Genomic DNA, 72,089 nt, shown 5'->3' with positions numbered 1-72,089 from the left:
ATTATTCCTTGCATCCATTGTGTCCTTGGCACCTTTCTGCCACATTAGGAACCTGATAAAATTGACATTCACAGATCCAAAATTTAAACCCAGTCCCTTATAGCTATGAAGCAGCAGTGCTATACAACTATGTCTCTAAACTGCCTACCTAATGAAACAAGGTAATATTATAAACAATGGACATGTATCCAAAAATGTAATATATCAGAGTATACAGATAGATAGAAATTTTGACTATCATGTAAGCAGTAAGAAAAGAGGATCACATTGTAACAGTGCCTGGTATTGTGGGGTTGTATAAAGACTTACCACTGGATTTCTTTGCAGTTGCATTGTTGCCATTTTTAGAATGTCACTTCTTCACAAAATCTGTAAAATGTAACAATTTAATTTTAATTGTCACATTGCTGCGCTAAAATAGGAAATGAAAGTTATTCAACAATGAACAACTTTACTAATATTTTGGTATTGGCTAACTTAACTTTAATATATTTAATATGCTGGTATTAGCTCCAAGAAAATAAAAATAGTTTTCATGTCATTCTACCCTTTCATTTATATGCCATTTGGAACAGATCTGCATAACTTTCTTTGCTTAATTTCTTAAATAGGCAGCTTACAGCATAATTGCTGAAAAGGTATTCTGCATTCAAATTTTGGGAATTTAACAATGTCATTGTGCATTATACAGTGTAACACAAGATCAGTTAACTTATGACTCTGGACTGAAAACCACGCTTCTTTGCCAGACATGCTGCAAAAACGTATAGATTCACAACAGCATTACCTGTTTTACATAATGAATGATTTTTAATGATTAATACAACCCTTTAAGGATGGCACTGTGGTACAGCGGGTAAAGCTCCAGAGATCAACATTTAAATCCTAGCCCACATAAAATGCAAAGAAATATAGGAAAATAACAACAGACCTTTTAGTCCACCAGGCCAGTGTTGTTATCTAAGTTGTCTAAATATCTAAGACTGATTCTTTTTAAAATCTGTCAAAGTTTCCACATCAACTACACATGCCTCCATTGTTTGTTCCAAACTCCAATGACTATTTTTAAAGAAGTGCTTTCTGAATTCCGGTTCACTTTCTTTGATTCCTCTAAGAATTCTGAAATCTTCCTGTACCCTTCTATTTTATTGGTTTAGCCTTTCACAGCTAGTCAAGCTCTTTAGTCTAGTCTTTTACACTTTTACTTAGTTGCCCTCCTTTGCACATCTTTAAGAGTTGAATTGTTTCCTTTGCCATGTGGTGACTAGAACTGTATACAATTATTCCAGATGTAGTCACAAAAACACATTATAGAATGACAGCAAAAAAAAAAAAACTGTATTCAACATTTTTTACAAAATAAAATAATTTTACTACTATACTGAGTTACTTATTTGTTGAGTCAACATAAACCCTAAGTTATTTTTGATGGTTGCTTCCTACAGGCGAGAGTCACCCATCTTGTGTTTGTAATTTATTTTTCTTTTGCCTGTACATAACACTTTACACTTTTCTACATTAAACTGCTTTTTCTATCTATCGCCTCACCTTTAGGGACTGTCCAGATGTTTTAGAATTTTTTTAGGCATCTCTAACTATTTACAATCCTTTCTATTTTGCTGTCAGCTGCAATTTTTAAATTTTGCTCTCTATATTAGAATCACAGTCATTAAAACAAATTATAAAGAGTAATCTTCAAAGGATAAACTTTTCAGGAACTGCATTGTTGATCTCATCCAATTTTAAGCATTCTCCTCTTATCTGTATTCTGCCTCCGGCCATAACCAACTTGTCAAGGTTGTGCAGTCTGCACATTTTGGTACTCTGGTTTTTCCTCCCACTTCCCAATAAATGTATTTTAGGTTAATTGGCAATTCTAAATCGGCACTGTACTAGTGACTGTGAGCATGATGAGTGTGCCCTGCAATTCCACAGGTGTTTCCTGCCTTTAATTTGGCTTCCTGACCCTGAGTTAGATAAAATGTTATGACATTGGATTGTGTCCTACTAGAAATACTAATATAGAAAATGGCTGAACACATTAGACCAGGAAAATTACCTGCTGTGAAAAAAATACCAGATTCCCAGCCTTGCCTAATGGTACTTTGAAAAGAGATCTAGCCCTCATAAAAAACTAGTAAATGATCTCCAATGGAAGGTCTGGAACAATTTCTCTTTCTAGTTCATATTGTCCACAATAACCACAACAGCTGGAAGCCAAGCAAAGTGCAGTCATATTTTTATCTTCAAAGATATCCCACTTATGTTTCTGATAGTGACTTACTTCTAACAGTAACTTCATATTTTTATAAGATTCTTTCACGTCAGTAATGCACTATAGGTACAAAAAGGAACTCACAGACAAGGACAGCTTTCAAGCTGATTTTAAGAAGTCAATGAACTCATCCATGTTCTATTTAATGCCAAGCATTTCCATAACTGAATTTTAAAAAAATAATGTAGTAGTGATTAATTAATATTTTTTGAATATATACTGTATATGTGTGTGTGCATATATTTTAAAATATGAAGGTAGTGTAACACAAAAACCAAGCCTGACAGAAAAAAAATCTGACTTAATATATGGATGTAGCATTATAAAGTATGCTTAAAATACCCATCACAAATCTTGTGACAAAACTGATATTAACCAGCATTAAAGATAGTAGTGACAAAACAGGCAAATATTTGACAAGTTTTAACATAAGCCACATTTGGAAGATTTATTTTTATACTTAGAATTAAACCAGTCTTTAGAACTAATTCAAAACCTGGAATTGTACCGTTATGTTGTCGTGTTGATCATTTAGATTTATTTTGAAAGGTTTTTAGACCACTCCAATTTAAGTATTATTATTAGTACAAGTAGTCCAACTATTACTGTGGCCATTTTATCAAAATGAAAAACTGAAAATACGAGTGTTATGAATGTACATCGATCTTCTCGTTATTCCAAAAAGTACGAATGTCACCTACAATGTATATCGAGAAGAAAAAATCGAAAAGAAAAAAGTGCGTTAGTTACAATGCCATTCAATACGTATTCAAAACCTTCGCTGTGTCCAGTATCAAATACCATGCTATTCAAACAAGTTAGTTTAAATAAAAGCATCGAGTACTGTGATGCTGAATCATTCGATAACTGTGTTTATTAAGCATGCGTAAAACAAGCGTTCAAAAATACATAATGTTTAATTTGTCAAAATAATTCTAAACGTAATTTAAACCACTACTTCACTTACTCGACAGCGTCTCTCTTCCTAGCGCCAATTTGTCGCCTACTATTTGGTGCATTCACCCACTATTCCCGCCATGATAGCTAACCAATAGGATTCCGGGAAAAGCGCGCTCGTGACCTTACGTCGTTATGTCAATTAGCAAGCGTATATTGTTAAGAATGCGCTTGCGCATTTGCGTCTGTACAGCAGCCGTGTAGTGCAGTACAGTACTATAGTATAGTTCCATTTCGTGATTTCTTCCGTGGCCCTCGCAGCTTCACATTCAGGGAATTCCGTTCACACTGATATATCAACATTGTGTACCCCAAATTATTATTGTATTGACACGTCTTAAATCGTGAGCGACAGAGAATGACTGTGGTGGCTGTACAACATGATGTAGTAGTTGATTTCTTTCTTTACGCTTGATTCACCTGAATTATATTTTGGTTCCACTTCCACTACAGGTTAAATGTGTTGCTGTTATTAGGTAGATCATTCAAATGGTAAAAGTAAATGGCAAGCTGAAAACGCCAGAACGTAGTATTGTAACGTCCATGGCCCAGACCAGAGAGGATCAAGGTTTCTAGGTGCCAGAACACTCTCTGAAGGAGCGGGGCTATCCGAACAAACAGGGTGCACAGTAAAACAGCTCACAAGAACGTGGAGCACACCTGCAGAAGACTCTTCATCTGCTGCTAAAGACCATCGGCATGTTAGTGAGGAGCTGCGGCGAGCATCGGCTGGGATCTTGGCTCAGCTCGTTATACAGGTTTAAAGTGTGGCAAATGGTGCTGCCACTGACCCCAGGTTCAAAGAGTTCTAATTCATTTCTCTGTCTCTCACAACCCCGAGTCATTACAATATTAACATTATCAAGTCACATTGCATTGTTTTTATTGTATATAATATGTGACAAGGAATAGTACAACTTGAAAATTAATGGGGAAATATATGCGGCCCCGAATGTTCATCCACCTCAGTAAAAGACCAAATGACTTTGTGTGTGTGGCTGTGCATCTGTGTGTCCGTCCGGTTTTAATATCTCTCCTACGTTCAGTTTGGTATGGGATCTGTAAAAGCAGCACGAAATAGAACTTTGTGGCCAGGGGCAAAATTGGCTTTACAGAAGCTCTTTAAATAAATAAATACATACATAGGTAGATAAATAAATAAGGTTGGTCTGAACACACACCAGAATTACAATAATGTAAAAAAAAAGAAAAAGAAAGAAACGTTCTGGCTTGGCTGGCATAGTCACAGTGAGGCATTATGCAGAAATTTTGCTATTAGTATAAAGGTGCCCCAGTGCCAATATATGTTTATGTTGCACCATCTGTTCAAATGAAAAATGCAATGTACGTTATTATTACATGGATTACAAAATACAATAGATGGTTCAGTGCAAACATTTACAAAGGAGTACACCAAGATATATGTTGATTACTTGGATTTCAACCCTTGTTAGACAGGAAGCACAGCTAGTTGGCAAATATAGCATATGACCTAGAGCCACAAATGCAGTAGTGTTCAAGAAATCAAAACAAATTATTCTTTTTTTACTGGTGAAATCACACTGGTTACATTGGCCTTTATGTAACTTTAAAGTGTAAAGTGCCTTACAATTTTAGAAACCTTGATTTTGTGGAATTTACATGTCCTTGCCTTAGTTTTCCTGTAGCATCCCACTTATGTAGAAGTAATATTGATAGATGGGTTAAGGTAAGGGACCAAGAATTAAGCTCACGTCCCAATTTGACATAATTCGTCTTCTAGACATTTTTTTTATATGGCTTTCTGGAATTTTAGAGATCATGCAAGTAGTTTGAAGTACTTTTGTACAAGATTCTCCTATTTCCTGTGTAACAACACAATAAGTTAGTACAACAAGAAATATGTTTTCACATGTTAGAGCAGGGGTGGGCAAAGTCAGTCCTGGAGGGTCGCAGTGGCTGCAGGTTTTTGATCCAACCCAGTTGCTTAATTAGAAAAGAATCCTTTGCAATAATTAAATTTAAATGGCTTACTAGTGCTTTAACTCTACCATGTCAGGTCATTCTCATAACCTAGATTTTTTTTTCTTTGTTAGGATATCATAAAAATGATTTGAAGTCAAAAATGGAGCAGTAATTCTCAATCCTTCACTTTTTTCTTTTCACTTTCCTTCCAAGTACTTAATTAAACCAAATAGCGCACGATAAATACACACAGGTATAAATGGTAACAAGCTAAATGGAGAACTGCTGCTTTCCTTTGTCATTTGCGTCTTATTGCTAATAAGGAGCAATTATTAACCGAGAATACAGCTGTTTAAGACTAAAATAAGCAATAAGTGGAGACAACTAAAATGAAACAGAAGTGTTACTTGAGCAGTAAGTGTTCCTTATTAGGCCATTGAGTTGGAACAAAAACCTGCAGCCACTGCTTCCCTCCAGGAATGACTTTGCCCAGCCCTGTGTTAGAGGATGTTTTCAGAGTGGCTAGGCGGCTTCATGTATGCATTGCCTTTGGATAAAGAAACATTTAATTAAGCATTTATATTCTTTGTTAATCATCTCATGTCTTTTCATGTGCATATATATTCTTAATTAATGGTCCTTTCGTATAGCTATTACCTACACCTACTTTGGCTATTTTATGGTCACAGTGGATATTGTCTGTAGATAATCTTTGGGTTTCTAAAAGAAGTTTATTGTGTGACAGCCTTTAATCTCAACAGTTGTATATAAATTCAAAAGAAAACTAAAATAGAATCTAAAAATGTAATTTATAGCACAATAATAAAAATATAACACAATTATCTGTAGCCAAAAAGTAAATTCCACTAGAATAAAAGGAATATATGTTGTTTTGATTTAAAATCAATTATCGGCAAGCTAAGGCTTACACGATAAACCATTAAGAAAATTTTCTCACAAATTATACATTTCCCTATATAGTATACCAAATAGTCATTGCTAGCAGGAGCTTACTGAGATTATTAAAAACATTTTTTTATACAAGGAAAACTATACCACCTCTTAGATATTCCAGATAGTCCTCTGAAGAAGTAAGTATATATCAGTGGCGGCTGCTAGCTTTTGAAACAGGGGAAGCTCATATTAGGCCTTCATCATAAAATTCATTATGTTATTTGAACGTAAATTCTGCCCTCCGTTCCTTTTGCAGAAAATGGTCTGTGACCCTGTCATACCAATTGGCCATCTTTTCCAGGGACTTAACCAGTTTCCTCTCAATGGCCAGGAGAGCAATGTTGCTCAAACGATCTTGGCACATCATGCTGCGGGTGTATGACTTGACCCGTTTTAAACAGGAGAAGCTCCTCTCTACACCTGCTGATGTAGCGCCAATTGTTGCCACTAACGACAACAGCTTGTATAGCTGAGGCATTGCACTATCCAACTCCATGTCTTTAAAAAACACCAAGAAATCACACAGCTTACCCCTGCTCCTCTGTAAGTCATGATCTGAATATAGCACTTGAAGTTCAGATCTCAGTCTCCCTGAGTCAAAGAAATGGCCATAACTTTTCAGCACACTTTCAAATGCCTCCTCTGGAAACACTTGTCTCATTTCATCAAATTTCCCTGGATTGACTAATTCTAAGAAGCTTATGCTTTCCAAATTTGAAAATTGTTTTTTTTTTTTTTTGTTCTTTATTTCACCTTATACAATTTCTTGTATTAGGAATTTGGTAGTTTTCGCATACCCCTTGGGGTCAGAGCGCAGGGTCAGCCATTGTACAGCGCCCCTGGAGCAATTACAGGTTAAGGGCCTTGCTCAAGGGCCCAGCAGAGCAGTGGCCTTTTTGGCAGTGACGGGGATTCGAACCGGCAACCTTCGGGATACCAGCGCAGATCCTTAGCCTCAGAGCCACCACTCCGCCCAATGCTGAGAAATCTGCTCCATGAGATTGTCTAGGATGGCCATGTACAAATTTCTGTAGCGGTCCTGGGGATCCTGTAATTGTGACAGACGGCGCTTTCTAATAGGTTCATCTTGAGGGTCTGATGTGAGATTTGCTGCTTTTGCATAAACTGCTTGATAAGCCTCCTCTGACCTCTTCTCCTTGACAAAAGCAAGGAGAGACCCAATTCTTTTTTTGCAGTAAAGAACATCCATAGCCCTTTGCTGGACAATATCAAAGACAACATCTGTCTCAGAGAATATTTGTTCATATGTGTACAACATGAACACAAACTCAAAATCCTCCAGTTTCATTAAGAAGCCATTGGCAGCATCTAATGTGTCATCATCCATGCTCTCATCCTGGGTAATCTTGTCAAAAGTCTGCAGGAGGCCATCATAATTGTTTGCCACAGTGCTCACTATCCGTGATGTGAAATTCCATCGAGTAGGAGTGTTTCTGGGCAATCTTGAAGACCCTGCAGACTCAAGAAAAGACATCCTTTTTGTGGACTTTGAAAAAAATGTGGTGAACCCAGAGAGAGATGCAAAAAATATTCTTGACTCAGGCAAGCATTTATTAGCACCCTGGGACAACACCAGGTTCAGTCTGTGTGAATAGCAATGCACACACACTGCACTAGGGGCTATTACTTTAACTTTGGCCTGTAGGCCATTGAGAGATGAAGCAAAGACAGCAGCCCCATCATAGGTTTGTGCCACAAGTTTTTCTCTAAAACTGTAGCCCTGCATGTTCTCGTTTAAAACTTCAAACACAGACTGAGCATCTCAACCCCCTGACACATCCAAAAATCCAGTGAAACACTCTTGAATTTTATTTGCACTATCCACATATCTAACAATGACAGACAGTTGGGCATGGCAAGATATGTCAGTTGCTTCATCCACCTGCCATGCAAAAAAAGGAGCAGTCTGAATTTCACCTTTTATATGATCAGAAACAGTGGCTGCAAGAGCAGAGATCAAGTCATTTTGGATTGAGTGGGACATACTAGAAAACACAGCTGATGACTGAAATTTGTGGCCAAGACAAAGTCATATTTAGCTAATGTTTCTGTAAATTCCCTGTAATTCCCCTTATTTGCTGATTCACTACTCTCATCATGCCCCCTGAATGCCACCTCCTGACGGCCAAGCAAGGAAGTCGCATCAATTAGACGGTTTAGGAAGGCCGTTTTTTTTTACTGTTTCATTATGTTTTGCTACCTGAATGCGAAGACCTTCATTGATTGCATGTTCAACCCTGCCCCTGCCCAGACAACTTAACCTTGCACATGAACTCACATGTTCTTTGCACTTTTCATGCCTTTTGTATGCCCTGTCAAAGTTACCCAGATCCCCAAAACCCACGTTTGACCAAACACATCCCATTCCCTGGGAAGGTTTCGTCAAGAGGCATGGCCAACAGTACATTTTCTTTGTCACAGCACTTCCAGTCAGCCAGTTCACCTTGTCCTACCAGGAGAGCTGAAAAGAACTGTTATTTTTTCCTGATTTTTGCACCAGATCAATCTTGGGCGTTGGTGTGCCCTGCCGTTTAATTCTGAGTCTCTCCTCGTAAAGAAGACTACTAAATGGTTTTGCCAAAAGCAGGTCAACAATATTAGCACCGTCTGCGGCTGCCATTATGCACAGCTTGCTAGCTGGCTAGTTTCCCCTTCCACGAGCTACTTTAATTATATGAACGAACTAAGTTTACAATGCTGAAACAAGGAGCAAAGTCAAGAACGCTATAATATGTTTTTTTTATTATTATTTAAAGAATGATTTGTACAAACAAAAATGGTTTATATCACCAGCAAACAATACAGAGTGCAGCATTTCGTCGTACAACCTCACCAGCAAACCCGCATGGGACTGAACTCGAATCTCTGTAGTGCTAATGTATACTCAAGACATGCTGTCAATCAAAAAAGGGGTTCCGCCCTTTAAACAGCTCCTCCAATCATCATGCAGCAGCACAGCGTCCTGGCCCGCCCACTGCTCCATTCACTCCCAGAGAAGCTGAGCTTCCCTGGAAGTGACAATTTTGGTGCATTTATCCAATTACCGTCCAGCTTTTCTGCAGTGAAAAAAGCTCCTCTGTGCTTGCCCATAGATCTCCAGTGAAGCTGGGCTTCAGGAGGGTTTAATGCGCTGTGCTGCACGGAAATGTATGACAAGAAAATCACGTCCAACAGTCTACAATAAATACCTGATTCTGAACGAGCTAGTCATGAAGTTGAACGCGTTCTAGCGCACTTTTATTAAAACCAATATAAATACGACAGTGCATACACTGTATGAGCATTTATTTTCTGACATAGTAGAGGAAGCGGAGCTTCCCTTGTAGTCTTAAAGCAGTCGCCACTGGTATATATACAGGTGCTGGTCATAAAATTAGAATATCATGACAAAGTTGATTTATTTAAGTAATTCCATTCAAAAAGTGAAACTTGTACAGTATATTAGATTCATTCATTATACACAGACTGATGTATTCCAAAGGTTTATTTCTTTTAACGTTGATGATTATAACTTACAACTACTGAAAGTCCCAAATTCAGTATCTCAGGAAATTAAAATATCAATTAAGACCAATGCAAAAAAAGGATTTTTAGAAATGTTGGCCAACTGAAAGGTATGAACATGAAAAGTATGAGCATGTACAGCACTCAATATTTAGTTGGGGCTCCTTTGGCCTGGATTACTGCAGCAATGCGGCGTGGCATGGAGTCGTTCAGTCTGTGGCACTGCTCAGGTGTTATGAGAGCCCATGTTGCTCTGATAGTGGCCTTCATCTCTTCTGAATTGTTGGGTCTGGCGTATTGCATCTTCCTCTTCACAATACCCCATAGATTTTCTATGGGGTTAAGGTCAGGCGAGTTTGCTGGCCAATCAAGAACAGGGATACCATGGTCCTTAAACCAGGTACTGGTAGCTTTGGCACTGTGTGCAGGTGCCAGGTCCTGTTGGAAAATGAAATCTGCATCTCCATAAAGTTCGTCAGCAGCAGGAAGCATGAAGTGCTCTAAAACGTCCTGGTAGATGGCTGCGTTGACCTTGGACCTCAGAAAACATAATGGACCAACACCAGCAGATGACATGGCACCCCAAACCATCACTGACTGTGGAAACTTTACACTGGACCTCACGCAACGTGGATTCTGTGCCTCTCCTCTCTTCCTGCAGACTCTGGGACTTTGATTTCCAAAGGAAATGCAAAATTTACTTTCATCAGAGAACATAACTTTGGACCACTCAGCAGCAGTCCAAAGGCGAGACGCTTCTGACGCCGTCTCTTGTTCAAGAGTGGCTTGACACAAGGAATGCGACAGCTGAAACCCATGTCTTGCATACGTCTATCTGTGGTGGTTCTTGAAGCACTGACTCCAGCTGCAGTCCACTCTTTGTGAATCTCCCCAACATTTTTGAATGGGTTTTGTTCCACAATCCTCTACAGGGTGCGGTTATCCCTATTGCTTGTACACTTTTTTCTACCTCATCTTGTCCTTCCCTTCGCCTCTCTATTAATGTGCTTGGACACAGAGCTCTGTGAACAGCCAGCCTCTTTAGCAATGACCTTTTGTGCCTTGCCCTCCTTGTGCAAGGTGTCAATGGTCGTCTTTTGGACAACTGTCAAGTCAGCAGTCTTCCCCATGATTGTGTAGCCTACAGAACTAGACTGAGAGACAATTTAAAGGCTTTTGCAGGTGTTTTGAGTTAATTAGCTGATTAGAGTGTGGCACCAGGTGTCTTCAATATTGAACCTTTTCACAATATTCTAATTTTCCGAGATACTGAATTTGGGACTTTCATTAGTTGTCAGTTATAATCATCAACATTAAAAGAAATAAACATTTGAAATACATCAGTCTGTGTGTAATGAATGAATCTAATATACAAGTTTCACTTTTTGAATGGAATTACTGAAATAAATCAACTTTGTCATGATATTCTAATTTTATGACCAGCACCTGTATATATATATATATATATATATATATATATATATACTATATATAATACTGAGTTTGAAGCATCTATTATTGGAAATAATAGTTAATGGTAACAAAAATCATATGCAGTTGATTTTCTATGCAGAATTCCAACATGTTTTGAAATACCAATACTACAGAGGTTAAGTATTTAGTGTTTACTGTACATCACACCACTGAGATCTAATTAGAAATCTCATGCTGTCATATACTCACATGGTAGAATATATACAGTACCAGCACTTGCATCTAGTGTTAAAGTATGTCAGTCATATCTTAAGTTTTGGGTAGGAGGTTCTTTGGAGAATTTGGTGATAAAAAAAGATGTATCTAAATGAATATTATTACTAAACAGAATACACATTCTTTCCATTGATTCCCCTTCCCTCTTAAGGATTTTGTCTATTAAAAAGGAACATGGATTTATGGGAGTTTAGCAGCATCTGAACTAAACAGAAAAGTAAAAACCATAAGAAATTCATTTACACTGTAAGAAAGAGCATGATTTATCATGCCCAGCTAGAGGGACACCAATAAATGCTGGAATGATGAATTTTAACTTGGTTAATTTTCAGTGTTGCCTTTGGTAATACCGGTAATTAATCAAATAATTTGGCAAGGCTACTACTTTATTTACCTTTCCCTGTTGTAGGAGGCAGTTCTCTGGCCTTTCAGACTTATATCAAGGCAACTGATGCACACTCATTTTAAGAAACAAAATAATACAATTTCAGTAACTGCATATACTGTATATGTTGACATATAAGACAGGACACAGACAGACTAGACAGACAAACATATAACATAGAGAAGCTTGCTGTTTACTAGTTATTTGAGTCTCTAATTTATCTTGGCACAGATAATCAGTTTTAGCATATGAAGAAGATGAAGTCCGAAGATGATGTCTGATGTTGGATGTGTAGTTGTTGCTGCTACAGATTCAAGTGGAGGATTCTTCCTGCATTGGAGTGCACTCTTTCTCTTTCCTGTGTGATCCTGTAATATGCAGTGCTTTCTTCATTTAGGCCCTTTGCTATGTCATCTGTAACTTCATAGAGAAAAGTATTACTCTTTGCTGAAGTTTTCTTCTTGAAGTGATGGCTGCTTCTCAGTCTTTAGACTGGCTCACTGTTTAGCTTGGCAAACTGGATCTTGGTTCTCAGGTTCACAAAAAAAGTTTGTTGGCTTTGGTTCTCCAAGTAAGAGCAACTCATGGCTTTTTAGTTTCAGAGAGCAGGTTTTAGAGGTTATCACTCATTTTTGAGAGTAAGAGCAGATCTCCTGTATAAGCAAACAGGTGAGAAGTGTTTACAAATGAGAGATTATGTTTCACAGATATGTTAGAATCATTTGAGGAGGCAACAGAAAGATTTAATCATAGTGACACAAACTATATGTTTATCTTAATTATTAAAAAGATTTTGATGAGTTACCATATGAGAGGTTGGTGATTAAACTTCAAGAAGTAGGAATTTAAGTGTGTTAAAAGGCGCAAAGATGGATTAAATCAGAAAGCAAAGGGTTATGGTAGAGGAATATTTTCCAAATTGGGTGATGTTAAAACTGATCAACGCTGAGGCTACTGTTCTTATAAATTTATATACAGTGCATGATCTAATAAAAATGAAATTATTACACTAGTCAAGTTTACAGATAATACTAAATTAAGAGGAATTGGAGAATAAGCTACAGCTGACACAATTATTACACTAAGTTGAAACTTAGTTTGTAAATTTCTAGAAGCCATGTTTTTGTCCACGACCAAATTTTGCAGAAACATTTAAGGAAACTAGGATGTTCGGTTACATAGCACACTGTGCTGAGGAGAGGTCAAAGGAGGTTATTACTGAACTGCACAATGCACTTGTGAAGCCTCGTCATATCATGTGCAATTTTGTTCTCCATATTACAAAAAAATATAATCTGTTACCCCAAATCGTATGAAGTGAGATTGATGGACCTGAATCTTTTCGTTTTAAAGAAATGAACATTTGATTACATATTTTGAAATTAAAGAAGGGAAGATTTGTGTATTGCCCACTACAGAAACTCCCTTCCATGCATTATATCCATTCTTTTTGAATCACGGAGTATCTGCCAGGGTCTGGGAGGTTTTAGTGCCACTGAGCACTCCTGTTTCCCCTTAAGAAATATTTGTTCCCATTTCTTAGTTGAGTCTTTTTTTTATTTGCCAACCTGAGCAATACCATGCTTCAGTTACTAGTCAAGTGTAAGAATATAAGAAGTTTTACAAATGAGTGAAAACCATTGAGTCTGTCAAACTTGTATAGTTGGCTAACAGCCAAGTTGTCCCAATATGTTATACAGATATTTTTTAAAAGTTTTCAAGGCCTCTACTTCAACTATATGAGATATCTTTTTTTGCAGCAAACCAGTCAGAGTTGCACACAGTTCTCCATGTGCGATGTCACTAAGATATTATACATCCAAGCAAAATGTAAGGTGGAGTGGTGGCTCTGAGGCTAGGGATCCGCACTGGCAATCGGAAGGTTGCCGGTTCGAATCCCATAAATGCCAATAGGGACTCTGCTCTGTTGGGCCCTTGAGCAAGGCCCTTAACCTGCAATTGCTGAGCGCTTTGAGTAGTGAGAAAAGCGCTATATAAATGCAAAGAATTAGAATTAATGTCCGTTAATTTTTGTTCAAATATTTTTACAATGTAACCTGACTCTTTTTTTGTCTTTTTAAATGCTTCTGCACATTAACTAGACAATGAGAATGCCAAGGTATCGTATAACGTTTACATTTTTGGGAGTTTACATCCATCTTGTATTAATGTTTGTTCTGACTGTATGTCACACCTTTCAGTTTTCTACATAAACATGCATTTTTCATTTGTTTGCCTAGTTTCTTTCTTTATATCAAGAAAGAAACTTTATATTGTATCTCTTTTTCTCTCTCTCTCTATATATATAAATACAGTGTATGTATATATATATATATATATATATATATATATATATATATATATATATATATATATATATATATATATATATATATATATATATATATATATATATATATATATAATATAAATTGCAATTGATTTTATATTTTTTATTGAGCTGTATTCAATGTATGCTATCATTTTACAATATAACAGGTTTACTAAATATACTGAAATCAATGTCATTAATGCATATTATAAAAAGTGACTGTCCAAGCACAAAACCCTGAGGGACTATACTGATGACCTCACCCTATGCAAAGCTTCCGCTTATCTGTACTTTTTATCTCTCGCCATTTACCCAACTTGAAATCCAGTTTTGCAAGTAAGGTCTGATGCTAGTGGCTTCTGCTTTCAAAATGTTCAATGCAGAACTGTATCAAAGATCTGAATCCAGTGAAGTACCTGCCTACTTCACAAACACATTCTAGGAACAACCAGGATCTATGGGAGGTTAATTCTATTTTTCCTATCAATAAAACTGTTTTTGCATGCTTATCTCTGGATGATGCTAAACTTCCTCTTAACTGCTTTTGCTTTTCAGCTGGCATTATTAAAACTCACAAATTCTATGAAAAAGGTTATAGTGTGGCTATGTTTGTACCCCTTATAATGTTATATATTATATATATAATATATAAGACAATAATATATATAATATATATTATAGTATGCTAGCCAACCCGCGGCATAGCATACGCCGCATAATTATGTATTGATAGGTGAACACTTCCTGAAAGACACAGTTGTCCAAATGGGGTGGGTTTGAGGATACAACTGTAGGTGAATGAAAAGATGGAACTCTGGAGAGGGCAACATACAATTGTCCGTGACTCAAAACTGGAGGACCGCCGTCGTGCCTCCACCTCCCAGAGCGAGGGACGGGGCTGGACGGCGCTCGGGCGCGGAGGGCGGAACGGGGGGAGAGGGGAAGGACGAACATTCCGCCCCCTTCTCCCCGGGCCCCCGCCATTCTAATCTGCTGATTTCTTAGTCATCTCTTAGTCATCGTTCAGTACACACTGCCTGCTCATGTGCCCGCCCCCAACTCCTCACTTGAGTCGCTTTCGTCTGTGTACAGTCCACATGCACCTGTGAGTCACGTTGACTGTTCATTTTCCAAACACCGCCTCAGTCGCTTTCGTCTCTGCTACAGTCCACATGCACCTCTAAGCCACGTTGACTTATCATTGTTCTTTGCGGTTCCGGCTGATTTTCTATATATAATCCACCAAGTCACCCGACCATGGTAGTAGCGACGGGGGGTGTGTACAAAGTGCAGGGACTTAATCAGTGCGAGTGTATGACCCGCACTTACTGGGAATTCCTCGTTCGTGGGGAACAATTGCAAGCCCCGGTCTCCATCACGAATGGGGTTCAATGGCTTAGCCACGCCTCTCAGCGCCGGGTAGACACACTTTGATCCATTCAGTGTAGCGAGCGTGCAGCACCAGACATCTAAGGGCATCACAGACCTGTTATTGCTCAATCTCACATGGCTGAAAGCCACTTGTCCCTCTAAGAAGTTGGACGCTGACCACTCTTTTGTCGTGTAACTATTTAGCTGGAGGGAGTCTCGTTCGTTATCGGAATTAACCAGACAAATCGCTCCACCAACTAAGAACGGCCATGCACCACCACCCACAGAATCGAGAAAGAGCTATCAATCTGTCAATCCTCTCCGTATCCAGGCCGGGTGAGGTTTCCCGTGTTGAGTCAAATTAAGCGAAAGGCTCCACACCTGGTGGTGCCCTTCTGTCAATTCCTTTAAGTTTCAGCTTTGCAACCATATTCCCCCCGGAACCCAAAGACTTTGGTTACCTGGTTGGCTGCCCGGTAGGTCATGGGAATAACGCCGCCGGATCGCCAGTCGGCATCATTTATGGTCGGAACTATGACAGTATGCGATTGTCTTCAAACCTCAGACTTTCGTTCTTGATTAATGAAAACATTCTTGACAAATGCTTTCGCTCTCACTCAAATTGTTGGCGGGCGTGGCTCTGTGAGTTGGCAGGCGTGGCTCTGTCTTGCGTGCGTCTTGCTTGCCATGGACTTAATGAATTCTTAGAGTTGGTGGGCGTGGCTCTGTGAGTTGTCGTCATATCCCATGGTCTTAGTGTTGGTGGGCAGGGTGCTGGTAACAGTCAGGCAGGCATGCAGGCAGGCGTTCTCGTCCCATGCTTTTAGAGTTGGTGGACGTGGCTCTGTGAGTTGTCCTCGTATCCTATGGTGTTAGAGTTGGTGGGCGGGTCTCTGTGAGTTGGCGGGTGTGGCTATGTCGTGTGTATCCCATGATTGTCTTGCGTGCCCTGTCGGCTGCTTAGTGAATTATATATATAATAGTTATTTCTATGCATTGACCTTGTCAACAAAAAAAATCTTCAGACAACCACCTGTTCATGGACATTCATATCCTTTGCATTTTATGAATACTGTCTCTTTGTACTAGGAAAGGAAAAGCCTCACTGCAAAACTCTAAGATGTAGGCTAGACACTTTCAGTATATTCCTGCTCTGCTTCTGCATCCTGATTCTTCTAAGTTCACAGGACTGCTGGGTTACCACATGGAGATCCTTAATTAGATATTTTAGCAACTCCTCCATCCCCTTGTTGTAGACTTTTGATTCTTCAGGAAAGTTTTCCATTAGACATATTAGGAACAGTATTATGGTGAACCAGTTCCACAGCAGCTCTGTTTCTTTCTGAGTTGTCTTAAAAGACTTTATCTTTCCATGTAAAAAAAGACAACATAAAAAAATCAGACAAAAATAATTAATTTTCTCTCTACAAAACTAGACAAAAAAACTTCTTCCAAAAATGCTACTTGTCAAAAAGGGCCACTGCCTTGACACGGCTCCAGGCCAGAAGAAAGTGTGTAAGAACCAAGAAATTTTATTTTAAAAGTGCTTTTCTAAAATCAAAATAAACAAGGACTGGAGAAACACACGAATAACACAAAAGTGTACACTGAATTGAAAGAGGAGTAAAACCCTGATGTCCTACTAGGTAAATCTAAATACAAGATTGGGTTTCTGATTACTAGCAGAGGTGGCTCATCCACTTGCCTTTCACAATACACTAAATGTTGTATCCCTCACCTCATGTTTTTCTCTCTGTCCTCTGGTATTTCATCCACCCCATCATGGAGCATTTACCCCAACTCATTTCTCAGTTGCAGACTCATACTCTCAAGAAGAACTATCTTGTGATATGTGAGAGGTCCCTTGCCTTCAGCCATTTCATATGTCCTTTACCTTTGGGAAGCATGGCACCTTCAGAATCTGTTTGGTTACCTACCCACTGCCATAGGTAGCAAACCACTACCTGGCTTCCCTTTTTACCTTCATGTTTGCTAGTTGATGCTCCAATGGCATCCTGAATGTCCTTCTCTACCCCTATTTCTCTCTCACAACTAAGTACTTGGAAGATTTTCTTTAGATACATCTATTACAAACAAGCATCTGTTTAATTTACAAATATCAAATATGATCCATCAAGTTATGTACCAGCTCAGTTTTATTTGAATCAGTGCAGTTTCCTTGTTCTTTATTGATATTTTTAACTTTTCTGGACAAACTCTGCAGCTCCTGTTTTATCAGTTTATAGATTTACAGTGATGAAATCCTAGTATTATTTCTTCACTGCAAAACATATGTGATTGCTGTTTTACAATTATTCTTCAGTGATATCATTAATAAAACTCAAAGTAAGAATAGGGAAAACATTTTTATTCAGCAGTTAATGTGGCCTGGTGGCTGAGGACTTAGGATTCAACTGACATCACTGAGCCTCATAATTTATTTAAAGTTCCTCTGCTCCATAGTGTCTTAAAACTGTTGTATATGTGATGTGATTTGGAAGGTAGATAAATAGGCAGTGTGTATAGTTTGCTTATTGCTAAAGAATTTTATGTTGTTTAATGATTTTGGTTAATCTCCACCTTTAATGGATTTTATGTCTACAAAGTAATGAATGTGGTTTTGAACAAGTAAGGAAATAAATAATTAGGCTACAAAATAACCCAAATCTTTGCTACAAATGAAAGTCTTTTCAAATTCCTTTATAAGAGAATAATTAAATATATGCATCAATTAATGAAGCCTGCCTAGTCTAATTTAAGGCTGCACTGGGGTAGAGCCTATGGCAGATGAATACAAGACAGGAAACAGTCTAGGACAGATCATACAAGATACACACACACACAGAGTGCCAGTTTAGAATAATAAGCCAAACTGTGATGCATGAGGTAAAACTTATAGATTTTGGCAGAATGTGCACAGTGCTCAGGCTAAAATTTGAACCAGGGCCTCTGAGTCTATGAAGCACCACTGTTGAATGCTGCCAAACCATACTTGAAATTAAGTTAGCTGTGGAATTTCACATAAAAGTGGAATAATTTAAAATTGCAAAAAAAATAAAAGCTAACCTTTATAAGAGGTAATATTGTTTGCAATGGAATTACAGGCTTTACAAAGAAAACACCAGTAAGGTGGCATAATAAACTTTATATTGTTCACAAATAAATTATTAACCAGCAACCTCTTTTGCAACATTGAACTAGATTAGGTTCACCCAGCAATGGTCAATAAATTCTGCATGGCAAAGAAAGCATGACTTTCCATGAATGTAGTGAATCACATTCATTACAGTAATTTATTTTCCAGTTGGCAAAGCTTAGAGCACACTGAACATATTCTGCATTCTTGGGACAAACTAGAGAAAATCAATTGAGCAAACTTTCATTATAAAGGGTGACCTGAAATTCTTAATAAAGCTATTTTTTATATCTTTTGAACATTGTCTTTTATTTTTAAGAAACGTGTGGATAGTGCTTACAGAAATTCTTTGGTTTTGAGTGAGATAGTATCTAATAAGCCATCATGTGACACATGCTGCGATGGTAATATGCCACCTCCCTTGCATCCAATGCTTCCAGGATATCCTTTAGGTACAAGCAACGCTGATTTGCTCTATGGATGTTTGAAAAAAAGAATGAGCAATGTTGGGTATTTTTTCAGAATATTCATACAAATATGTGTGTACAGCATATACATCTAAACCAGGGGTGGGAAATGTTGGTCCTGGAGAGCCGCAGTATGTGCAGGTTTTTGTTCCTACCCAGTTCCTTAACGAGAACTCAATTATTGCTGATGAAGCACATATTGCTTAAGTGACATAATGATGCTTCATTTTAGTGGTCTCGCTTGTTAAGGTTCTCCAACCTTAATTGCTTATTTCAATCTTAAACTGCTGCATTCAGTGTTTTAATTGGTCCTTATTAGCAATAAGATGTAAAAGACAAAGCAGCCAGCAGTTCTCCAGCTAGCTTTTTTCCAGTTACATCTGTGTGTGTTCATCATGCACTGTTTGATTTAATAAAACACTTAATATAAAAATGTGACAGACTGAGAATGATCTGTTTTAGGCTTCAAATCATTTGGATGATATCCTTGGAAAGGAAAAAAATCTACGATATAAGAGCCTTACATTGCACAGACTAACAAGCCATAAAATTAAATAAGGTCTGAGATTGTCAATGATTGGTTTCTAATTAAGCAATTGGGTTGGAATGAAAACCTGTAGCCACTGCGGCTCACCAGGACCAACATTGCCTATCCCTGATCTAAACCATAACACTAGTATCCATATATTTTTTAAACTTATTTTTCATTACAGAATTGTTGGAGAAGAAGTCAATCTCAGTATTGTCAGGGTCAAGGCAGAAACCAGACTTGACTAGAATCCCAGTGCAGGTACAATCACACTCAGCAATCAACTTTAATCGCAAAAAAAAAAAAATACAGGTGTTATTATAAGTCTTTTGTGTTAAAATATTGTGAAATGTTTATCACATGGAGTGTTATTAACTGTGCAACAAAAACTACAGAGAAGTGGTGGAAGAATGTGTGGAATAATATAAAGTGCATTTTAATGTATGAATTTAGAAAGTTAGTGCTGCTTTTAACAATTCAAGAATATAAACTACTGTAAGTTGACATCAGTGTGGATAGGCAAAGACAGGAATTGTTTAGTTCTAAACTTAATTTAGTACAGACTGAAAACAGAACTAGTTCTTCAGTATTACATTTGCATCCCAAAGATGTACATGGTAGGCTGAACGGCAACTCTAAACTTTTGTGAGTGTACTGATGCACAGATGCTGCCAGGGTAGGCTCCACCCTTTTAAGGCCCTGGATTAGATTAAGCAGACTGAATGGATAGATTTAACACATCCATACTTAAATGATTGAAAAACGTTCTGTTACGTTTTGTAAAATACAACCTGAAATATCTTTAAATTGTACAATTTGCTTCCAACGAACACAGATTTGCCTTAAACAGTGTCACGGATTAGAAAACAGGGAGGTGAATTTTTATCCAAAAAAACTGCAGCCAGAAGTAATAACCGAGAGATGCTCGCCGTTCCATTCACTATGACCTAAAAGTTCAGCCTGAGTCCACAGGCTAAGGAATCCCTAAATAAAGAGGCGAATTCGAATTTGCGAGTCTATGACTGGTGCGCTTCTATGTACGTATTTGACATCCTTGAGTGCGATTGGTTTTCGTAGTTGTCACTTTAGTGTGACGAATTTGTCCAGTTATGTCATCGTTGCAGTTCGCCATTTTAGACAGTCAAGAAACTGAGGCGAGGCGATTTGTGATAGTGTAGCAGAGGGGTAATTTGTAAAACCCCTTTGTTGAGGTTTTTATAAGAACCGTCTGGCGTTGTATTGTAAACAGAAAAAAGATGTCCTCGGAAAACCAAGAAACGGAGACACAACAGGAATCCGGGGAAGAAAAACAGGTATGAAATGCAAACACGTCGGGAGTTGCGTTTATTATTCTCGGTCTGTCGATGCTCACTTTTCTTTCTAAATATATACAACAGCAAACAATGTGCATGATCTAATTTCAGGTTTGTATGTTGCTTTATACTTTTATTTCTGGAAATTTCTTATTTGGTTACATCTTACTGAGTGTTTCCGCGGAAATCCTGCCCTCTTCTCAAGGCTTTCCCCGTTGTAACTGGCTAGCGCCCTGTCTGTCACCTAGCCAGCGCTTTGTGATTGGCTACGGGGAATCCGTCTTCGTGAGGCCCAAATCCTTTCCGGTTCTAATGATGCGAGAAACATAAATAGGGAAAATATTAAATGGTTAATCAGTATGTAATAAAACTTAAAAAGTTAAATTGAATAACAACGCGTGTATGTGTATTGGTTGACTATTACTTTTGAGCATATGATTGTAACAGGAGTTAAATAATGTTTTGGAAACTTAACGTGTAGGGAGTAGTCGCCACAGGTTATTAAAGTAGGCTGAGTCGTTACTCTTATTCAGGTCTTTATTATGCAGTAGATGTATGAACCGTAGCGTCCAGTTAATCCGATATCATCAAATCCTTTGACTTTTGTCGCAGTTTGCCTAATCGTCGAGAGAATAATCGTTGGGTTGCGATATTCACGCAAAATTGACCTAGAGTCCATTCGCTTAAGCAATGTGAATTATGTAAACGAGTATTAAAAAACAGCAAGTAAAAATAATGTGTGGGTGAAGAGTAGCGATGGAGTATTGTTCATGTGTCCTTCTGTGTAGATTACTTTTTGCTAAGTATTTTTTTCGCAGTGTATAATTAATTAATTCCCAATACAGTCTGTGTGCGTACATTTATTTATACATGTATTTATAATTTATATTTATAAATTACAAATTATCAACTTCGAGTTTTTAACGGATGTACACATTTTGAGTGTGTCCCTGAACACGATTCCATAACCTCGGGAGTGATGCCTTATGTCTGAATGGTAGTCTGTAAATACGATAGCTCAAATGAGAATCCTTAGTCCTACTGAGACTTGCAGTGGTTACTTGCATTGTAAAACTTGAGTTTTATGTAAGGAAGGTATGTTCTGGAAACACCAAAGTGTGTATTTTAAAATAAAATTATGGTGCTCAATTTATGTATTCCAACCTTATGCTTGATGTTGTTTAATAAACTTAAAGCTCTGCAACCCCCTATAGGACTAAGCAAGTTATGCACGGAGTTGTAAAAAGTACTCAAGAATGATACTTAAGTAAAAGTACTAACAGAAGTAAGAAATACTGATTTATGTATTCCAACCTTATGCTTGATGTTGTTTAATAAACTTAAAGCTCTGCAACCCCCTATAGGACTAAGCAAGTTATGCACGGAGTTGTAAAAAGTACTCAAGAATGATACTTAAGTAAAAGTACTAACAGAAGTAAGAAATACTGTATTACAGTTAAAGTATCTGCTTTGAAAAGTACTCAAGTACCAAAAGAAAATGTACATTTTATAATAATGGGAAGGTGCAAGACATTGTTTAGTGAGCACAATACGTTTATTTTAAAGAACACTCACAATATTTTTGCCTTTGATCAGCATATAACCACAGTCCGTGTCATAGTGATGACCTGAAGTGTAGTACCAGTGAGTGTGAATATGACTTGCACGGTGCCTCCCCTATTGGGATAAGAGATAAGAATGAAAAATTAAGTGAACAGCTCACAACATTATCACTTGCATAGATGCACAATATAAAAAGAAAAAAATGAGTGAAAATCAATGCAAGTTGGGTTTATTATACTTTACTGAAGTAAAGGTAGATTTTAGAAAGGTATTACATTAAGTAATATTACTACTATTTCAAAATTGATTAATCTTTAACAGATTCTAATAAGGAAGCTGTGCAGTTGGGGATTTGTGGGCAGGCACAGCTTGTTCTCGAACTACTGTGTGCAAGACATTAAATAGCTGCATAGATGGTGTCATCCCATACACACACACAGTCGATTTTGAATCTCTTTTAAAGGTATGTGCAGGTTAGGAAGGAAGTACTGGACCTGAAGGAAACACTACACATAAGTGGGGAGAAAAAATTAAAATTCGGGAAAAGGTGCAGGATTTGAAGCCAGGATCTAGTATAGAAGATGTAGAGGCAAACCCTCTTTGCTTTTGTGCTGTCCTTTTAAATTTATTGTTCTTTTTATTGCTAAACCATCTTTTAGCACAAATTTGTTTCATACAATGAATTAGTATACTTCAATACCCATATTTATTTCTTTCCTTATAAATGCAAAGAATTATTATTATTTCCTGAAATTAATAGTTATAATACCAATTAATAAACCAATGTACATACCTTTTGAAAATAATTAGTGTGGGTTGATTTGGAAATGCTGATAACTGAGTAATTCATGTTCATTTGAAAAATAACTTGATGAACAAACAGTTTGTCCCAGTGATGTCTTATTTTTAAGCTAATCTTTGTCTTAATTTCAGACTGGACTAAGGCTATTTTCTTTAAATGAGCTTTAACTGTGCTGCTACTGTAGCACTGTTACAACTACACAGACATATATTTTTATGTGTTGTGGTCCAGATGCTATCTTGAAAATTACACACAAATATAATTTTGATTTAATTATTCTTGAAAGCTTGGATTTCTTTCCTGCACATGTTTAATACAGAACCTTCACCGGATTGTTGCATGGAGCATTGTGTATTCTATCTATAATACAGTGAAGCATATGGCAAAAAAATACACAGTATATATGGACATGCCACTGGGCTTAAAGTAATTGTTTATATTGTCACACAAATATAATTTATTTTATATCACAAGTAAAGGGACCCTTTTGAGAACAACAGGACCTTCAATCATTGGTACCATTTAAGTTATGGCTGGAAAAGCATCTATTCATTAAAAAGACAAGTGCTGTTCTTTTTTGTAATTCATCATTGTTGTGCTTGTAATTCATCATTATTGTGCTTCTCGTTTCTCTGTGACACTGCAGCAGAACATTTTAGCCTGTGCTAAAAGTCTGGGCAAAGTGAGAGACAGAGTTGGATGGACAGGCCCTTAATTGTGTATTCCGATAAAGATACCACTTGCCACATCAAAGCTAAATAGATGACAATAGGAGTGCAAAATTAACTGGTGGGAAAATCAAATACTTGACAATTATTCTTAAGTGTGGACATACTTTCATGTTATTCTTGGAGAGGGATTCAAAAAGATGATGATTTGTGTCTGAGCAGCTGACATATTTTAAATTGATTTTAACTACATTTCAGTTTTTAATTTTAATGTACACACATGTCTTTCACTCTAGTGGATCGATTTAATAAAATGTCATATGTCCATTGAAATCTGAGAATTATGCCATTTGTTAAAAGCAAAATAACATTCTGAAAAACAAAGATGTTCCTGGTAGCAAGAGAAGCAATTAAGGATTGGGAAATTTAACCAGCGAGTTAATTAAAGTGGAGTACAAAAATGTTTCAAGACAGGAAATGGCCCTAGACAAAGTTTTTGTCAACTGCAGTAGGGATGCACCAATACCAAGTACTTGAACAAATAGTTTTATTAAAAAGAAAATAATGATACTACATTTTCAACAAAAATGTATATGAAAATATAAATATTTTTGTGATATTTATTAAAGTATAGAATAATTGTAGTAAATGTTTTCTTATTTAGCAAGCAACAGATACAAACTCAAATTAGAATTTTAATTTTTTAAAGGTAGCCTAATTGTTATTCTTAAGTTAAAATTTATCTCTGTATTTATCTAAGCTTTCAAATGTTAGAGGCAGATTCTTTGTGAGAGATATCTTTTAGCTCTACTACAAATCATCCTGTTTCTTCTTGTATGAATTAAATCATTACTCGCATGTCTCTTAAGAATAGTGAATGTGTTCTGTAATGCCAGCTGATGATTCCCACACAAATATTTGTAGCTTAAAAACACACATAGAAAATGCAGCTTAAACAAAGGTGACACTTTAAAACACAACCTTTCACAAAAGTGTGAATCTCTGCAAGCACAAAGTAAATTAGCCAAAGAGAAAGTGTTTTGATATTTTATCCTGCTTTACTGACTCATCCTACACTGTTAATTTTACTCTGACATAAAGTGTCATCAGTTATATGTGCACTAGTAGTGCTGGACATGTACAACATTGACAGTAGGTTGTTTCTCTACATAGGCTTATCTATGTAAAAAGAGACACCAGATTGTTATAATTGAAGCATTTTACGTACGCTGGAGGTTGCATTATGAAATAAGCTAACCATTCAAAAGTACAAATAAACATATTGTTAGTGTTAACATATACACATACGCTAACATAGTGGTTGTTTTGTCATTAATGGCATCTCTGCATAAAACAAAGGTTAAACACTTCAGGAAATCTAACTGATATGCAAGTGTTGTGTGTTTAACAAGGATAATTTTGTACAGCTGGTGACCTGTTTCTACAACAAAAAAAAAATTGTGTGTTTTTCCACAGCTGCATACAGTGCACTTCCCATTTGTATGAGAAGAAGAAAAGTCACTTTCTTTTTTTTACTTCCAGCCACATTACAATTGTACAGCATTTTGTATTTTATGTTTGGTCCCTGATTCAAATTTCTGCTGCCTAACCTTCAAGTCCTGTACTTGTTTGAAGTACTTGTAAAAAGCCATACTATGGAACTAATATTGATTACGAGTACCTAGTGGGCAAAATCAGAAAAATATGAATATCAGCAAATAGTATCACTACTGTTGACAGTTATCCACAAAGACGTGTTAGTGTTGTGTAGGAAAAGTGGAATACTTGAACAAGAACTCCCACATGGACATGGCAGAGTGTGGAACTGGAACTAGGGATGCCAGATCTATTAGGCAGAATTGTTATCTACTGCATCCCCATTCCACCCAAAGCTAACTTTAAAACATTATAAACTCTAGTGATATGTTGTGTTTTTGTTGCCTGGATGAACTAGAAAAAAACTAGAACTACCACAGGGAAAAGAAAAGACGCAAGAAGTGCTAAAAAACAGAATGCATCTGTTTGTTAAGAGAAGCAATTAAGGATTGGGAAATTTAACCAGCAAGTTAATTAAAATGGAGTACAAAAATGTTGCATGAGCAATATTTGCTTCAGCAGCAGTAATTGGCTTTGAATTAAGAATGTCAATTGAAATAGAAATCTACAGCCACTGCAACCCTCCAGGAAGTGACCATGAGGACCCCTGATGTAGTATATGTTACAGCATGTGCATATACTTTAAGTAATACAGACATTTGGTGCTTAGTAAAAGGAAGTAGTATATGGCACATGCACTACCAGTAACATAGCAGTATATTGCTTAATAAAAGAATTACAGTAAAATGAAATATAGTTGGGAGTGAGTGCGGGGGTATTTTCCTTTCATTCACTTAATAAAAAAGAACCAGTGAGAACTTTATATAATTGTCTCGGCTCACTGAGAATCTTGTCCACTTGCCGTCACACAGGATTGTTAATGAACCACAGAATAAAAACATAAATTTGACAAATGAACAGTTACCATCCCTCAGTGAGTCAGAGGGACTATTCCATGGAGGTAGTTTTAGACCCATTCCTGAATTTCATAGTTTGAATATGGGGCAATAGCATCACTATCATACATAAATACTAATGCAGCAGTCTGAGCAACTTAAGAAGTCACTTTGCTCAGATAAGGCTGTCATCATGTAGACTACAGTTTGCAAACCCCACTTAATGAACCACTAATATCAACCTGGATTTCTAATGTAAGATTTTAGTTAACATTGGCTATCTTATTAGCTACCTAAATGAACTTATCCATAAATTATCATCAATGATATTAACTATCTCTGACTGTATACAGTCATATTATGAAAGGTTGTTTGATACAAGCAAGCCTGATATTTTATGTTTTCTCTGTCTGTTATGAAATCAGCACCTACATTGGCACTACTGTTGAGTGAAGTTTGGCAAGCTTTGCAGTTCATTCATGGTATTTTATTAGCGTGTATTATTATTTAGAAGAAATGTAACTTCCATGCTTCAGTGGTATGTTTAATAGTCAGTAGTCAGACACAAAACAAAGTGGTACATTTTATTACCATTTTATGAAAACTGGATAGAATCACTGTGCCAAACCTGAGTTTTAACATGATAATGGCAGTAGTACTTCTTAAATTGTTAAAAAAATATTGTAAGCCCTGCCCCTTATTCTACTATATGTTTTAGAAGTTTCTGGATTTCAGATTGGTGGCCTTAACTACACTGGTCATCAGCCTCTTAAAAAGCCCATTAAATGAGATCTGGGTAACAAAACAAAACAGATCTGGTGAAAAAAAAACAAAAAAAACAAAACAAAAACAAACTTGGCTCTGTATACACCTTACTCTAACCTGATTTGCTGGATTCTGGACTTTTTAACTAATAAGACCACAAGTAGGGTCACTGAAGCCTGTTTTTCTGATAACCATACTACATCCACTAGATCATCTCAAGAATGCTGTTTTGTGTCCTCTTTTGTTAAAATTTTCAGTAAAGTGGCTGCAGAAGCTAACACAAAGACAGATGTATCTTAAAAATTGTGGTTGAGTCTGTAGTAGTGGAGTTATGACAGGACAAGGTGAGAGTAACAGAGGAGGGGAAGCTGGCACACGCATGCTGTTGCCACTCCTCCCTGTTAACAACACGTTTCGTAAAATTCGCATTAATCCTGCATTTTTTTTTATGCTTGTTTTATTTCTTTATTGTACGTATAGTTCGTGGATGCAGCTGACTCGGATTGTATGGATTTGGATTAATTTTTACAGACTTTATGGAATTTACCTTGACTGGGAACAACTGAATCTGTGGATCACGGGACGAGACCTATGAACATTTTTGTACCTGGCGATCTAGGAGCCTGGGATGATCTGACCTACGAAAAACCTATTGTTGAGTCTGTTCAATTTTGCGATTTGTAGTTGTTACTTTATACTTTTATACATCTCTAAAACCAAGGATATAGCTGTAGATTGTACATGTTCCCCTCTTCCTACTCTCTCAGCAATTATAACAGGGCAGAGTGTGGACACTGTAACGCAATACAAATATCTAGAACAATCTTGGATAACAGGCTGACCTTTAATCTTAATATAGAACAAACCTTTCTTTTCTGTCTAACGTGCTCCGTGGTTTCAAAGTGTCCAACACTAATGACACTTATTTTTTATTGAGTCCGTTGTCACATTTGCTTTTATATGAACTGAGAACAAAAACGGTTGTAACACTAACAGAAATAGTAAACAAGAATGCCCACTCTTCTTAAGTTAAGTTTGATTAGCTGTGCAGAACTAGGTTCACAAGGATAATTCATTCCCAGAGCATTTTGCATACCTTTTAAGGATTGTGCTGAATTCTGAAATGTATTGTATCTTATTTGTAAAAAATCCTGCAGGGGTATCTGCTGATTATAACAAGGTTGTCATTTTTGTCTCATGGCTTACTTTTTGTGTCTGTGTAACAATGTCTTATATTTGTATGTTCTTGCAGCAAGCAGATTCCCCTCTAGAACAATAAGTCTAGATTAGCCAACCTACCTTCTTACCTGCCAAAGTTTCATCCACCTGCACTTTACACCTCTTCGCTGTGTCTGTGTGACTTTCCTCCCACATCACAAAGATGAACACTATGTGCATGTTATTTTAATTGCCTCCATGTTAATTTGTATGCAAGTGTGCCCTGCAGTGGAGTAATGCCCGCAGAATTGTTTTATAGCTTGCTTTATGCTGCCGTAATAATATTTATTTTATTGTATAATCTGTATTGTTAATAATTAAACCTGTGAGGACACGGTGCTGCAGTGCTAGCTAGTGCACGGATTGCTCCTGCCTTGCGCTGTATTCTTGCTGGTGCTGATGCGACACTGGAAGGATAGATGGATAGAATAATTAAACATGTACTATGAAGATATTTCAATATTCCTTAAAAGGTTTGAAGAATCTGCATTCTAAGCTTACAGATGGCTTCACGTCTATTACAGAGCAGATTGTGTGGCGATTGGGTATTTGGATAAAGAAAAGTAAGGACAGGAATTGGAGGTTAGTATGTTTGAAAGAGACAATACTTTGTAATAAATTATTTCATCAAAGGTCGCGCATGGCGCAGCAAGCCTCTTGCATGAGATATGAACAATCACTGCGCCACCGTGTTCCAGTGTTTAATAACATGCTTTCATTCCTATCATCATGAAAAAGATATCACGTATACATCTCAGTATTTTAATTATTCAGAGAGCTGTAATATCACGAATGTAATGGATTCTGTGTCCTGTCGGAGAAAGAGAAAGAACGGAAGCACGTAGTGATTCACACACACAGAGCATATAGAAGATCAAATACAGAACAAAGCATTTAATGTGCTACTTTAGTTACAATGGGATTTGAGAAACTAGTAAAATAAACGATTTTAAGATGAAGTTTATGATGTTCTACTTTAAAGACAAAATAAACTATGTGATTAAAGTGGAAATTTCGAGATTAAAGTTGACATTTCGTGCTTTTTTCCCCACTGTGTGCCTACTTTTTTTCTCTGTACCCTAATAAGCTTTCATACGACACTAAGATGGTGGGCTATGACTCGCCTTTTCACGGCAACTTTGATACGTGACAACTTCTTTTTTATTTTGGGCACTGTGTGACTTTGTGAACTTGAGCTTTCGAGTTTCTCCGACACTATGTCATGCGAGCAACTTCCTTTTGTTGATTATACCACTGTTTAAACCAACAAATAGTACGTTTTTCCTTTGCCTCCACTTGGTATTCGCTGAAATTCTTATATTTTCCCCCGTGCTTTTCCCATTGTCTTTTCACAGAAGGCTATTTATATTGATTTGCATATTCAAAGAGGCGTAATTCTGGGAGGAGTTGGGGTGGGACAGAAGGGGTGTGCACGTGCATTACTTTTCACACTGATCGGGATTTATGTAGCGGAAGAACGTGGAAGTTTGCGTACGCACAGATTCCTGCATCTGGATTTTTTTGTGCATATGCCATATTATAGTGCGAGTTCTACGCACGCCGTTATACATGGGGCCCCAGGCAGGGAATATCAGCGACGTGACTCCCTGCAAGACAGCAGCGCTAACGCTCCACCACCGTGTCACCCCCATGTATGTAATTATTAACAGTATTCATTATTTAAACAAAATTACCGATTTTATCTGTAAAATGTAACATACATACTTCAATGCATTTCATCATGAAAGTAATATCAAAATAAATCTAAGGATTCTAAATGTGCAGAGAGTTGGAACATCATACATTTAATGTGCTCAGTGTGGCAATCTATTGCTGTTTGCCACTGCTGTCAGTACCGGAGGAAGCCCTAGAAAAAAAGACGGCACAGAAGACGGTATGTGAGACTTTTAAAATGTATCGTGTCATTATGATCGGGAATATGCAACGGTATGTCATCATTTTGCTTCACCACTTCGAATCATTAATCAAACATCGAAGCGCACACACCGATCTCGTAGGATCCTCAGAGCGGCTTTCTGTCACATTTAGATAGTAATCAGAGACTCTGACGTCACATTCCAACTTTTAGCACACAGCGCCCCCCGACTTTTTGCTGGTACTGCAACTCATACATGCGTCGCTTTAATTTCTGCGGACCTGCTCAGAGGACGCATCAAATGAATGCTGGGAACGCGTGGCAGCCATGACGCGGGCGTGTATGCGTTCTGAGCGTGAAGTATAAATGAGCCCTAACAAGTATTGGGAATTAAAAAAACAAATGCTTATTGTGCAGTTATTTCCACTTCAGAACAAGGAGCAAAGCTGCACCAAAGTTGGCATTGTAAAAATGAACTGTTGCTGAAAAGTTTAGTTTCTAATTACTTAATGCTCTGCTGTTGCAAAAATATAAAATATTGGTTTGCAAATACATCACACATTCATATACCTGTTTGAGTGTTTTAGACAAATTAGTTATTATTTTAATCAATAAAATAGTTGATAGATTATTCAATAATCATTTGTGGCAAACCTAAACAAAGTGGTTGGAGCCCTACTGCTCAGACTGTACAGCTCAACTCTGCTCTCCGCGATTATTATAGCTTTCAATTTCTACAGTACAAACATTTATATAAATTCATGTGCTGAAACAAACACGCTATCAGTTTTAAGACATGTAGACTATATACTTCTAAATTGCATGTAAAAAGTTAAATTTAGCTATAGCAAGTTGAAGCCTGTTTGGACTGTGTTCCTTTTTTCTTAACCTGCTATTCATTTAGTTGCCATGTGGATATAAGGGCAGCCTTGCATGCTGCATCTTTCTTTGTTTTTCATCTTCACAGCTGTACCAGCATATGCTGTGTTACAGTGCACGATGGGCAGTATAAATCGTGTGGATCAAGAATCGACTTTCTGTCCCGTTATGTGGAGGCAACAAAAGAAATACTACAAAAAGATATTTTGTCATCTGGTGGAACCGTGCAATTGGAATTCATTCGTGTTATGCAAACAAAAAGGTGGCAAAACTGTATCTTATGCAAACTTTACATGCCAGCTTATAGAACAAAATCATTGCCGTACATCCACCATCCACACTACCACTAAAGAGACGCCATCAACCCAGCACATCGTGGGTCAATCCAGAGTGTCTTATTAGTAGACATTTTATTGATTATATAGCTCCAACAGAAAAAAAAAAAACCAGAATCCATCTTGTACCTGTCCAGTGTGCTGTTCATAAACTGATAAATCTGAAAAGGAAATCGAAAAGAAACATGCTATTATTGTCTCGACTGTGATGTTGGATTGTGTCTTTCACCGTGCTTTAAAATTTACCACACAAAGGACTCATTTTGAGATTATATAAAGTTTTGGCATCATTAGTAGTATTATTATAACTGTTATTAGTTTTATTATTATTGTTCATTTTATATAATTAGTTTTATCATTACTATTATTATTTGTATTGTTGTTATACTTTTCAGATTTAATAAAAATGTCATTTTTCTTGCCAAAACAATGGAACACTTTTTATATGTTTTTCTTGGAATAAAATGCAATGCTAAGGTGGTTAATGTGGATCCACATACACAGCACATGGTGTGTGTCTACTGATGGTTTTGCCTCTTCCAACTGCACCCTGTTTAATCTCCCATCCATGTACTGGCATACATTCTTAGCTTTGGGTGGATTACCCGTTCTGGAGTATAAGTAGTATGACTGCTGGTAATGATGGACCACTACTAACCACTGCCCCACTTTGCTGCCCTATGAATAATGTTGTGTGGTTTTGTTTTATGTGCTGCTAGAATGGCTTCAATGTTTTTTTTTTATTTTGTCAATTAAAAGCGTGATATGCATACGTTTTTTAAAGACTGATATTTTAAGAATGCTACTAAAAGAACAAATCTAACATTAGATGAAGGATCCATTATCTGTACAGATTTAAACTCAACTTCACCATATTTTCTGAAATATTACAATTTAAATAAAGTTAATTTAGTATATTTATGTGTGGCTGAAATTTTATACCAAAATACAAACAGTGCACCTCTTGACAGCATAAGTAGTTTTGAATATAAATGGATAGGTCAATATAGTGAAGGCTCAAGTTTAAAAGGCAAAAGTAACTAATGTGTATAATTGGTGTGGAGCACAAAGATCTTTACTAAAGATAATGCATTTTTTAAAATAATAGTTTTTTACTTGCTATTACCTTTATTTTGAAAACAAGCTAGGATACATACATCTGCTTGTTTTTTAATTATTCACCTTTATTTAACATAAATGCAACAGAATCTATATATGTCTGACATTTGCAGGTTAGGTTGGATTAGGCTGCTATCATATTTGTATTTTTCAGATTAAGTACTTTTTACATATAGTTGCACTTTGCTTACCTAATGTTATTTATTTAGCAGTAGGAGGTGATGGAATGCCAGCTGTCAGTATGATCAAATGATGATGAAACAAAACCAAATAAAAACCTATATACTCCAGCTTTGTTAAGCCCTGGGTTCTTACTAATTAAGGTAAACGATTTTTGTAGACTTTTTTTGTGTTCTACTCTAATTTACTTTTCATTGCAACCCTAGTCAGATGGAAGTTGGATGCTCCTTCTTTAATTTGACCCTCCTTTTAGCTCACTAAAAGTAAAGCATCAACTCTAGGTGGCCCATTATCATTTCCAAAATAAATTGTTTTGAATTACAGGTGCTGGTCATAAAATTAGAATATCATAACAAAGTTGATTTATTTCAGTAATTCCATTCAAAAAGTGAAACTTGTATATTAGATTCATTCATTACACACAGACTGATGTATTTCAAATGTTTATTTCTTTTAATGCACCATTCAAAATTGCAAAGACTACCTTGCATGTTGGTCTCTGTGCCCCATCATTTTAGTCGAGGTTGGCCATTTTGAAAAAAGAACATGTCGCTTGGCTTAATTTTGTAAGTGCCATGGTTCCTCTTCTCTCGGAGTACATTTTGGTCTGTAGCCTGATCTGTCTTATTAACCATTCCTTTTGAATGGCAAAAAAAAAATCCTCTATTGAAAATTCCATCCTGTTTAGTGATAGATTTAACCTTGGGATTGCCTTACCAAATGTACAACTTTTACTTTGGGCATTAATGCTTAGATGTATTGGGCACATGTTGGAATTCTCTGATAGCTTCAGTCAGGAGCGAATACTTGGGACTAACTTTGTTTCTCCTAAATCTGTCTCTTTTCTCTCGCATATTTTACCTCTCTGAAACTGCACTCACTCAACTGGATTCAGTGGTCTTCTGCATGCTATGTGGTGGAAAGTGGAGATAAATGTGCTGTAGAACTCTATCCAATGTTTCACCCCCATGCACCCTTTTTCCCGCAGTTCATTCTTTCATAATAGTGTTGGGGCGGGGTTATATGCAGACAATTCCATTTGTTTCCTGGTCTAGGAATGTTGTGTTATCGTCACAATTGATGATTGATTTTTTTTGACAATGCGGGACTCTTAATCATTCTAGTTGCTGGTCTCCTGGTTTTCTATAACATGCTCGCCCTCTTAGCTTTCAATATTATTTCTCACCTCATTAAATTAGTACAAATTTTTAGCACAAAAATTCTTTAAGCGTTGTGTTGGGTAAAGCAGTACTATATATGGAAATAAATGGGTGAATAAAACATCCCAGCTGGCTTGGGAACACCTGAGAATTCTCCAGGAAAAGCTGGAATCTGTAGCTGGAGACAGGGAAGTCTGAACTAACCTGCTTTGCCTGCTGCTGCAATGGCCTTCACCAGGAGAAGCAGTTTCAGATGATGACATGAGATAAAATAAAGCACTTTGCAACACACTTATCACTGTACTGTGAAAGGCTAGAATTGTTCCTAAAAATACAGGCTGGAACTGAGTGGTGCAGCATGTAATGGAAATTTAAGAAGATAAAACCAATATCTTCTTTTATTAGAATCCAATTTTGAATTGTACTGGTTATTTTTTCATTGAGCGAATAAATGTAGTCTTGCACTGAAAACTTTTTGACCTATGAAATTGTAATTTTGTTTTAGAACCTCACAGTTCATTGTTGAATGTGGTGTTTATAAACATTTGTTTAATCGCAATTTATTTAGTCCAGTATAGACTTGCTTTTGTTTTGATGACAATGATTGCTTAGAAATAAAAATAGCCATGCATTTCTCAATTAAATATGACAACTCTGTTCAAAATTTGATCTTAAATAACTAAGAAACTGCACAGATTTTATTGTATTCCTTCTAAATTTGAATGCTCTAATAATATATTGGGCATACTTGGATGGAAAATACAATCTGCTTGTATAGTTTTCATTGGTGGCACGTTGAACAATAAAACTTTTACAACATTGAATGTAAACCAAGGTGCTTATGCTATTACAGTTTAGTAGCCTGTCAGCTCATGTACATTAAAGTAAAAATGTGTAAGCAAGAGTGATATTGACATCTTCCTTCAATAATAATTTCTTCTGGCTTTTAGTGTAAATACTTGCTGTAAAACTGTTGCTTACAAATGAATAATTTTACAGTTTCATTTTGTATATGTACAGCTTTTTAATCCTTGCTTAGGGCTTTTAGCATATGGTTATAAAAATGTGCTTCTCAAATTTGAAAGGATCAAGTCTGTGCATTGTAATAGATTTGGCTGTGGCTTCTGACAGTCACTTGACAATTCCTGCTACAGTGCTCCATTATAGCCAAAGGAAAGGTTAAAGTCATAATACATTAAATTGTTGAAGTGGCAACACAATATTTACTTTTTAATGTTTAACTAAATTGTAAAAACAAATTGGAAAAGATTTACATCCCCATCAGCTGGTTGTTTAGGAAAGCTGCATAGAAGGTGTTAGTCTCATCTTGCTTCTTTAGTGTGTTTTTTTTCCCTTTATTTTCATTATTATTCTTCTATGTTTAAACTGTAACTTTATAAAAACAGAATACAGTACTGATATGTGCAATATGACAAAAAACCCCTCTTATAAATTAGACAGATGGCTAATGTTGCTTTTTATTATGTAAGGCAGTGAGTCTAGTGCATTCATTGGCTACTATTGATATTTGATGGTTTCTGCCTCTAAGATAGAGATGGGGGTTTGGTGGGGGGGTGTATGTCCTGCCCTAGTGTTAACAATGTTCTAGTTCCAAAAAGCAGGCACAAGGGAGCGATCTTCTTCACATGTACACAAGTCATTGGAACTGTAAGTTTTAAAACCAGTATTAGACAAATAGTTTTTTATATTACCATCTATTATTTGTTGTATCATTAGCATATTCTTTGTTTTCTTGTTTGGACTGCAGATGATGATTAGTAATTGTGTAAGACCGTGGAAACATTAAATACAGGGAAAAAGTAGACACACCATGGTATAGTGAGCATAGCGTGCTATATTAGCAACTTGTTGACTAGCTGAAATTAGCTTGTGACTGTATTCACAGGATATTGCTGACATCCAAAATGAGGCCCTTTCGTTTGTAATTGACACATGTTGGTCCTTTGAGCTGTGCTCAGCTGGGTGCCATGGACCATGGGCAAAGGCCCGACTACCAGGCACTCACCGACAAGTCCAGCCATGCCTGGCTACAGGCCAGTACTCTGCTGTTCCTTTTGTGGAAGAGGTTACAGGATCCTTGATTTGACTTTTCATGAGTAATTGTACTGCAGTTACTCTGCTGCCTGACCTAAGACCAGTTTGCCTTGGGTGATCCTAACTGGGCAATTGTCCTAAACAACATAGGTTTACTTGGATACACAAGCCCACCAGAAGATCTCAAAATTACACACACAGGACAAAGCCATACCATGCTAGAAGTGCACTTTATACATCCAGAAATGTGAAGGAGCATTGATATCCTCTCATCAGTTGATGACTGTCAAAAGGTTGTATAAAAAAATAGTAATTTTTTAATGAACCAAGCAGTAAAATCTTGAATGTCTGTTGTGGTGTTTTGCTCTATATTTTGTTCATATCCATTACATTTCCTGAACTTATTTACTTCAATTTAAGGATGGGAAGAACTGCATTTAAAGCAGGAACTAACCGTGGAAAGAAGCTCATGCTTGAGTTGGGCCAGTTTAAAGTTGCCAGTCAGTTTGATACAGACGTCTTTGGGACATTGGAGGGAAGCAGTAGTGCTTATAGAGTAACTTGCACAGATATAATAAGAATGTGCAGATGTATTAAATGCAAACTATCTGGGCTAGAGTTCAAACCCAGTGCTCTGGATATGCGACACTACAGCACTAACTGCACCATTCCACCCTGTATAGTTTGATATGCTGTATTGACCAGGCCAAGGGGACACCCACGTAACACCTGGCTGTGGCAGATAGAGGGTCATTTCCAGATGGTGGGACTGTACAGCGTGTCTGCCTGGGGGGTTGTCAGCCAGGATCCCGAGCTGTTTTGTCGTGTTGTGGTTACAGTAATGCGCTGTACCAGTGCGTGCTCCCCAACCTGACCTGACCTGTATTGACTGCATTATTCCAGTTTTACAGAGGTTTTTGATTAAATTTAAAGCAACCGCATCCTAGCCCTCAATATTCCCAATACAAATGAAATAGTTCTTTGTGGATGCTTGGAGGTACAGACTGAAACGAGGTTCACTCTTCATGTCTGCAGCTATAGAAGAAGTTGTCTGATCCTTCATAGTGGTTGAGTTATAAATGACTGAGCTGTACTGGACCTAGAATTGTGAGGTTAAATCACCTTGAAAAGGGGTGGACAGTGGCAGTGGCTGCACTTTTAAAGACCCCTGTAGGAAAGTGATTTATGAACAAAAAGTAGTTTGAAACTTTCTATTATTGTCATATAGACAATATCTAAAGCAGCAACGCATAGTATGGTAATCCAAACATATCATTCAGAATGTTGTGAGGTCTTTACAGAAAATAACAAAACCTGATTATAAATCATTTGAAATTATCGCTTCACTCGCCAACCCCTGTGTTTGGTTTTCCAGATACACACTTTTAAGATTTTTTTTTTTCTTTGAACTGTTTCTATTACATTAGTTTCACTTTTATTTCAGAACTTCTGTAAAAACAATATTTGGAATCTTTCAAGTCCCAATAGGCTGAATCTTTTAAATGAGGTCAGTGAGACATGTGTTTAATGACTTTGTACCGTAATTCAGCATAGGTTTCTCTGTTTGGAATTTCAGCACAGACAAAGCGATCTACATCATCAGCAGTTAATAATTTTTTTTTTTTTTGCAAAGTAACCAATAAATGCATGTGAGGTAAAACACGTTTTTGAAATTCTCTGACTTAAACTTCAAAGCCTTGCAATATTTACATACTTCTGACATATCACCTGTGTCCATATATTCGATCTGTATTCGCCTTTTAGTTATTTCTCCAAGTAATAATTTTTTTTTTTTTTTTTGTGCTAATGTGACGTTTACTTTCTTTTTTTGACAGTTTTTTTCTGCTTTCATATTCTGTATCTCGCTCTGCATGTGTTTTGCACCTATGTTTTTTTTTTTTTTTGAGTCTTTTGAATTCCAGTTTTCATTATCTCTAACCTGCTCTGCATGTGTTTGGCCCCTTTGTTTTGTAACCAGTTTTTAACGTTTTACTTTGTTTTCTACTGTCTTTTATTTCTGACCTCGCTTTGTCCTGCTTTTTTTTTCAGTGACACCTGGTCCATGGTGATTATTTTCCCTTTTTTGAGTAATAATTTCTGTTTGTTTGCGCTACTGTGAGTAGTACTTTTTAATTTTCCTACTTATTCTTTAACTTTCTCCACATTTGTATCGCGCATATGTTTTTTTTTTTTTTTTTTTTTTTTGAGCCTTTCGAATTCCACTGCTTTCATAATCTGCTCTGCATGTGTATAGCGCCAACGTTTGTGAACGTGTTTACGAAGTTCTACTTTGTCTTTTACTCTGTCTTTTAATTCTGAGCTCGATTGGATGTGCTTTGTTTCAATTCCACTTGTTACGGACTGATAATTACTTTCCTTATTTTTTGAATTTGCACCTAGATTATTTTTTCTTTTTTGCTGTTTTTTCTCTCCCAACACTTTTGAGTCTCTTTTCTCTGTGCTTGTTTCTTCTTCACTTAGTCAATGTTTTACTTATAATGTATTGTCCTTATACGCTTTATATGCGCTGATACCCTGGATCTGTGTGTGCTCAAATCCTTCACAAGACTGAATGTTTTGCTGCCCCGTTGTCTTATTTGATATTGATTGTAAGTAGGGCGTGTCTTGCAAGAATCTCATGCTCGTATGCCATCGCGAGACGGTCCTGGGTCAATCTCCTGGCACAAAGTCTTCATGTTAAAGGTCCTCGCGGGTCTTTTAACTGTCTTCCGTGATCTTAACATAAAGATCACTTCTCGACGCCCTATACTGTTTCTCTCCAGGATTTTTTTTTAATAGAGAGAAATGCAGGAGATATAAAGCTGCTGCCATTATATACAGTTACATCCACTGCAGGACCAAACTGCCCTCACATTTTTTTGTCTAGCTAACAGTACTATAACATCAAAATCCAGACCATGTTTCAAGATACAGTATATATTTTGCATTTCATGTAACACCAGATTGATAGACCAGTTTTACTAGTTTATTATACTGCATAATTGTGTAAATTGCAATTATGTGTTCAGTTTTTCAGTATGTTTTTCTGTTCTTGTGTATTTCTTTTTTATTTGGTACTTTAAGAACTAAACACAAACACAAATAAAAATTTCAGTATACGTGGAAAGTACAAAGTGAAATCCAGTAAGGCAGACTGCTCCTACACACTTACCTGTAAATTGTATTCTGGACATAGCCGCCTGTAACTGCCTTCTGAATAAGCACAGCAGCTGTCCAGGGTTCCAGGTGTTCAGAATCGGAGTCCCTGGTTTGTGTCAGGTACAGGAGTTTGTCTTGGCACATTTCAGGATTGTTGAATACAAAATATCACACAGGTGCAAAAAAAGAGGATTAACTTTACAGACATAGTCACTCTGGACAGCATGTGGGACAATTAGATATTACAGGGTATACAAGACACTGCATTAACATTTTGAAGTATAGTGCACTGTATTTGTAACACACGTGGCAAAGGTCAAACCATGTATGAAAGTATAGTCTTGGAAAATAATATTTGCTAAAAATATGATGTCAGTCCATAAATGAGATTCTACAGGCAAGAAATGATTCCATATTCTCCCCAGATTCTCTGTTTGTTTAGGATTATGAAGATTGGAGTGGCCTTATAACATTTTCACTATTTGAGTTGAACTTTCCCACCTGGTCTCCTTTTTTCTGCTTCGGCCCAGTCAACACTGGGACGTGTAGTGTGGCTTTTTAAACAGTGCCATCATCTTGATTGCTGAAAAAAATCCTGGAAAAAGTGTAGGGTGTAAAACAAGAAATAAATAACTAAAAGAACACAGGCAGCTCTGTTCAGAAGGTAGAATTCAGTTTGTCAGGCCAGTTTCAACCCTCACATGTAATCACAGTGATTTGTAAGGGAATTATTGTGTACTGTCTGTGCAAGCTACTACAGATCATTTCTCCTTATTCATCACAATGTTAAAATTCTGGTTTGTCTTTAATAATAGTTTGTTCCCAAACCACACACCTAAACCCCTGCACTGTAATAGCAGTATTAAAGTATTACATGACCTGCTAATGTAAGCAGTGCTTATTAAGCTTGCTGGCTGCCCTAAATTAACTTGAGGCAAAGTAAGAAAGCTGCTCACCTCTGATAGTTTACTGTACCATCAAAAAATTAAGGTTCAGTTTTTTGGGGATATAAAGTAACACATAGTGTAAGAATTATTTGCTTTTTTATTTTGTAAAATGCCAAAGTTTCTTATGAGCTGAACATATTTTTGAAGCCTTTCAATTAGGTCTGGGTGATAAAACGATAAAGATAATCATCGTCAAATAACTTTTCTTTAATAGAAATATAAGACATGGTCGGTACAATGTTGATAGAACTCATTCCATCCATGTTTTGACAGATAACATGAAAAGCTGAACCAATCATGTGGCTGGAATAGAGTTACGGCCATGTCCAGTTACACATAGTACTGAGCGTAGGATTGGAAGCTGGCTGCAGCACACATGCTTCAGCAGCCATGCATTCCAGTATGTCAGGAGTGGGTGTGAGATAAAAGAGAAAATGACAACAGAAAATGTTAATGAAAACTTGGGGGAAAAAAATCGGCATTCCTGAAGAAGACACCCCAGTAGACACACCTCAAAAGACGAGGACACTGTTGAAAAGAAGGGTCAGAGGAGTTCGGTAGTGTGGAGATATTTTGACTTTTTTTTTTTTTTTTTGACAAGTCTTACAAGAAACAGAATAGCATGCCCTGCAAATTGTGTTGAAAGCACATTCCCACAAAGAAAGGTAATACCGCTAATCTTTTGTACCATCTGAAGCAGTGCCATCCTTTAGAGCCCGCACAATGCTAGACTTTGCAGTCCCAGACCCAAGTAAATGCTGCACTAATGGGGATTTCTTGTGCCTTTGTTTTTTTGCCTTGGAGTAGATATCTGTGTGGGAACTTTTTTTCCATCCTGCACCCACCAGCTCTTGCACATACTGGGCCTTATTTGTCCTGCTCCCTCCCACAGAAATACATTGCTTCCATTAAGGGCAAAAACATTTTTTTTAACATTATCTTGTACAAGGTGGCAGAAGGTACCCCTCTTGGCCCAGTTATCCTTTTAAATTTTTTTACACAACGATTCTGCTTCATTGGTATTTAATCCGGATCTTTGTTCTTTTAGCGTTTAGTTGTTACTTTTGACAGATTTGGCAAGAATGTCGGTATAGTTTGACCCTTTGCTACTGACATGCATGGCACTTTAAACCTGAGGTGCCTGACTTGTGTCCCGTGTATGTTAGCACATTTATCACAGCAAGCAAATAGCACTTGGTTGCCATCACTATCGATAACAATTCAAAATGACTGCCAAATGTCAGACTTCCCTTTACTGAGTTTTGCGGTCTTGTACTCTCCTTTTTTTTTTTTAATGCTTTTTCCACCTCTGTGGATGTAAGGCTGTCTCTGGGGCCTGCAACATTGAGAAGGCGGTGCACAAGACAGTATATGCATGCATCCTAACTGCTTAGGTAAATGACTAGTATGAAATGATATATAGAATGTATATATAGAATGAGTATATGTTCTGTTTTAAATTTTAATTTCCCAGACTCTAGCTCCAACACTCTCCCCTGCGCATGGGTGTTGACTTCCCATTCCTGCCCGTAATTCTGAAGATCAGTTCCCCATCGCAAGCGATTACATTGGACCCCACGAACCGACTACAATTGAGTGAATATGTCGGTTTTATTTATGTTCTCGTTCATTTCCATTTGAAAGCTGCTTGAATTTGAAGTGAGGATATATGCAGAATGTGTTTGTTTATAGGTTTGTTTCCCAACCATTTAAAACAGTTTGAATCTATACAAAGAAAAGTATAGAGGTAGATTTTTTTGAGATTTTATTTTGTATTAATACCTATTTAATTTTTACTTTATGAGTACAATACATCATAATGCAATAATGTTACAAATATGACATTTAAAAATGAAATGCTTAATGGAAAGTGCTTGTTTTATTAATGGTAACTACCTTTTTCCTTTCTTCACGCAGGACACTCAGGAAAAAGAATCCAATCCTGTCAAAGCTGAAGAAGCAAAATTGAAAGCCAAATACCCCAATCTTGGACAGAAACCTGGTGGTTCAGATTTCCTCATGAAGAGATTACAAAAAGGGGTAAGGTGTAATTCTGATTTATCTTCTGCAGAAAAAAACACCATTGTGTTCAATGTTGTATTAGTAATATTTAATGTTTTCCCCATGTAGAGTGCGTTCTTATCTTAAGCTTAGTCAATTTCAGTGTTGTAGGGAAGCCACACTATGTACAGTGGATTCACAAAGTATTCAGACCCTTTATTTACAGCACACTTCATTGTGTTGTAGGATTAATTTTAAATGTGTTCATTTTTACTGGAGGCACTGCCTTAGCGGCAACACAGTTTGTGTGTGTCTTGTGTGTTTTGTCTAATTTATCTTTAATAGTACTTGTGCATGTTTTTATTGTTAATTGAACTAGATTTATAAATCATGACTTATAAACAAAGGTGCAAATTGCTGCAGTTTTTCCCAATACAAACTTTGTGACTACCTGCGCCAAGTGCACAATTGGCCTGCTGGAGAGCAGCGAAGCAGCCAACCTGATAACAAACACGATAGACATACTGCTGAATCTAAAGTCTGTAGCCTCATGTTTCTGTCACAGGGATTTTCTCAGTACATCCATTAACTGGTACAAATCCTCAGAGCAAGCAAACATAGTGAAAAAGGACAGTTGCTTTGTCAAATGAAGAACAAACCTTTCGGATAACCACTTCCAACAATTGTATAGGGAACATACAAAGTATTCAAAATAAATCAGATGAGGTTCATGCCTGTTTATAACAGCAACTCTGCTGTTGACCTAGTAGGAGTCACTCTAGTTAGAATGGATCAGGATCTTAACTCAGTAAGCGTAAAAGTGATGGAGTGTTCATTTATGTTAACAAGAAATACTGCAACCCATCAGACATCACAATAAAACACCAGGTATATACAAAGGACATTGAAATATTAGGAATTAATCTTAGACCATATTTTTTGCCCAGAGAAATCTATCAGATCAGACCCTTTACTGTTTGCATTCCCATGTCTGCGGACGCACAATCATTTGACAGCACCATTCAGAATCTTTGTTTATTTAGTTGAGGAGTAGTTGCCAGATGTGGCCAATTTGATTACCAGAGACTTCAATCATTGCAAGCTAGAGGAATATTTACCAGAGTATCAGCAATATGTTCTGTGTCCTATATAGTGCGGCGCCTGCCTTGATGGTTGCTATGGCAACATAAGCAAAGTTTATTGGGCGAAGGCATTGCCTGGTCATGGTTTGGGTGGGGGCTCTGATCTAAATAATATTACAACTCACTTCAATGTAACAGTCAAAGCTGCAACAGATCGGAGCAAAGAAATCAGAAATTAAATGGCAGACAGTTGAATCCATAGAAGCAGTTCACGGGTGTTTTGAATGTATTGATTGGGACATTCTGATGGTTGGAACCAATGTCAGTGATGCAGCAACAGTCATTTCAGATTATATCAGTTTCTGAGAGGACACAATCCTCTCCAAAAAAAGTATTAAAATATATCCCAATAATAAACCTTGGGTCACTTTGCAGTTGAAACACCTTCTTAACCAGAAAAAACACCTGTTGCAATCTGGAATCAATAGAGAGGAATGGAAATTATTACAAAGGATACATACAAGAACAGATTAGAAGAATATTTCAAGGTTTTAAAGCACCTAATTCCAGAGTTTAACCCTCATCCTGAGTTGTGCCAATTTGCCTTTCATGCAGGAAGTCAGGTGGTAGATGCACTTTTGGTTTGGTAAATAATATCCTTGAACATCTGGAATATAGGAAAGGCTTTTTTAAGATTGTGTTTATAGATTTTAGCAGTGCACTTAATGCTATCCAGCTGCAGTTGTTAGTAAACAAATTGTTGGGACTGTGGACAAACTTAAAACTTATTATCTAGCTTTTTAATTTTCTTATAAATTGCACCCGGCAATTTAGTTTTAACAACAATGTCTCCTCACTACCAACGGTTAATACTGAGGCTGCATGTTGTGTCCTGTACTGTACACTTTTAGAGCAAACCAGTGCCTGGCTTCGTTACCAACCAGCACCTTCTATAAATATGCAGGTAACACGGCACTGGTCTTAAATACTGACACTCTGTCCAGTCAGCATTTAGACAGAAATGTAAAAGACTTAACTAAATTGTTCTGTAAAAAATTCCATGTAATGTAAATATAACTAAAGAGATGGTAATTAATATTAGGAAAATAAAGAGAGAGATCCCACGTGTAGAAAATAATGGCAAACTAATAGAATGAGTCACATCCTACAAATATTTAGGAGTGAAGATTGATAATCAGATAAGATTTAATGAAAGCACTTTAGGTACAGGTGAAGTCAAACTCCAGTGCCTGATTAAGGCAGACAGTAGGGTTATTGGGGTGTAACAAAAAACTACAGTATATGAAGTCCTGGTTCTTGAAAAGTTCCATCAAATTTTCAGTGATCCTACATTCCCAATTAATATGCCCAGTCCAGCTATGCATGGATTATTCAAGTTTATCCAGGGAAAACTTACTGAGATGTCACCTGAAAACAACTAGGGCACGAGGGCGGTGTTAAGTGGAGTTGCACTATCACAACATTTATATATGATACTTCTTAAATATTCAATTTTTTTAATTGGCAGGTTTGATTTCACAATGGTAATATTAAAGTTGTGACAAATGTACTGTTAAATATGACAGAGAAATCTGGAAAATTAAAGCATGAATAGTTTGAGAATTTTTAACTTTGAATTCTCCGTTAAATATTACTCTTCAGAACTTATTTACCAGCTAATGCCTCTTCTATGTACTGATCACAACACAAATGGAAACATAAATCTCACAGCAGCCTGACAAAACTTGCTGATAACTAGTTTTTTAATAGCGTCTTTTTACAAAAGAGGCTTAATAGAGATGAAATAAATGAAAGTATAGGTTTTGTTATTAGACAAATAATCATTTTTGTTTCATCCTTCTCCTTCTCTCCATTTTAGTACGGGTCAGAATTAAAGAAAGTTAATATTTGATTGAAATTTCTTTGCATAAAATACAACTATATCAAGTGTGTAGTTTAATGCCACCAAACTATTACTTCATTTTTATTTCTTCCAAGATGTTTTGCCAAGTGTTTCATTCAGCAATTTTCAAATGCTGTTTGCTTAGTGTTTCTGATTTCTGACTCCTTTTCAGCAAGTGAAATGTTTGCTCCAGGGGATTTAAATCCAAGTGTCTGTCTTGGAAAGTTCAAGACTTACCAGTTTTTCCTGCAATAAATACCTTGGGTGTATTGGCAGTTTGTTTTTGGTCATTTAATTAGTGCATTTTGAAATGCTGACAAAGGATGAGAGGGAAATTTTCTGTTTTTGCAGTTATTAATTACAGCAGCAAAAGGATAAGTCAGTGCTAAAGAAGTGACTGTGCATACTTATGCCTTGACTTTACTTAACAGAAGAAGGGGTACACTTTTGATCACCTTTTGTTCCATGTGCCTTGTGCTCACTTTTCCACCAATTTGGAGATTCTGTTTGTTCATTACCTTTTGTTCCTTAACTTTATGGGTTCATGTGTTCTTTTATAGCAAGCTGGCTGTGCTATCCACCAATATGGCTTGAAATCTAAGTAATCAATGTTAATCTTTGCAGTGCACCATGCCTTGTACAGTGCATCCGGAAAGTATTCACAGCGCATCACTTTACAGCCTTATTCCAAAATGGATTAAATTAATTTTTTTCCTCAAAATTCTATACACAACACCCCATAATGACAACATGAAAAAAGTTTACTTGAGGTTTTTGCAGATTTATTAAAAATAAAAAAACTGAGAAATCACATGTACATAAGTATTCACAGCCTTTGCCGTGAAGCTCGAAATTGAGCTCAGGTGCATCCTGTTTCCCCTGATCATCCTTGAGATGTTTCTGCAGCTTAATTGGAGTCCACCTGTGGTAAATTCCGTTGATTGGACATGATTTGGAAAGGCACACACCTGTCTATGTAAGGTCCCACAGTTGACAGTTCATGTCAGAGCACAAACCAAGCATGAAGTCAAAGGAATTGTCTGTAGACCTCCGAGACAGGATTGTCTCTAGGCACGACTCTGGGGAAGGTTACAGAAAAATTTCTGCTTCTTTGAAGGTCCCAATGAGCACAGTGGCCTCCATCATCCGTAAGTGGAAGAAGGTCGAAACCACCAGGACTCTTCCTAGAGCTGGCCGGCCATCCAAACTGAGCGATCGGGGGAGAAGGGCCTTAGTCAGGGAGGTGACCAAGAACCCGATGGTCACTCTGTCAGAGCTGCAGAGGTCCTCTGTGAAGAGAGGAGAACCTTCCAGAAGGACAACCATCTCTGCAGCAATCCACCAATCAGGCCTGTATGGTAGAGTGGCCAGATGGAAGCCACTCCTTAGTAAAAGGCACATGGCAGCCCGCTTGGAGTTTGCCAAAAGGCACCTTAAGGACTCTCAGACCATGAGAAAGAAAATTCTCTGGTCTGATGAGACAAAGATTGAACTCTTTGATGTGAATGCCAGGCGTCATGTTTGGAGGAAACCTGGCACCATTCCTACAGTGAAGCATGGTGGTGGCAGCATCATGCTGTGGGCATGTTTTTCAGCGGCATGAACTGGGAGACTAGTCAGGATAAAGGGAAAGATGACTGCAGCAATTTACAGAGACATCTTGGATGAAAACCTGCTCCAGAGCGCTCTTGACCTCAGACTGGGGCGACGGTTCATCTTTCAGCAGGACAACGACCCTAAGCACACAGCCAAGATATCAAAGGAGTGGCTTCAGGACAACTCTGTGAATATCCTTGAGTGGCCCAGCCAGAGCCCAGACTTGAATCTGATTGAACATCTCTGGAGAGATCTTAAAATGGCTGTGCACCGACGTTTCCCATCCAACCTGATGGAGCTTGAGAGGTGCTGCAAAGAGGAATGGGCGAAACTGGCCAAGGATAGGTGTGCCAAGCTTGTGGCATCATATTCAAAAAGACTTGACGCTGTAATTGCTGCCAAAGGTGCATCGACAAAGTATTGAGCAAAGGCTGTGAATACTTATGTACATGTGATTTCTTACCTCAAGTAAATTTTTTTCCTGTTGTCATTATGGGGTGTTGTGTGCAGAATTCTGAGGAAAAAAATGAATTTAATCCATTTTGGAATAAGGCTGTAACATAAAATGTGGAAAAAGTGATGCGCTGTGAGTACTTTCTGGATGCACTGTATATGTCTCTGTTATATGCATTTTGTTACAGGATTTGTAAAACCTGGCTTAACAGTTGTGATGCACCATCTGTTGAAATGACCAATGCACTGCATATTATTACATTTTTGTCAGCGGGTTTGTTAGGCACCACTACTCACAAGCTAGACCGCCACTTTTCTCCTCATTTGGTGTGTCTTTTCTACTTCTTGATTTGTTTGACTCTCAAGTGAATGCGGAGAATGACTTTTATTATTGGAGTGGTGGGCAGTGTAAGCAAGGTAGTTAAATATCTGCTCTGGACATTCGTGGAATTTAATTTCATATGGAAAAAGAAGAGATGGGCACATTAGACTTGGTTAAAACTGCAGATGGCCCTGAATACATTACCTATCAAAGTCAGTTAATGGTTACATTTCAGACATTGAATAAAAGCACTCACTGGTTCCTGGATGCTTACAGTCCAAAAAGTGCAGCCCAGTCACAATTTTCCTATGAACAGAGAAAAAGAGAGAAAACTATAAAAGAACAATTCTTTAGTTTTCGATGCAACATTTTAAAAACTTGCATAATTTCATTTTAAAAGGCGTAAAAGGGAGATCAACCTACTGGTCAGTGCACCCACCTATTTGTAAGCAGAAAAAGCAGCCAAGCTACAAACCAAGCCATCGATGGTTAAAGTAGGAAGAGATCACTGACAGCTACTGTATATTATGATAAACAATGCTTATTGTCTTCCCATTATTGTGTACTTAATCTAAGAAAGTTCTGAATCTTTTTTTTTTTCTTCTTTTGTGTGCCCATACTCATTGCTCCAGTTTCTCAGTCACAGGATTGCTCTCTGCTTTGTTTGCTCATTGTCTGACTATATCCTTAACGTTGCTTCCATGCCTGTGTTGTGAAAGGTGCCAGTTTAGGAATACTTACTGTATTTATAAATTCTCATTGTGCATGTCATTAGAGTGGGCAAAATGAGGAGGAAGAGTTCCACAACCCATTTTACCTGGGGCTTGTCAGGTACCTTTGCTACTTACAATACTTGATTCATTTGTGCAGTTTTAATTTATGGCATTAATATGTAGTCTAACAAGAAAGGTATTTTGAAATCTCGTCTTCTCTATACAGTGCATTGTGATTGGAGGGGTACGGGTTGAGGCTTAGGTACCAACGCTTTTGTAATTTTCTAAATTGTTTTTATCTTCAAATTGGCTAAACATTGAAATGTTTTGTTCACATCCTTAGTTCTTATTAACTGGCTTATGTAATGCAGTCTGAAGATGACCACACTGCACTTTTCAGTAGCAACTAGAGAAATACTTCAGAATACTGCACATTCGTATGAAAGGTTCACACTAGCTTAGTAAAAAAGGCAGATTTATCTTTTTTCAGTTTGTTTGAAAATTGAATGATTTTAACCTTAGTATTTGAAATTTAATACACTGAGATTTCAATTGCCTGTCATTTTGTGGCAGCAATTTCAGTTAATGTTAAGATACTAGCACAAGCTAATTGCTAATTGTGTTTTTTTTTTTCCCTTCACAGCAAAAATACTTTGACTCAGGAGACTATAACATGGCCAAAGCAAAAATGAAGAATAAGCAGCTTCCCACTGCCGGGCCAGACAAGAACTTGGTGACAGGCGATCATATTCCAACGCCGCAAGACCTCCCACAGAGAAAATCATCGCTGGTTACCAGCAAACTTGCTGGCTAGCAAAAGCACAAACCTCCTATCCTCCATTTTCTCCCTTTCCATGATACAAATCCATTATGCTACCTTTCTCACCTTGTATACCTGGTCTTGCTTCACAAAGGCACAGAAGAATGAAAAGTCATATGGGGCCTAAAAGTTAACTTTTTCTTTGACCTGGACTGTTAAGGTTCAGGTGTGCTAGAATACTTTAAAAAAAAAAACAAACTTAAGTGCGTGCGAGTGTGTAGGGTCATTTACTTCCTTGGTACAGTGAGAAGACACCTTGGTCTTATTCACAGACCAGTTCTATTTCTGTTTATTAGTATTACTATGAACACATTTCTTCCATTGCTTGATTACATGTATCCGTTTTACTGTCAACGCATGCATCTCTAGGGCTCAGTGCTATGAATTATATCCCGGCATAATTGCCATGTGTGTGTGTGGGGTTTCTTTTTTTTTTTTTTTTCTTTTTTGTCCCACTGCATTAAAATGTAGACCTGTACAGTTTGCGGATAATGGCTGTTAGCTTGACTGTTTTTCATTATATAAAGGATTAGGTCATATCTTAATCTCAGAACTGCAGTAAGCAGTCATTTTGAGTAACACGAAGTGATCCATGCCAGTCATTACACTATTTTCTTTCATGGGCTAACCACAATGTCTTTCCCACATTCTGTTCATTTTTTAAAAATAATGGCATTTGAATGGATTGTCATTTATTACTCTGCAGCAAGGTCGTTCCCTAGTTATTGCTGCTTTTCAAATAGACAATCTAGAGCCATCCAAAATGAGCACTGCATGAGAGAGAGTTTACAGTACTCTGTCTTGCTTTTCAATAGGGCTTTGAGAACTAGAAAAAAAATCTTCTTGTTAGTTTGTTACTTTGTGAGCTTTTATTTTAAATTACATTAATGTAAAGCATGCATTTGCCACATTTGTAGGTGTAAAAATAAGTAAAAAGTAAACATAAACTGATCATCCCCTGCTACTCACACCAAGAATTACCGACAATATATATATATATTTTTTTTCTTGGTTATCCCTATATAAGATGTATATAAGTTGTTTTTTTTTTTTTCTTGTTTCAGAAAAGTATCCAGCTCATTACAATTCAGAGTTGGCAGTGGTTCTAAATATCAGTTCACCAATTAATATGAGACATATGATTGTGCTTTTTATGGGGAAAAAATGCTTCTGCCAGATGTTTCACCCTACAAGGAATGAAAATGTTTAGTGCTATTTTGGTTTAATTTGTGCATCATGTTTAAGTGAATTTAATAAGTTTATAGCTTCTGCTTGTTTTTTTTCCTCCTTTTTTTGGTGTATGCAGGGACCTATGCCTATAAACACATCTTGCTGCCTTCTGTTTACTGTTCTTCTGCAGGATGATGTGAACTGCCCGATAGCAATTTATTCAGACTGAGGTCGCGTTCAGTAGGACCTCTTGGAAACATTATTATTCATGAATCTTTTAGCAACCAGCATGGAGCTGATCAATTCTGGATAATATGATGTTAAAGATTGCAAAAACTCCCTCATAATTTGACTTTAAATAATGACCTGTTTTGCAGTTTTTTTTTGTTCTTCAGTGATTCTTAGGATTTAAATTTAAATAGCATAAGGGACATTGAAACATATTCATGTACATAGAAAGATACATTGAATTGGTCAGTTCTGTCAGTTATGTGAAGAATTGAACCAACCCAAGCTTTATTTGTATCTGCTGCATTTGAAACGTGAACAATTGCACTAATCCCAACATACCAGTGGATACTTAATTACTGTATGTATAAAATGTTACTTGACTTTCTTTGACTTTTTGTCAGTTTTTATTAAAAAGAAGCTTGTAGTTAATTGTATCCAAAAACAAATGTATCTTCTGTGTTATATGTGTTCTGTAGTCTCTAGTATTTAGCTGAATTGGTTTGTTCATGGACAGAAAACTATAAAAGCCTACTTTAAGGTTTTCAGAATTGTTTTGAAGTTTCTGTTTTACTGAAATTTGAGTTAAACTAAAAAAAAAAAAAGCAGTTGATGAAGTGCAAGTTAAAAATTGTCCAAGTTTATATCCAGGGAAACAGTAAAGTGTAAAACATTTTTTCAGTTGATGAATTTATTAGACCACAAAGCTTAATGTAATAATGGAAGAAATTGTGTGTGTGTGTGTGCTTGAATGTATGTAAAATATACTGTGTATATATGATATTTACACAGTATATATATTATTTTGTTTTTACACACCTATGGCACTGTTGAATATTTAGAGTGCAATTCATCTCCAAACAATTGTTGTTGCACTTTTTGGACTGCAAAGTATAAACAAGACAGTCAAAATATTGTGAGATGTCCACTGGCTCTGCAAACTTAAAGTATACTTTTCTTTCTCTGGGAGTGTGAAAGAGTAATGGTGTGCTTTTAATGGAACTGAATGTGTTTAGTCATAGTAACCAATTTGCCAAAAAATAAACCAAATCCCCTTTGGGATTCTGCTGCAGTTTTTTCGCTATCCAAAATTGGCTTACAAGTCTGAAAGCCCCCTCTTCTGTCAGTACAGCAGGGTACATTGTGACAACAATTTTTTTTTTTTCTTTCTTTCTGAATATAAATTAATGTGCTTGGAAATGATCAGAGTAGCTTAGTATTCTGCAGAAGTAGAGCTAAAGCTCTCAGCTAAAGGAGTGTAAAAGAACCCTAGACTGGACATTTGGTAGTGGTGCTAAATCTTGGGTCTCTCTGTTGAGGCATTGAAGAGGTTGGTGGTGGGGCTTTGCTGTGGGAAGTATAGTGTGTGTGGCTGAAAATGCTGGGTATGGGTATTACGTTTTCCCCACTTGTGGTTTTTAAATCTTTTTTTTTTTTTGTACATTGTAATACTTAATAATGCAGAGTTGAAATGTAAATATCTGATAATGAGTCTGTGTAGAAGGCAAATTTTACAAGATTCCTTTATTTGGATGGTGATTTCTTCCCAAAACATTTTTTAAATAGGTACAAATAAATGCTTCTGTTGTCCATAATTATTTTAAATAAAAGGTAATCAAATTTTCTGCTCTGCCTCAAACCTAGAAAGGATCACTCGAGCTAATATAAATGAAGTGCACACTGCTTGTACAACGGAATGTGGATTTTAGAAAGTATTCTTAGGAATAAGTAATGATTAAAAGCGGAGAATATGAAAGGGCATTTTTGTAAAAGTAGACTGACATGGCACCATAGCACATACATGAAGGTGAGAATCGTTTCCTTTTAGTATCATTTCTAAAGAGATTGTGCATAGCATATGTGTGTGTCTTGAATCAGTGGTACGTTAGCACTCCAAAACTGTTGTCATTCTTGTACATGAATCTAGCAGGTTAACGTTTCAATGCCATTGGTCTCCTTTTTAATGCTAATTATTTTTTTAAAAAGGCAGTTATTTGGAATTTTTGCCACAAATGCAGAAATTTGAAATTCTGTATACCAGTGATAAGTATGAGCCCAGTAACCCTGATGTACTGTATTCATTAGCAGAGATCTGCAATGTTTTTCCATATCTGTTATAACTTATGCCATAAACAGACCGTAATGACTACAGAGGTCATGCGTTTTGACAGAATGACTATCCAGAAGGCAGTAGCAAACAACGTCCTATTTGTCAGCCTGTTACTGGTGCCAGCTCTGTGAGAGAGCGTGTGTCTGGTCACAGTCTGCTGACAGGGCACTTACACATATGCCACCTGTAAAAACACAATGTGCACAGACTGGAAATGGAATTATTACTTTATCTCATATTTTGTACAGCATCTTGAACTTGCTTTGATCCCAGACACTTTGTAAATAGTTTCATTTTTTTCATTTGTAATTAACATGCAACATCTTCCTCAATCCATTTACTCTTCTGTTAATTTTGTTTGATAAGATGTTGGCTTCCTTTTTATTTTTTGTACACTACTATATTACCACTCTGACTGACTTGTGCTGCAGGTCAGATTCTAGAAGATTTAATGTTAATGCTGCTGGTTTAGTTAGCAACTTTTACATTTGAGGACTAAAAAAAGAAAATCTTACCGGAAATTAGGCAAATTGCCTGTTTGCAAGGGGATCTGGTAGCGCTGGAATTGTACTTTTAAGGGGTGCAAGCCACTGAGCAGACTTCTGTGGGCAGAAAAAACAAGGGTTTAATGTCTTTTTTTGGTGCTTGTACCTCCAGCTAATTTGTAACTTAAGAGATCTAGTTTTTTTTGTCTATTTATTTAAATCTTTAAAATCAATCCAGACTGTCATTAAATATAACCTTAATTTAACAACAGACTTTAATGAAGATTGTCTCTTACTACTTTGCATGTGACTAGGTGTGAAGGTTGGCTGTGACAAAAGCTGTAGTTTGCCCATTATACGCGTCCTGAAGTTTTTAAAGCAACATCTTAATTTGAACACACTCCAAAGTCGTCTCTCTTTCCCTCTCATTAAATGAGAAGAAGCTTTAGCAGTTTGCTTGAAGAAGAGAGGCTTACACATGCACTGTAGTAAACCCTAATTCTCTTACGACGACAAAGGAGCCAGCCTGCTGTGAAGCACTGCTCTAAAGGCAAAGCCAAGTTTATGAGAAGAATAAGCAGAAATATTGTAGGCAACTCAAGTAAAAGTAACATTTCACTTTCAAAATGTCTATTGTTATTTTGTTAGCTTATTGTCTAAGGAAAAATTTGTATTAGACAAAAAATAAATGGGAAGGAAAGGCAGATTAGCTAATCAGAGACATGTTTTATGATGGTTTTAATGTTAAGCTCCTAAATTTATATGCTAAATTGCAGTACCAAAAGAATTTTAAAAGGTGTTGACTGCCTCTTTGAAAATGCTAGTTTTGTTAAAGAGAATCTTCTGTGTAAAGATCTAGTAGTTTGTTATTGGATATTAGGGAGTCTTGCTTGTGCTGTTCAATTGTAAAATAAGCAGGTTTGATTCTAGGCCTCCGCCATCTTGTCGAGTTCTGTTCAGATGAAGGTTCTCCCCCTGCATTCTGAGGTTGGTATTCTACTTGCTATTGGAAATTTGACGGCCTTTACTGGTGGGTTTTTATTATTGTGATATTTTTTTTTTTATTATTATTATTATAATGCCACACAGCATTTTAAATGGAGAGAAGCATTCCCTTTACCCTTTTCAGTCCACAAATTTGAACTGCAAAAACAAAATAAACAAGAACACAACTGTGGACATTTTGAAAAAGCATATTACAATACAGAAGAACATTGAAGGAATCGCACAAATTTGATTTGTAAAAAGCCTTGTTGATCTAGCCTTCAGAAAACTGTTCGCAAAATGTGGAAATACAGCTAAATTGATGTAAAAGTTTGCAAATTGTATAACTTTACCCTCAATTCATGGGACTGTTGAAAGGTTGAGAATCTTGCAAACCTAAAGTAGATATTTTGATGTTTAAAAAAAAAAAATGATGTAAAAAGGCTGTTTCAAAATTGTAGGAACAGTTCAGAGGGGATTTTTGTCAGTGTTTCAAATAAAGATTTTTGATTAATTTAAGTTGTCCTTTTTTGACAAAATGTCAAAATGATTCAAATTAAGTTAATCTGGGTGCGGGGGGGGGGGGGGGGGGGGGGGGGGGGTATAAAAATGGAAGGTTGTTTTATTGATTTTGGGATATTAAAAGAAATAAACCCCAAGAGTTGGACAGGTATACTAATTCAGCTTCCTCATATGAATGTACGTTCACATTGTGGGTGTGTAAAAATTATTAGTTAAGACAGGAATTGCCTCACCTGACCTGCCCAGGTTTTAATAGAGAATATTACGTTTACATTTCTGGGAATAACTTTTTTTTTTTTATTATTATTATTCTTTAGCAGAGCTCAACTTTGACAGACGTACAAAGTTCATTTCAGAGTTGTTGGTTTCGGAGTCTATGTTGGCAGCTGAAGTTACAAATCGGAAACTCACCCTCTATAACAAGGGTCTCCAACTCCGAACCTGTAAGGCTGCAGGTTTTCACTTTTTTCTTAATTAGTGACCAGTTTTTGCTGGTTATTAATATTTTTTCCTTAATTTTTTTAAGACTCTGTCCCTTCAATTGTTTCTTTTTTTCTTAATTACTGGCACACAATGAGCCAACATGTGAACAGCTAACCTGTGGCCATCATACAATAGCTGAAAATAAAAGCAGTGAATTTTTCAGTAATATTGATCTGCTCAGGTCCAAAAAATGTCTTGATGCTGCTCTTAGAAAAAAAGGAAATCGGCCATTTTGGCAATTTCTGCGGTGGCAGAATGAGAGCACCAACAAGCCATGGATTGAAATTGGTTTAATTAACAAGAATTGTCTTCTAATTTAGACAACTGGTCCGAGTTTAAAGCTGCAAATTAGCTGGTGATCTGTTGTCTCACTTCACGTCTCATTTTTGTTTGGCAGCCTTGTAAGGACAAAAAAAAAAAAAAATCAGGGGACTTAAATTAAAGTGATTAAAATAAACACAAAAGAAGTCAATTAACAACAGGAATTGGTCACTACTTAAAGTGGCAAGAGGGAAAACCGGCAGACACCCCTGCTGCACAGGAAACCCCTTCATTGCAGGGTCTGCTCCTGAACACTCTTGCACAGGCCAATTTAAAGATGGCAGTTAACCTAAAGCTGTGTCATTGGATTGTGGGAGGAAAGGCACAGCGTTTGAAGACGTGGGGAGTGTGTGCAGATGTCACACAGATGATGGAGGCTGGCTGGATACGCTGTAGTTCAGAGCAGACACTAAGCACTGTGCCTATATGTTTAAATCCATTAGGGTTATTGTCGGATATCTTGAATATGAGTTAGAGCATATGTACATACTGAAGCCCCCTTAATCTGGTTAAGGTTTGCAGGAGATTAGGGCCTGTCCTGGCAGAACTTGCAACAAACAAGGCCATCACAGGACCCCCTCATATGCACACCCACACTTGGGCCAGTTTAGTTAAAGCAGCACATGTTCAGTAAGTGCTGTGTGTACGTTGTAACCCTTTGCTGCTGTCGTCCACTAATTTATTACTGTTAATGTTGATCAGCATAATTCATTCTTTATGCATCTGTCCAACAGTAAATATAAAATTAGTAAAAACAGACAGATGTACAGTGTTGACAACAATAGCTAGAGCTGAACTAATTGATTAGGGGGGGGAGTTGAGGCTGATGGTCCGTCCCAGTCTCGGTGTTGACTTCATCCATCCATCCATTTTCCAACCCGCTGAATCCGAACACAGGGCCATGGGGGTCTGCCGGAGCCAATCCCAGCCAACACAGGGCACAAGGCAGGGAACCAATCCCGGGCAGGGTGCCAACCCGCCGCAGCTCGGTGTTGACTTCCAGGTCCATAATACTCAACTGTGATGTGAAGAAAGGCTGCTGACACATGACAGCTGTGCTCCATGAAGAGCAGTACAGGCAAACCAGAAAAGCGTCTTCATTAAAGAACAAATTACAGAAAGCACTACCTTATAGAAGACAGAATGAGTGTGTCTGTTGAGAAGAAACTTGAAGGGGCTTTCACCCATCTCATCCTCCCACTTTGATCTTTTCACGTGTCCTGCCAGAAACCTAAGGTCACTTGATGTCCTGCTCAGTCTGCACAGAAATCAAATTGAGTCCATTTCTTCATGGTAATTAAAAGTGGGGGTTACTTGGTATGCTGTATTAATCCTCGAGGAGTATTGCTTAGCTTTAAATACATAACCACAAAATGCCATTTCTGGCTGACGTGATTTTTATTATTTTCTTTACTTTTGTATGGTTTGTTATGTTGAGAGATCAACATTATGTCACACCTTGGAGATTTCCAGTAACAGAATGTTTCCCCGGATTATGCCTTTGGAAGCAGCCACCTGTGCATTCATGTGAAATGTCTCACTGGGAAGTTTGTACCCCCATAGCGTGTGAAAGCAGCATTCGCCACACTTACACCAAAAGAGTAAGGGATTCTGTTTGTATCTTTGGAAAAAAATGTGCTAAAAGTATTATTTAGTTAAATGAATGAATCTTTGAATCACAAACTCCTAAAGGAGATATTAAAAAATAAATAGTTCTCATGGTTACTTTAATCCTTCCAAAATGAGAAATTCAGTATAAAATTACATGGTTCCAGCCAGGCTTACGCAAGTGAAAGCCCTGCTTGAAAGGCTCAATAATTTGAGGTGTAAACTTGACAACTTTGACAGTAAATATTTTCAAAGTATGGAGCAAGAACTGTTCCTATTACGTTATGAAGGAAAAACAATTAAAAAGCTAAAATATAGGGGGAGCAGACAAGTGGAAAAGTGCCACAACATTGAGAGTGAGCTGGTGGGGGGTCCATTCGTGTAGATTTCATCAATGAAATAATAAATGGGTACTGCTGGGAAAGACAAACATGCAATAAACATTCAGCCAATGTATTTTGTGTTCCGGTGTGGGCTGCTCAAAGGCAGCAGCTGGAAGATGTGAGTAGCAACTGGTGATTTAGGCGGTGGATGAGGGGAAGCACCAAAAAAGTTTCATCTACCACCTCGTGTGTACCAGAAAGGGGAATGAGCTTTTTGTGTTTTATAATACGTATTTCTCTTCTGCTCATAATAGGAGTTAGCAGTAGTGCATCTCCTCTGAGGAAACTGTCTTCCGGCTAATAGTGTACAAGTTAGGCCTATCTGCTGGTTTAGTGTGTTATCTGGTGAGAAGTTGAGCAAAATGACACCTTTTATGGGCTAACTGGAAAGATTACAATATGCAAGCTTTCAAAGCAACTCAGGCCCCTTTTTCAGGTAAGATGTGTATCTGGAAAAAGGAATATTTTTGTAATATTGCAACGCTGTATTGACTGCTACCCTGAGTCAATCCGCCTTCCTAAAGCAGTCTTACTTGGGATCCATCCAGTGATCTTCATGTATCCCTAAACCAGTTGGTTTTCGTTTCAGCCATTTATTTCACTTGATTTTAATACTTAAGTTCAAATTCAAATTAAAATCATTTAACCAACATTTAAAGGATAACTTGGATATTTTTCAAGTCAGTTGGGATCCTGAGGTGGTTCATCGTGTGGTGGATATGGCAACGTGCTGTATCGGTGCATGTTCCCAACCTAACCTGTTTCTTTATAGTCCTGGTATGTATTAGCTTACCATGTGAAATTATCTTCTAAAGTGATCATTTTTAATTTATATCTCTATTAGAAAAGAAAATTTTGAGACAAGACTATTGCCAAGAGATTTTTTCAAGTCCCGCCCTCCTCTCAACCATTTTCAAGCATGCCCACGGTCCTCTTACCTCTCATTGGTGTGAATGCTTTTGGCAGACACCGTTCCTGCGCTCTCAGCTCTTATAAATTTTTATGTTTTCCTCACTTTAAGTTCCCAATAAAAGAAGATGTATTATGTCCAATTCTTATTGAAGAATATCATCCCGAAGGGTTATCAACAGAAGCAATAAGTACACGGGCAATCCTAGCACAGAGAAACGATGAAGTCAAACGAGTTAATGTGAAAATTGTCGATTGGTTACATGACAATGACATGTAAAATTTTAACAGGCGACAAGAAAGGTAATATAGTACAGTACATATTCTGCGGATAACATTAGACACCAAAGGAAATCTTGATATGCCATTCGTATTAAAACGTTTACAGTTTCCTGTTACAATTAACATTGTTCCTATGACAATTAACAAATCACAGGGACAAACATTCGAAAAAGTCAGTTTATTTATGAGAGAAAGAAACAATATTCACTCGTTACACATTGTGTCCAAACAAGGAATCAAAATTCAATGCGATATTGACAAAAAGTTAACTCAAGAAATTGTTTTTACTGAAGTTTTACAGTAACAGTGTAAGTTTAAAAAGTATTTGCATGTCAATTTCAAAGCTAAACAGAATGAAAACGTATAATGAAACAAATACCTCTAACGCCATATGAAACATAATTTACTTTCAATTAATTACATTTTACCATTTTTTACTGTTAATTACTCGCTGTAATGTCAAATAGTTAGTTCTATTATGCATACAGTATGTAACAATTCCCATGAAAGTAACAATCCGCTTCCCCATACGCGAGCGGCAGATCCGTGAAGTGGCTAGTGCTTAGCGCCCGCACCGGGATTGGCAAGCAAAGCGAGTGGGGGCAGAGCCCCCTAGTTAAAAAAAAAAAAAAAGTAGCTCTCCTTCTCAAGGGTGGGGTTTGATTTGTCTTCAGTTCTTTTTTGATATAAATTAATCTATTTGTATGGAGTGATTACAATAAAATTAATAAATAAAATTAAAAAAAAAAAAAAAAGCAAACTGTCCCGCACTTGTGTTTATAAGGCAGCCAATGAGCACCACTTTGTGGTGTAGTGGTTAAGGCTTTGGATTTCAAACCCTGTGGTTCTGAGTTCAAGTCTAACTACTGACAGTGTGACCACGAGCAAGTTACTTCACCTGCCTGTGCTTCAAATGGGGAAAAAAAAACAAAAGAAATAAAACCAATAATAAAGGCATTGGCCAAATAATAATAGCGGAGTCCAAATGTGAAGAAAAGTCTCAAAACTTGCCAGATATGTCTTTTGATGTTAGCAAATCTGCCTTCCCCATTTCCAAGGTGTGCTTGTGACAACAAAAGTAAACGGATTAAATTTTATCAGAGATTCTTGGCACTGTTTTCTCAGGACAGTGATACGTTTCTTGCTCACTTCACTTGTGTTGGTGGAGTTATGACAACTCGTGGCATGCCGTGAGCACACACAATAAGGAAAAAAAAAGAACCAGAAAATGAAAAAAAAAATCAGTGTGTGTGATAGAGCAGATTGACTTGCCACAAACTAGTTGTCAATTTTTTTCATGCCGGATGAGTTCTTTTTGCTAAGGAGATGGGAATAAATTAACTAAGGACAATATTTTCGAGTGAAAACTCACCGACACTCACTAATACCAAGCAATCTGTTAAGAACACAGGGAGAATGTGCAGAAACATGCAGTCTACTTGAAGAACCTGGCGCTGTGAGGCAGGAATGAAAGCTCTGCGCTACCACGTTGTCTGGTAAAGCACCTTACTAAACTTACTAAGCCTCAACCTGATTAAACTTGGGGGAATTGGCATTGCTAAAGCGGCCCGTGTGTTTGTGTGTGTGTGTGTGTGTGTGTGTGCCCTGCAATGAACTGGTGCCCTCTCCAGGTGTTGTTCCTGCCTTGTGCCTGATGATTGCTGGGATAGGCTCCAGCTGTCCCACAGCCATGGCCTGGATAAGCAGGTCACAAAGATGGATGGGGGGACCATTATTATTATTATTGTGCCTATAGCAGAGAAAAGTGTATAAATAGATTCATGGATTAAATACATTGAGGAAAGTAGTAATAATAATTGTGGCACAGTGGTAACACTGCTGTTGTACAGTGAAGGAGACTAAAGTTCACATGTTCTTCCTAAGTGCTCCAGTTTCCTCCTACAGTCCAAACACATCCAGGTAAGCTGGATTAGCATTGCTAAAGTGGCCCACGTGGGTCTGTGTGTTTGGCCTATGATAGAGTGGCACACCATCTAGGATGGTGTTGTTCCTGTCTTGCATCAGATGCTTGCTGCATAGGCTTCAACTTCCTCACGTCCCAACTCAGGATAAGCGTGTTAGGAAGATGGATGGATGAATGAATGAATGAATGGACAGCCATAATGTTTGTTCAGATCTTGTCGCTTGAGTACTTACTATGTGCATGCTCGATATTCTATTCAATATGGTCTGAAGTGCCAACAAGATAGCTTAAATAGGACTCCAGCACCTCTGAGAAGTGGATGGGATAAAATATAAATCTCTTTCTCAAGTACCATATATACTCGCATTTAAGTACTCCCGCAGATAAGTCGGGGGGCTTGATTTTACTGTATAATTTCTGGTATTTTATAATGTCAGTCGTATAACTCGAATGTGGGAAACTCACACTATTAGATTTGAGATTATGATATACTAACGCCCACCTGAGAGAGTAACCACGGAGCACATTGCCTTTTTTTCCTATGTATTGTGCCTACGTGACCACACGGTAATACCAAAACTATTCCGAAGCGACGTTTCCAGTGATTTGTGTTTTTTGTATCTCACACCCTCATACACCTTTATCGTAAGAGCGTCCCTTATCTACGATGGAGCGTTCGATCAGAAGAAAATTTGAAGCTGGTTTTAAATTATAAGTCGTTGAAGTGGTGAAAGAAATTGGTAACTGCGCTGCTGCAACATAATTCGATGCATCTGAGAAACTGGTGTGAGATTGAAGGAAGCAAGAAGATGTGAAAAAAAATGTAAGTGTCGTATTCTTGAACAGGCGTATAAGTTGGGGTCTGATTTTATGATCGATTTTTCGGGTTTCAAGACCCAACTTATACGTGAGTATATACGGTAATGATAAACAAAACTCCAGATGGTGTGCAATAACGGTCCCTGTTGCCACTGATGGTGACTGGAGTTCCTGACCTCCTTGTGTGACTAGGATTATATTGCACCCCTAAACAATATGTAGTAGACGCTGCTTTATGAACAGGCGGCCGGACCAGTTTAGTGATGCCAGTTAAACTAACACGCACACTTGAAGAATGGGGGGAACGTGCAAGTGTCCTGTAGTCAATCACCAGGCTGGGACTTGAACCTTGGACTTTTCAGCTGTCATACAATAGGGCTAACTATGGCACCATCTCACCTACAACTCTAAATTAGAAAAGTAGATAAGATTAACAGCTGCACAGGCTGGCATTCAGGTACACAAACACACAGATACTAAGTCATTTTAAACTGAGAAAGATATGAGCTTCTATCAGGTAACCAGAAATACAAAAAATGTTGTAGTTACAAATGGTGGCCCTCCTTCTGAGGAGACAATAATGTACATGGTTCGAAATGTATAACACCCAGAATTATTACGGGACACAGACTGTCCTGCAGCTCGGACAAATCCATAGGCTGTCACCTGCCTGTCCTGAGAAGGGAGCGAGTCCATTAGGTCTGTGTGCCTGCTTTTCCTTCAAGCAGTTGAAGAGTTCAGAAATGTTCACAACTGAGAGATAATCATAGGATTTGAAGATGACTCTTCATTTGGTGCCCACCAACAGATGTTTTAGACTTTACATTTGATCCGACTGGTGGAGAAAACCAAAGAAAAAATCCACACTTGTGCATCAGCCTCATCTTTGTTGGTTTATGCATTTTGTCTCACCCATTTTCATGTTCTGTGACACAACAGCGACTGTATATGGGGGCGCCCTGAATTACTTATTGGGCCACGGCTTAGGTGGTGAGTGCTGCAGTGGGATGGTGGACACATAAACCCACCTTCACTCCAATGAAATGCTGAGTGCAGACTCGCACTCCTCCACCTGGTCAGGGAAGTTAGACAAGATGACACATCAAGAAGGTCACCTGTGATAGAGGAAGACCACAGGACAGGGGTTCAGTCTCATAGACTATATCCAGATGCTATTGTTTTTCCTCTAAGTGTCTTTTCGGTAGCGTGGTGGTGCAGTGGTTACAACTGCTGTCTCACAGTTTCAGAGTCTTAGGTTTGAATCGCTGCCTTTTAAACAAAACGATTTACAATTTGCATGTTCACCCTGTGTCTATGTGAAGAAAAAACAACTAAATATGTGTATGTGTGTGTGTTACGTTATGTAGTGAGTGTAAATTTATAGACAGGATCACCCGTTGCTGTACTGACTCAATTCTGGAATGAAACAATTACTAACTTAACAGACACTTTAATCCAAAGCAACTTACAATGGAGGTCAACCTAATCGAGTAAACATCGGTCTGTTTTGAAACTTTTCCTACCATCTTCCCATGTAAAAATGGTGAATCTGTGCAAAATTTGTGAGAGATGGGTTAAATGCTGTGGACTTGCATACCAGACACACAAACACACATTCAGCTATATAAATTACAACACACACAAATCATATATATATATATGTGCCTAAAGAAATATATATATAAATATACAGGGCTGACATGTTAAATAATGCCTCCCCTATCCACCATATACTGGGCATAAAATTATACACTTTGTCCTATATGTATTGTTATACAGGCCTTGCAGTACAATAGTCCATAATGCAGTGCATCCTCATAGCAATGGACAGAATAATTAAATACCATACCATTTGTAAAGCCTGTGTAATCCTGAATAAGGTCGTGGAGGGCTTGGAGCCCATTCCAGCAAGCATACTGTGCAAGGCAGAAACAGTCCCTGGACAGGTCATCAGTCCACTGCAGGATAAACACACACAGATGGGCCGATTTAGCGTTGCCATCCCACTTAACCTGTATGTCCTTGGACTGCAGAAGGAAACCAGAGCACCCGGAGGACGCCCACATAAACATGGGGAGAACATGCCAACTCTACACAAACAGGACCTGGGGCTTCAGGCCTGGTTTCCTTGCTGCGAGGCAGCAGTGCTACCACTGTGTCACTGCATTGTCTAATATATTATTTTGAGAAAAAAAATGTAAAGATTAGCTTTAAAACTAAAAACACACAAAATGGGCATTTAAAATCATAAAAATATATACATTCTTAAATCCTTGTATATGAGCCCTAAACATCTCTTTGTTCATTTTTTTGATTTCAAAATTAAATGTGAAGTGAATAACGGTCCCTGTTGCCACTGATGGTGACTGGAGTTCCTGACCTCCTCGTGTGACTAGGATTATATTGCACCCCTAAACAATATGTAGTAGACACTGCTTGATGAACAGGCGGCCGGACCAGTTTAGTGATGCCAGTTAAACTAACACGCACACTTGAAGCATGGGGGGAATGTGCAAGTGTCCTGTAGTCAGTCACCAGGCTGGGACTTGAACTTTGGACCTTGCAGCTGTCATACAATAGGGTTAACTATGGCACCATCTCACTTACAACTCTAAATTAGAAAAGTAGATAAAGTTATGGGCGGCACGGTGGCGCAGTGGTACCTGGGTTCGCTTCCCGGGTCCTTCCTGCATGGAGTTTGCATGTTCTCCCCGTGTCTGCGTGGGTTTCCTCCCACAGTCCAAAGATATGAAGGTTAAGTGCATTGCCAATCCTAAATTGTACTTAGTTTGTGCTTGGTGTGTGTGTGCCCTGCGGTGGGCTGGCGCCCTGCCCGGGGTTTGTTTCCTGCCTTGTGCCCTGTGTTGGCTGGGATTGGCTCCAGCAGACCCCCGTGACCCTGTAGTTAGGATATAGCGGGTTGGATGATGGATGGATAAAGTCATTAGCTGGACAGGCTGGCATTCAGGTACACAAACACACAGATGCTAAGTCATTTTAAACTGAGAAAGATAAGAGCTTCTATCAGGTAACCAGAAATACAAAACATTTTGTAGTTACAAATGGTGGCCCTCTCTCTGAGGAGACAATAATGTATGTGGTTCAAAATGTATAACACCCAGAATTATTATGGGACATGGACGGTCCTGCAGCTCAGACAAATCCATAGACTGTCACCTGCCTGTCCTGAGAAGGGTGCGAGTCCATAAGGTCTGTGCGCCTGCTTATCGTATAACATGCCAACGCAGTTCTTTCCTTCCCTCCTGCCTGTTTCTCTAAATACACTGGAAGTGTCAAACTGCTCTGCAAACTAAAAGCTGCCTGCCCTTTCTAACCTTAATAAAATTCCAGAAATTAGGAAAATTGTGCAAAATGGTATAATCAATATGGACACAACACAATATGTACAATTCAGGAAATATTCAACACTAACATGTAGCTTTGAAATGCACATGTGTTGTGCGGTATGAAATGCATTATGTAAAATTTGAAATGTTAAATATTTCTCATAGTTTTTAAAAGTAGTATATAAAAAAGGACGTAAATATGTATGTAATTTTTAAGGGGCATAGTTAACTCTCAACATATTGGAATGTTAAAAAAATAATAATAGTGTTGCATGAAAATGCCACCTGGCAATGTGGTGGCTCTGAGGCTAGAGATCTGCACTGGCAATCGGAAGGTTGCCGGTTCGAATCCCGTAAATGCCAATAGGGACTCTGCTCTGTTGGGCCCTTAAGCAAGGCCCTTAACCTGCAATTGCTGAGCGCTTTGAGTAATGAGAAAAGCGCTATATAAATGCAAAAAATTAATTATTATTATTATTATTATCACCTCACCCCACACGCTGCCCGCATTTATGTACATAATGTAGTGTTGCACAGCACCTGCCAGCCTCAAGCCAACCTAATTTCATAGCTCATTTTGGCAGTTCGCTGCTTTAGAAGAACTGCTAACTTTAGTGATCTTTTAGTGGCTAATGTATCTACACTAGAATGGTGATCATGTAACGTCTGGCTGTTACGTGGCTCTTTTACGTTTGGAATCCCAGCTCAGACAAATAGTGACTCATCAATACAGTCGTCCCCAGGCTGATGCAAGAGTCACTGCTGTTACAATATCTACAGACATATACTAAAGGCACTTTGAATGATAAATAAGTAGATAGATATGAAAGGCACTCCATAACAGATAAAAAGACTATATTAACGACAGACAGAAGCAGCATTCTTTAAGAAGTAGGTATGTAAAAATGGCGCTATATGATATTTTCTAAAAGCATGATATACTGGGAAGACATAGAAAAGAAGTTATATAATAGGCAACTAGATATGACATACACTATAACAGACACAAACGGTACTATACTAAATACAAAATACACTATTAAATGTAAAAGGAACTAAATAGATAGGAAAGGTACAATATAAAATAGATATATTCCAAGCTGCTGATTTTTGCATCAGCGAATGATAACAATGTTGAGTCACTAACAGTAAAAACTGCCATTCCATATTCAAATAAGCTGCTTCAGCAGGCACACAATTATCAGAAGTGCAATGTTTTAAATAGATACTACCTTATTGATCACTCAGTGGAAATCCACTTGCTCCAGTAGCAACAAGTAATATAGCAACATAAAAATGTAGTACTAGGGTGTTGTACCGTGTTAGCCATTATGAATGTAGAGAAAAGCCAAGCAAAATGACACCTTTTATTGGCTAACTAAAAAGATTACAATATGCAAACTTTCGAGGCAACTCAGGCCTCTTCTTCGAAAGCTTGCATATTGTAGTCTTTTTAGTTAGCCAATAAAACATACAAATGCAAACTATCACAGCAGCGTCAGAAGTATGCACACGCTGAGCCGGTCAGTTCATTAGGCGACACTGAAGGGCGGCGTTTATGTAAGTCAAGCGGCTCACACCAAAAACAACACCCGGTAGTAAGTACACCAAGAGGGTGGCGTTTTCTTAAATCAAGGGACACATGCCCTGGTCCTCAAATGCGGGCTACAGACACCAAGGGGCGCCGTTTATGTATCTGAGGCGACACGCGCTCCAGACCTTTACGTCCAATTGACATCGCTATGGACAGTGACGGGCGTCGTTTTGATAAATCAATCATCGAGGCCTGAGGCTCCATTTAGTCTTCAGCTGGCACTGTGCACACAGTATACACGTGTACATTTATTGCAACGTATCCCTAAGGAAATACTGTACCACTGCCAATGTTTCCGTTGTAAATGTCGGGTGTAATGAGAGATTAGAGGCAGTGTACTGATCATATAGTAAACTGTAACTCTAAAAGTGTTGATGTGGCACATTTACCACAAGAGCATCCTTGGAGGAACACTTTTTTGAGTCCTGCGCCATGCTGCAGACAAGCGGTCTCTCGGGTGTGAGGTAAGATGGAAGGCGTTAGAAACAATTCAAATTGATCGGAGTGCCTACGAAAACACATGCAGTTCGTTTAAATTTTTTATTTTCTTTCACACATGAAACGTCGCTGTGCTACAAAATCTAAAGGAAGACTCTACTAACAGGTTCTTTCAGGACAGTGAACCACAAGAGGGCAGTATACACTAATAATATAACTCGGCAATAGAAGTCGTACACAATGAGTTGTTACCAAGCAACTCATATTAAATGACACTTCCATTCGGGTATTTTCTTGAAGTTTTAAAACTAATCCGGCTATACATTTTCATTTTAGAACCTTTTAAGGAATAAAATATAAATAGTGCAAATGTGTTAAAAGTGAATTCGCTCCTGACTTCTACTATTTTGCTTACGATCTTAATCCCTATACCTTTGCGAACTACCCATGTATTTTCCGAAGTCCCTCCTTTCATCACTGGGTCGCCTTGAGACTGATTCGATAATGTCATGTGCATGTATGGTACATGGAAAGGCACAGAAACAGCTGGTAAAACCTCACGCACCCACGGGGAGATCATGTAAACTACTCAGATCTGTGTCCATGCCAGGATAGGAATGGAACCCAAGTACAGTAATTTGCGCTGCGAAGCTGTGGCACAAAAAAACTACGATACCATTAACTTTCCTTTCCTGTAGACATTTTACAATGATAGAAATATTTTGATATATTAAAGTTGTCTTTAAATTAACATAATCCTGTAAACAGTAACGAAGATTTCAGAACGATATAATAAAATAATACATTAAACAGTAAAAGAGATTATAGAAAGGTCCACAATAACACAAAACTGGTATTTTACTCGTAGTTTGTCATTATCGCCCCGTACTTGTTTCCCCAGCCATTTCTTGATTTGACCATCCCGTTACTGGCGTGTGCACTAAATTAAGAGTACGGCTAGATCTGTATTCTGGTGCAAAACAACTCAATGGTTGAATTTTTTATTTCACAGTGGAAGGTAACGAGAAAATCAAGGCTGAAGCTACTGGTTCTTCGGGCTCTGGTCAGTACGGTAGCAACAGGATAAAAGCTTTTTATCTGGAGACAACTAGGTGACGAAATTGGAAGAAATCGGAATTAACGTCATCGTTATATTTATTCTTCCATCCATCTCTTTTTTTTATCCGCTTGTTGTGTCCAGAATCGTGGAAAGCTGGAGCCCATCATATCAGCACTGGGTGCAAATCCATCACTGGGCACAATCACATACACGCCCTGACTTAGTCATGCAAGGTCATTTATGAAACAGATCCATCTATTCATTCTCCTAGCCGCTCAACCAGGAAAGAGCCGCGGGTAAGCTGGAGCCCATCCCAGCAAGCCTTCTTCTTGCTAATTACACAGGGCTATATACATTGAGATGGGGCTTTATTAAAAAGAATGGGCCAATAAAAAGAGCACTATGATATTACGTGTGCAGTTTCTTATTTCAAAATTGCCAACTCCCACTATGCGACCCTATACAATTCTGTGAATACTGGAATATTGTGAATAAAAGCAACAGATACGTGTCATCGTACAAACCTCTTCTTTTTCCAAGTCCACTTTCTACCCGGTCATTTCCTGTTTTCAGAAACAAATCATTTTTAAATGTTTCACTTTGTCGTATTAATAGAAAGATTACTACGAGACCTAATTGTAAACACCAGACACATTCAGTTTCAACTGGAAGCGGGATAGAAATGTTTTCAAAACTTTGGAAGAAAAAGAAAACTCCAGCAATTTCCAAAAAACTCCAGATCAAAACGTCGAGACCGATCTCTACACTATCTCGAAACTAACTCGTCGGAAAGGGGTGGTCCGGAAGTGACGTCAAACGAGGTGTGGTTAATTCTTTATAAAACTTTGCCTCTCCCATTCGCTTCCGCCTCATTTGTAGCTGAGCTTTGGAAGTATTGTTTTTGGAGCCTAGTAAGTACAGCAAACAAGGAAAAATGAATCCTGCGCTTGCAACTATGAACCGCAGCCCCGCTACCAGCCTAGTCCAGATGTTATACTGCTCTGGACCGTCGGGTTTGAATGGCGTTTTTAAGCACGATGCCCTGCATCTTGCGAAGGGGGCTGACTTTACGGGAAGCACGCAAATGATGTCGGTGCAGCTGGATGAAGGCGAGCTAGACGATTGTTTGGATGAGGTCGATTCAGTCTCGCAGCTTCACAAGTCCTCGTCGAAGAATTGCTTAAAAAATCTCCTGTTCTCGGCCGAGAGCTCAAATGCAGATGGCTCTCTTCCAGCATCTCCGGAGACGCCTTCTAGCCCAATGGACAGCAGTCAGCCCGGATTTACGCCTGCTGCTGACGCCCAGCTGGCGCAGGAAACAGAGGAGCTTATTGCGGCCTACTTATTTCGATCGGCCGGATTACCCTGCTCACGTATCCGTAATGGAAACAAATCTTTCGACACCCTTGTACGTGTTGGGGATTCTGTCATCGAGAAACATAAATTCGCGTTTAACGGTGAGTATTGTTTTTAATCGGAAGCTGTTATTGAGTCGCCCCCCTATATGGCCGTCAACAATGAAACCCGGATTGAATCTGTTGGGCTCGTCATGCTGGCTTCCTGTTTTGAAGTGCGGATTGCAGGATGGTTGTTTAAACTAAGAATTTTCTAGATGTCTTAAGAGTAATTGCGTTTACAGTCGCTGCTTTGTGCTGTTACGCCTACGGTGTTTTTTTTTAAGCGGTGTGGTGTTGTTTTTAAGGTTAATCGAACAATGTGGTGTGTATGTTGTTTTTTGAAGGTAAATCGAAACCTGTTTAAGCCCGTCTGCAAGCTGCTCCCTGGTGCGTGTTTGGTTGCTGATTATTTCTCTGATTGCACTTCGGCGTTGAACTGCGTTTTAACTAAGCGGTAGCTCGAACTCCGTGTATTTTTTTTTTTTTTTTTTACTCCTTTTCATGTATGTATGACAGAGTTTAACGTGGCCTTTGCCTCGGAGCGTCGCGTGGTTACCTTGCTGGTTTTAGAGGGAGTGTCGTTGATTGTTGTTCCTGCTCTGTTCAAGTCGATCGAGGAATGCTGGTAGCCATGGCAGGTATATTTACAGTAAGTAGGGCCGAGGACAGAGTCACCTTTAGTGTGCACCGAGGACACCGCGTAGGCCCATTGATACCTGAGCGCACCGCAGGCATGGACTGTAAGGCATTTTTTCCAAGTCCATAAATAAACTCCTTAAGGTTTTTATTAAATTTTGCAATGCAATACGTCGTGCTACAGCTTCGCCAACATGCGCTTTGGTCTTTCTGGTTCCTGCGTCATTACACCGGCTCTCTGCGGTACTTCATTTGGATAAAAGCTCACTAAAGGGTGTGGATGAACACTGACGCCTGTGCTGGAGGCATTGGTATTGTCCCCACGGGACTGCTTTGCTTTACATTTTTAATACTTTTCTTATTTCAGCGCTCTTAACTAACTGCTGGCAGCGAAATTCAGCTTCACATTACTAAATATAGAATTACAGCACACAACATAAACTATTTATCCTGATGGAAATTGCAGGGTACAAAAGCAGCAGACAAACTGGGCACCGATATACACATAAGAGTTAACTATAATTCTTAAGTGTACTAACATGGTGAAACTACACAAGAATTAACCATAAATGAAAAAAGTGTAGGTATTGTCTTAAGTGTATTGCACATACTTCTCGGTTACAGTTTCAAAGTACAGGATGTTAGTCACCAGCTCAATACCGTTCAGCACACCGAGGTGATGGTACCTCATCAGCAGAGCAGAGGGGTGACTCATTATAGAGACCGATGGCTGACCTCGCATAGCACTCATTGGAGCAACGCGCTTGTCTCAGTCTGTTAGTAAATATGCTCCTCTGTTTAGCTAACAACTTGTACTCTGGCAGCTTCCTCCACAGAGTCCATTTTATTCTGTTTTGTTTAGCCTGTTGGCATCACCTGCACTAATGGAATTTCGGAAACATACTACCACACAGAAAAAGACACCAATCCAGCTTAACTTCAGAGTTCAATACTTATTTAAAATTGGTCACCATGCCTGAACTTCCCATTATTTGAAAGTTTTTAAGTGTAAGATGTTTCAGTCTGGCTTCACTTTGAGTTATTCTGCAAACAGGAAATAATGCACTATTTTTGATCTGCATTTTTGGCAGCTTCTTGATGGGTGTGCCATCATGTAAACAATTGAGTCTTTTCTGTCACTGCGTCAACTGCACCTTTGGTTTCGTTTTTGGTCTCTGTGTACTTAGAATTGTTGTTTTGAACTGCTTTACAGCAGCATCCCTGGGTGCTGTCTCGTTTTGTGAAGAGTGTTGCAGAGCCTACATGCTCAAATTGTACCCAGCCCTGGCCTCATTGGGCCTGTGAACAAATTAGTCACCATGGAATTGTTAATGGATATGGGTTCAGTGTGACGCATGAATTTCCATGGTTGCTGGAGAGACCACATGGAGTGCTTTACTAAATGCTATCCCTTGCTATCATGCTACTGATAGAGTATAAAATCTTCACGAGTTTTAAATGTACATTATTTTTTTTCTTTCTAGGAATGCTCCGGAAGCTTAATATCTCCCAGGAGGGAGACATGGGATTCATGACCCCTGTTGCTGAAAGCATCTTCAGCGATGGAGTGATAAACTGGGGACGTGTTGTAAGCTTGGTAGCGTTTGGGGCAGTGGTAGCCAAGCACCTAAAGCAAGTCAACCTAGAACGCTGCATCAGGCCTTTGGCAGACCAGATTTCTACTTTCCTGCTTACACGCCAAAAGGATTGGATTGTGAATAACAGAGCTTGGGTATGTAGAGCACATTTGTTTTTTTTGCTTTAGAGGGTCATTTAGATTTTAGGATCCGGTTCTGTGCTGGGGGTGGGGTTGCTTGTTTTGTATCTTTCTTGTAGGTGATGTCTAGTTTTAAGTTACCATGGAAGTGTCTATTTCTGGCTTAGTACCCAATGCTGTAACCTAGTCTGAATTGCACATAGGGCTTAAAATGTGTTTGAGAGAGCTATTCAAGGTGTGCTCTTCATTTATTCATTAAGCTGGCCAACCTTTATGAATGAGCTGAACGTTTCCTGAACTGATGATCCCAGTCACTGCTTGCTGTTGCATGTTTTATGTATGTGACAGAGAAGTCTGCCATCTTCATTGTGTTCTTGTTCTTTTGATAGTTGTCATGTAGGTTAAACTTGACTCTCACTGTGCAATTTATTTCCTGGCTTTAGTAATACTTCTGCTTTTATATCAGTTGAAACCAAATTTTAATTTGCAAGGAACTAACTTTTTTTTTTTTTTTTTTCCTTTCTCTGCACAGGAGGGCTTTGTAGAGTTCTTTCGCATTGAAGATCCAGAAGCAGGAATACGACAGGCCTTGATCACCTTTGCTGGAATGGCAGGCATTGGAGCTGGTATTGCTTATTTGATCCGATGAATGCAGACTCTACTTAA

General features: G+C 37.9%; 3 protein-coding genes across 4 annotated transcripts in view; 2 read left to right on the top strand and 1 right to left on the bottom strand.

The window, feature by feature from the left end:
* Positions 1-342, bottom strand: part of hormad1 (HORMA domain containing 1) — a 93,634-nt gene extending 93,292 nt beyond the window's left edge. Inside the window, exon 1 of the mRNA XM_028793155.2 lies at positions 310-342. Within this exon, the coding sequence (XP_028648988.1) occupies positions 310-342 (33 nt within the window). The remainder of the gene's footprint in view (positions 1-309) is intronic.
* A 20,358-nt stretch (positions 343-20,700) lies between these two features.
* Positions 20,701-49,204, top strand: ensab (endosulfine alpha b). 2 transcript variants are annotated; one of them, XM_051923794.1, is made up of 4 exons: positions 20,703-20,898; positions 41,591-41,720; positions 42,034-42,156; positions 48,830-49,204. In XM_051923794.1, the coding sequence occupies exons 2-4, from the start codon at positions 41,619-41,621 to the stop codon at positions 48,998-49,000; spliced, it is 396 nt and encodes a 131-aa protein (XP_051779754.1). In that variant the 5' UTR covers positions 20,703-20,898; positions 41,591-41,618; the 3' UTR covers positions 49,001-49,204. The 2 variants fall into 2 exon arrangements, with proteins under 2 accessions (XP_028649802.1, XP_051779754.1); XM_028793969.2 differs by lacking the exon at positions 41,591-41,720 and having other exon boundaries at positions 20,701-20,898.
* Positions 49,205-68,543: 19,339 nt separating this feature from the next.
* mcl1b (MCL1 apoptosis regulator, BCL2 family member b) overlaps positions 68,544-72,089 on the top strand; it is a 4,499-nt gene continuing 953 nt past the window's right edge. Inside the window, exons 1-3 of the mRNA XM_028793968.2 lie at positions 68,544-69,130; positions 71,191-71,438; positions 71,956-72,089. The exon at positions 71,956-72,089 is cut by the window's right edge and continues 953 nt beyond it. Of these exons, the coding sequence (XP_028649801.1) occupies positions 68,608-69,130; positions 71,191-71,438; positions 71,956-72,072 (888 nt within the window). The 5' untranslated portion in view covers positions 68,544-68,607 and the 3' untranslated portion in view covers positions 72,073-72,089. The remainder of the gene's footprint in view (positions 69,131-71,190; positions 71,439-71,955) is intronic.

Source organism: Erpetoichthys calabaricus, chromosome 2, assembly GCF_900747795.2.
Source record: "Erpetoichthys calabaricus chromosome 2, fErpCal1.3, whole genome shotgun sequence".
In the NCBI taxonomy this organism is placed as follows: Eukaryota; Metazoa; Chordata; class Cladistia; order Polypteriformes; family Polypteridae; genus Erpetoichthys; species Erpetoichthys calabaricus.
This window is presented reverse-complemented; position numbering and strand designations above follow the sequence as displayed.

What these genes read in the sequence shown, in the direction of transcription:
- ensab (XM_051923794.1), top strand. Translation starts at nt 41,619, where the DNA reads ATGGGTGTTGACTTCCCATTCCTGCCCGTAATTCTGAAGATCAGTTCC. An exon ending in GACTACAATTGAGTGAATAT is followed by an intron (nt 41,721 to 42,033) that starts GTCGGTTTTATT and finishes TTCTTCACGCAG; the next exon opens with GACACTCAGGAAAAAGAATC. An exon ending in TGAAGAGATTACAAAAAGGG is followed by an intron (nt 42,157 to 48,829) that starts GTAAGGTGTAAT and finishes TTCCCTTCACAG; the next exon opens with CAAAAATACTTTGACTCAGG.